Source organism: Dasypus novemcinctus, chromosome 30 (genome assembly GCF_030445035.2).
Source record: "Dasypus novemcinctus isolate mDasNov1 chromosome 30, mDasNov1.1.hap2, whole genome shotgun sequence".
In the NCBI taxonomy this organism is placed as follows: Eukaryota; Metazoa; Chordata; class Mammalia; order Cingulata; family Dasypodidae; genus Dasypus; species Dasypus novemcinctus.
The window spans coordinates 18,448,609-18,520,697 of NC_080702.1; the positions used below are offsets into that span (position 1 = coordinate 18,448,609).

General features: G+C 38.6%; 1 protein-coding gene and 1 pseudogene across 1 annotated transcript; both read right to left on the bottom strand.

Moving 5' to 3' along the window:
• Nucleotides 1–20,582: 20,582 nt before the first annotated feature.
• LOC101440860 (mitochondrial fission factor pseudogene) lies at nucleotides 20,583–22,210 on the bottom strand (annotated as a pseudogene).
• Nucleotides 22,211–32,281: 10,071 nt separating this feature from the next.
• On the bottom strand, nucleotides 32,282–32,854 carry LOC101443364 (olfactory receptor 2AG2-like). Its single transcript, XM_004460176.2, has one exon. It carries the CDS (start codon nucleotides 32,852–32,854, stop codon nucleotides 32,282–32,284), a length of 573 nt encoding a protein of 190 aa, XP_004460233.2.
• Nucleotides 32,855–72,089: the final 39,235 nt, after the last annotated feature.

Genomic DNA, 72,089 nt, shown 5'->3' on the forward strand with positions numbered 1-72,089 from the left:
TTTGCTTAGGTTCTTTCAGTTAGCACGCTTCCTTTTTTTCACCATCGTTGCAATATAATTAGTATACAACTATACAGTATTGCTCATGGTTTGTTTTTGTTGTATATTTATCCAAATTTCACCCTGGTATTAATCTCTTGTAATATTAATATATGTTTGTTCTATTTTGGAGAAGAATATTCTTACATGTCCCGTATTAACTATATTTCTTTTTCACAAGTAGTCTTGGTATACTATACAGCCCCATGTGTTATTTGCTAGCTTTCCTTCTAGTGATATACATGACCTAGACTACCCTTTCAACAACTGTCATACTCATATGTTAAAGTTATTAGTTACGAAAACCTAAGATTAGCTTTCCCAATTTCTTTTCATTTCCACATGTTTACAAACAAAATCCTCAACAATATGCTTGCAAACCAAATCCAAAAGCACATTAAAATAATTATACACCATGATCAAGTAGGTTTTATCCCAGGTATGCAAGGGTGGTTCAAGCAAGAAAACCAATTAGTGTAATAAATAGCATTGGTAAATTGAATAAGAAAAATTGCATGATACACTTGATTGATGCAGGAGAGACATTCTATAAAATACAGCATACTTCCTTGATAAAAAAAAACACTCTAAACAATAATAGAAAGAAACTTTCTCAATATGGTAAAGTGAATTTATGAAAAACCTATAACTAACATTACACTCAATGGTAAAAGACTAAAAGCTTTCCCACTGAAAACAGGATAAAGACAAGGATGCCCACTGCCACCATTATTATTCAGTATTATGCTAGAATTTCCTTTGATATCTTTTGTGTTTTTCTGAATACAATAGTTTTACAAACCTAGTTTAATTAATTCCTAGATATTTCAGTCTTCTTATATCTATTGTACATGTATTTCTTTCTAAATTTCTTCCACAGATTATTCATTACTAGGATATGTTAATGCTACTGACTTTGTGTGTTGATTATTATCCTGTCACTTTCCTTAACCAATTTATTATCTCTAATAGTTTTGTCATAGATATTTCAGCACTTTCTAAATATATATGTCATTGATGTGTAGTGTAAGTTTTATTCCTCTTTCCAATTTGTTAATACTTTTCCAGTATAGTTTATCTAGCTACAACTTCTAGCACAATATTGAATAACAGAGGTGGTAATGGGTATCATTGTCATGTTCTTGATCTTAGTCAGAAATCTTTCAATCATTCCCTATTGAGAAAGATTTCGCCTCTGGATTTTTCATGTATGCCTTTTATCCTATCAAGGAACTTCCTTTCTAATGCGATATTTCTGTGTTTTATTAGGAAAGGATGCTAGATTTTGTGAGATGACTTTGTTCCATCAATTGTGATGACCATGCACTTTCTCCTCAATTTGTTAAGTCGGTGTATTACATTAATGTAAATTCTTATTTAATAGATTTTTAAAAATTTTTAAAGATTCATAGATCATGAAAAATGTTAATTTTGAAAGTATAACAGGATCCCATATACCCCCACTCTTCACAACTCTACTCTCCTACATCACCAAGTTCTTTCATCAGTATGGCACATTCGTTGCATTTGATAAATACATTTTGAGCACTGCTACACTGCTTACACTGTTTACATTGTAGTTTACACTATCTCCCAGTCCATTCAATGGATTATGGTAGGATATATGATGTCCTACATCCGTCCCTGCAATATGATTTGTACAACTTCAAGTCCTGAAAATGTCCCCATATGACACCTCTTCTTCCCTTTCCCTGCCTTCAGCAACTCCTGTGGCCACTGTCTCCACATCAAAGATACAGTTTCTTCTATTGCTATAGTCACAATAATTCTATAGTAGAATACCAGTAAGTCCATTCTAATCCATATTTATTCTTCCATCCTGAAGACCCTCAGATGGTGATGACCACTCTGCCTCTAAGTCAAGAGGGGGGCTTAGATCCTACATGGCTGATGTGTGCAATTCTCCTACTTATAGCTGTAGACTCTCTCAGTTCCCTGATGTGGTTTTTTACTATTCCCAACTCCCTATTAGCTGACATGGGCAGGTCCAATGAACTGGAGAGTAGTGCTGCAACTCTGCTGAGAATCATGGCCCAGCTGGCACACAGTCTGCCCAGAGATCAAGTCTCCTGAAAATACACCAACCCTACCACCAAACAAAGGTTATTAAAAGTGACAGGAGAGGTTCCATCTGAATTCAACTCCATCACACTCAGGAGCACAAATTCCAAAGTAGAGTCCACTGTCAAGGCACTGAACTCCAGAGCCATTTGTCATGACTGCAGGACATAGGTGTCTCCATAGCCCTCAGGAGCACCAGTACTTGGAGCTGTTTCTATTTTGGCTGTCTCAGATCCTGCTGAGATGTGCATAAGCACTAACCCTCTGATTACTTCCTAACTCACTTTGAAGTCTCTTCATCAATAAACTCATTGGTCTTTACCATTTCCCCTTTTTATTCAATGACTTTTTCTAGTTGCATCACCAGCTGGTGCTTGGTAGAAATCCCTCAATCTCTGGGAGTCAGGAGTCATGTCCCATGCTGAGGGAAGGTGATGCATTTACATGCTGAATTTGTCTTAGAGAGTGGCCACAGTTGAGCAACATGGAGGCTCTCAGGAGGAAACTCTTATGCACCCTTCTGTTCTTGGCCTAGTTGAAATTTCCTGCACTCATGTTCCTAAGCATAGTCATCAGGATCAAGGGCCCATCATTGAACCATTGTTCTTCACTGGTCTTTACCCTTCTTGTTCTATTGGAGAATGGGACTGAGCTCTCCAGGATGAGAACTCAGCATTTCCTCACTTGTCATATGAAATTCTACCCATTATGTCAACACCTAATGAACATCTGAACATATCTATATTCTCTATAGGCATGCCCTGGAGAACTCTTTTCCATCCATACATCCCCTGTCAATGACACTCCACACCAGTACTCCTCCTCTGCCATAGCTGGAACCCTGTGTGATCCAAAACTTCTTCAAAAGGAAGTCTAACATATTGCCAAATTCAATTGATAGGAAAATGAAATAGTAATGATTGTTTAAAGGTTAGAAATAGAATACATAGTAATTAAGAAAAAATAAAGGGCATTAAAAAAGAAAAATATCAGAATATATTTTTAATATGTTCACTTTCATCACTGTACTAGGAGTTTCCTTGTATGTACAGTGGCAAAGCAATCATTTCCATTTTCTCCTCCATGTTTACATTTTTTTTTATGTCTTCAAAGAAATTTTAGGTCACAGTAAAGTCACATATAGAATATAGGGAACTCAATTATACCCAATATCAAACACATGTCCCCCTTCTCTAGGAATGATCTTTTTACATGTGGATATATATTTTTTTGGAACTGATGTCCAGATATTGAATCATAGCTACCAACTATGGTTCCATTATGGTTTACATTAAACTTTACATTTTAGACTGTACACTTCTTTAAATTTTTAGTGAAGTTTAACATGACCTGTATCCATCATTCCATGATGGTATAGAACACCTCCATTGCCCCCCCAGTTACCCTTTCTTCCAACTATTGTATTCCTCTTAACCCCTCCCCTCAGGGTCTAGAGTGACAATCACGCTTCACTGCTTGAAGGAAAAGATTATTAGATACTTGCAACAATGCTGAGGGCTTAATACACTAGTCTGTCCTCCCCAGTTGGGAACCACCCATGCTCTCAAGAGACACACTGTCCTCTGTTTGAGAATATCAGTCCTCCCCAGGATGGGGTATAACATCTTCGTGTTCATCGTATGCATCTCCACCCACTGATACAATACAGTGTGGCATGGTGAGCACTCACACACTTCCTAGAAGTCTGTACCATATTCAATCTGTGGCAGATGTCCCCCATCAAACACCTTAAGCACAAGGGTCCAAAAAATTGATTTAGAAAATTTTAGCCTATTGATATAGAACGCTCTGAGACTAGAACCAAATGGAATTCTATTAAATGCCTTCCCTGAGCTCCTGGAAGGTGAGTTCCCAGGGAAAGGGGAAACATGCAAGGATTTTCCTGAACAGCTGGTTGCTAAGTGGCTTACTTGTATTACTCATAAATCCTGACAACAGCTTCAGAGCAATTTCAGTTTGGAAATATATTTATCAAGGTAGGGTCTCTGGACCAGTTTTATGTCTGATGACATGGATCCCATTTAAACTGCTCCAAAAACCAACAAGCTATTTATAAAATTATATGAGAAGTATTGCCAGTTAGGCTGAAAGTGACAGATTAATATGGAAGATAAATTATTTCAAAAGCAAAACAATGAATCAGAGGTCCAGGCAGAAAAGGATTTCTTAGGTCCAAAATAGTGGGTCTTCAAATTTTGAATTCAGAGAAATGAGGGGCCTATGAACCTGATATTCTGAATCATTGTCTTGGTTTATAGAGATGGTAGAGCCTATATCCCATCTATCAGGATAAGAATGTGCACTGTCCATCACTAGGATAACCTAAGCCTATCTCTACTTCAGTCCAGGTGAACAAACCACTTATTTTCAGACTAAATTCCCTCCTCAGAATGTAACAGAATTTGAACAACTCACTTTAAGACCTCTTTGGATCCAAGGAATCCTGTTATCCTTCCACTTACTTACATCTGTAATGGGAATATATATCCTGTACCTGCCCCAACATTGTATTTGGAGTCAAATAACTTCAGTACTAGTTATCACATGTTCACTGATGGAGAGGAAGCTTGACATGGAGAACTCAAACCCAAAAGTGATTTTGAGAAGACTCTGCACTCAGGATTATTACTGCAGTTATGTAAGTTTCTTTCTGTTTGGTGGAGGTGAATGTGCTTTGCATGTGGGAAACTCATACATTTTGGAACATTGAAGACAGAGTGTGTTATAGTGAAACATCAACTCAAATACGTATTTATCAATACCTCAGAAGAAATCTACCAATCATTCAATGATGATCTATTACCAATCTTGCCCAAGTTATTCAAAAATATGGAACAGGAATGAAAGATACAAAACTCATTCTATGAAGCCAACATCACCCTTAATATCATAAGCAGATAAAGATAGTATAAAAAAGAAAATTAAAGAAAAATATTGTGCATATATATATATATATATACACACAAAAATCCTCACCAAAATTGGAAAGGAAGTAATAAAACTTTCACTATTCATTGATGATATTTTTCTTTATCTGGAAAATCCTGAAAAATCCACAACAAAGCAACTGGAATTAATAAAATAGTTCAGCATAGTGGTACACAAAAATCAGTAGGGTTTCTATATTTCTATACAGTATTGATGTGCAATCTGATGAGGAAATTAGAAGAATATTTTAAATTTATAACAGCAAATAAAACATCAATTATGTATGGATAAACTTAAGCAAGGACATAAAGGACCTGAATTCAGAAAACTATAAAACATTGCGAAAAGAAACTGAATAAGACTTTTAAAAAATGGAATGGCATTATGTTTTCATGGATTGGAAGGCTAAATATCATTAAGAGTTAAAATCTATCCAAAGGGATTCAACACGAACTTAGAAAAATCCCAACAGCCTTTTTGCAGAAATTGAAAAGCCAATAATATAATTTATTTGGAAGTGTAAGGGGTCCCAAGTGAAAATTATCTTTAAAAAGAAGAATAAATTTGGAGGAATCTCACTTCCTGTCTTTAAAGCATATATCAAGTGACTTTTTACAAGGCTGTTAAGTCCAACAAGCTGTACCAGAACTGTTTCATCGACTCTTTGTGCTAGGAGAACTGGATAGTGATATCCTAAAGAAAGAAAGAAGACCCATCTTTCTAACCTTATACAAAATTAACTAAAAAATGAATCAAGGACATAATTATAAAAACAACTACAAAACTTCTAGGAGAAAATATAGGAAAACATCCTCAAGATCTTCAGATAGCCAATTTACACCCAAAACACAAGGAACAAAAGAATCCTCCTAAGGAGGTTGCCATGTGCCTTGGTATGTGACATGGTAATACAATTTCTAAGTATATATCCAGTAGAAATGAGATCAGTGACAAGAATAGACTTTTGCCATATGACCATGTTCATAAAGGCATTATTTATGATAGCAAAACATTGGAAACAACCCAGATGTCCATCAATTGAAGAATGAATAAACAAATTGTGTTGTATACATATGATGGAATATCATGCAGTGATGAGAAGAAATGAAGTTGTGAAGCATATGACAACATGGATGAATCTGGAGGACATTATAAAGAGTGAAGTAAGCAAGACACAAAAGGGTGAATACTGCATGATGGACTTTTATGAACTAAATATATTATGCAAATTCATCAAATTAATAAATAGAATATAGATAACCAGCAAATAGAATAAAGGTAGAGAATGGAAAGCTGATGTTAATCTGTGTAGAGTTGGTGAAAATTTGTAAATCTTTTGAAATGAATGAAAATCATCAGAACACATCATAGTGGTTGTGACCAGCAAAGCATTTATGTGGGTATGACAGTGGTTGAATGGGTAGGTCTGAGGTCATGTGTGTTTCTAGAAGGAAATTTTTAAAAATGTAACTTGGAACTTTACAACATTGTGAAACCTCATGTAAATACAAATATGGGTGATATCTCATATGTAGACTGTATTTACACTCATTACATCAACTCCATCTATTACCACATATTTACAATTGTAAACATATTAACCACTCTAAATACATTATGCATCAGATCCCTCATTCAACACAAATTCTATTTCCTAATAACCTACAGTACATAGTCTAATTCCATAAATCTACTTGTTATTTTTAGTTCATATCAGTGAGAACATGCAATATTCATCCTTTTGTGTCTGGCTTAGTGCACTCATGCCACAAGGTTCATCCATGTTGCCATGGGCTTTCCTAATTAATTTCTTCTTAGATTTGAATAGTATTCCATCACATATACGTACAAACTTTGCTTATCCATTCAATTGATGGGAAGATATGTTCTCATCTTATACCAATTGTGAATAATGCCACAATGAACATCAGTGAGAAAATAACTGTTCAGATCCATGCATTCTATTCTTCTAAATATGTTCTAACCAGGGGAAATGGCCGATCATGCAGAAGGTCTATATTTAACTTCCTAAGGAACTGCCAAACCATCTTTCTGATGGGTTGCATCATTTTATACTCTCACCGATAGAGAAGGAATATTCTTATTTCTCCAAATACTCTCCAGCCCTTGTAGTTTCCTGTTTATTTAATAAAATCTTATTGAGAGATATCAATCAAACATGAACAAACATAAACATTAAATGGATAATAAAAGTTGTAAACTTACACAAACAAATATGTTTATTTTCATACATCACCCACCAACAACTTGCATTTTTGTGAAACATATGTCAAATACTATGGAAGAGCATGGTCAGAATATTACTACAAACCATATTCGCTATCATACATTGTTGTATTTTCCTCCAACCCTCCTGGTTACTAACAGCCTGTATTAGTATTATATTTTTTGTTATAGTTCATGAGAGAATATTTGCATATTTGTTCTGTTATTCACAGTCCATCGTCCACCATAGGATTCCCTCTTTTATATAGTCTCATACTTTGTAAAACAATCATTCAAAGTATAATCAGCTGTGCCTCTCATTTTCATCACATAGTAGTGCTGTCGTCACTTTTTGAACATCTTCATTACACCGAAAGGAAAAATCCCGTATCCATTTATACCCCCAATGATGTCCCTTAGAATTGACGTATTTTCTTTGGCATTGATGCAAAACATGGCAATATTACTAGTAACTGTTATCTAGAATATATTAGTTGTAATTTTCCTGTTCATCAACATATCTTAACAGTTTGTGAAAGAATGTTCATATATATGATATTAACCAATACCTTCATCCACCCATGAAACCATTGGATTGTTCTGTGGGGACAGCAAAGCAAGGTCCCTAGAGGCCTGCAAAGCAGGCACCAAGGTTCACAGAAAGAATGTAGATAAAGAAGGAGGCACCCCTGCTCAAAGTTATGTGTTGAACAAACTATGCTGAGTATGGATAAGAAGTCTAAGAAACCTGTGTTATCAGAGGGTTAATAATAACAAAGAATAACTTGTGTGTTTGTAATGACCTAGAAACAAGAGGTTCCCATGAGAACTGCTGAATGCACTGTTTGTACTAAGGGTATAAAATAAACTACTTAATCAAGCCGGGTGCCTGAAGTAGCTGTTGCATTCCTGCATCTCCTCATGGTCCATCTGGTCCCCACTATTTTGTGTCTCTCATTTCCTCACCCTCTCACCATACCTCTCCTTGAACAGACACCCTGTTCAGTTGCAACTGCACTGCACGGGCCATGGCATGTGGCAACCAAACAGCGACCAGAGGCACAGGGAATTTTAAAGAGGCCAAATGCAACAGGTGATGAGGTCCTATCCCAAGGGAGGTTGTTGGTTGCAGCGAGATTGTTAAAGGGAAAGATGCATCATTCATGGCCCATATTCTAGAGGTAAGCATGGGACCATTAATCAGGTGTAAAGCATGCAGAATCACAACTCTTCTCAGTGCAGTTTGTATGTCTAAATGTTGAAAGCACTGTTGTCTGACTGAGGTTCTAAGGTAACCACCCAACAACTGAAACCGTTTTTAGATTTTGTTCAACAGACTTTTCCTTGGTTTTCAGAGGAAGAAAGTGTTAATGAGGAAACTTGGCAAAAGGTGAGACAGAAATTATGATACTGCTATACTATGGAGGGCCCAAGCAATATTCCAGTAACTAGTTACTTTGTAGACTTTAGTTCATGATTCACTAAATCTGGTTCATGAAAGCAAATGAGGCGCTGCCATTCCTCTTTCAACATCTCTGGCTACCACAGTGCATGGTAATGAAACTTTGTTAAAATAGTCTTCCACTCCTCCAGTAAACCAGATAGTAGTAAGAAAGATGAAGAAGATAACTGTGAGTCTTCTGTCATCATTCAACAGCAGCTGTCGCTGTTGTCTTTGAAGGATCAACAAGTGTTGCAAAAATCTGCCCGTCAGTCAACAATGCCTTACCCCTACCATGGGTTATCCTCCCCCAGTGTCTCCTGTAGCCATTGCCCACCTGTTCTATCTTCTTTACAGGTCAGTCTCTGGTCAACCCAGATGCAGGGCTATGCCCAGATGATGTTTCTGAATTTACTCTTTTTCCTGTCATAGAATGCCCTGAGCCCAATAATCCTGGCCAATATGTATGTTTGCTTGAACCCATTCCTTCCATGTTGTTAAAAGAATTGAAATCTGCTTGCAGCACATATGGGCCCACTGCTCCATTCAGTTTCTCCTCAGTAGAATCAGCAAGTCAAGATCTTCTTTGTCCCAAAGACTGGATAGTATTGGCTAAGGCCTGTTTCACAGGTGGACATTATTTATTGTGGAAAAGTAAATGGTTTGAAGAATGTAGTGCTCAGGCAGAACATAATCTGGTCCATACAGTACCTATTCCTTTATATGTGTTTACTAGAACTGGAGCTTATGAACTTTTAGAGTTGCAACTCTTATACAATTCACAGGCAGAAGTGCTAAATAAGGCCCTTGTTAGTGAAATCATGCTTGTAAGAAAACTCTCTGTTAAAATGGTAAGATAAGGAAACTATCCTGGCAGACACTGTGCAAACCCCCTGCTGCCTACATGATAATGTGGCTGTGGGCTTGTGGGGGCTGATAGAATTAGGCTACTGGAAGAGGAGGAAAATATGGCAACACAGATGTTTTCTGTTTTGTTTCCATGTTGATACTGATTGGACCTATTAAATCAAAATATTAAATTAGTACAAAATTTTTGTCAAGGTATTAAAAGGAATTTTTAATTTTAAATCAATAGTTTTCTCTGCACTTCAGGTCTCAGTGTAGTGTTAAAGAGTAGTAATCCCAAAAATGCCTGTTAACTCTGTCTAAACAGCTAAATAAAAGCTTAACTGCATTTATGCTGCTCAAGTTATATTAAATGATTGATGATTACTAATAAATGTGTTTCCAAGAACAAGCTTGCATGTGGCAGGCAACATGGGTTCCAGAAGAAATCTTAAAAGCATTAAATTCTAAGATGTGAAATGATGGGGAGCTTAAAAACAGCTAAAGCAAATAAGTAAGAATCATGGGGAAAATTGTAAACTTTGTTTCTCTTGGTATCTTGTAATTGTTTTTGTGTTTGTTTGTTCAATGTCAGTGGATATTTGACACCTCTGGAGAGTAATATAAATTGATAAATAAAAATTCCTAAAAGAGTTCTATTCAAATGACCCAAAATTAAATAAGTCCTTATATTAATACATAAGTTTGAATGCTAATAAGATCTCTACAGTGATAAAAATTGTAAGTCTTGATTAATGAAATTACTATAAGTCTCTTCATAAAAAGTAGTTCTTGCCTAAATTGAAATGAATATTTTTCTTCACAGGATAAAATAAAGGATGTAAATCTTAAATGAATATTTTAAAAAAGTAAAAAGTTTGTGGGAGTGCTAACAAAAATTTCATGTTTGTTCAAAAAATGTATTTTGTCCTGAAAGAAGATGGTGAGTTTTCATAAAATCAGAATGTACATACACAGGATAGGACTTGAATGCCTGTGGCAAGTTGTAGAAGTTATTGTGGTAACATTAAGTGAGGGAATGTGCTCTGTGAAGGTGAAATTTGTCTTAAAATAAAATAATTGTAGTCAATATGGTTATAAATAATTATAAGAAGTTTGTGGAAGCATTATTTAAATTAAAGTGTTTAAATGGCTAATTCCAAAAGATCATTATTAAGCAAAAAACTGAATTGATTATAATAACTAAAAGTGATTTTATAACAGAAAAACTTATTGGTAGCCAACCTCCCCTGTCAACTTGTTTCTATAAGATGGTTTCTAGTATTGCATGCTACTAGGTATTTGAAATAAAAGATATATTTGCATATAACCAAACTAAATCATTATTTTGACAAGTTTGTTTAATGTTAATGGTAATACGTTGTAAGAGATTTGCTGGAGACAGTTTCCAAAATCATTTTTGTAACTTATGTATACAAGATGTATAGAACATGTTTTTATAATACAGAAATAAAAATTAATTACTCTATCTGTAGTTGGCACTGGAGTTTAGTGTATACCCAGGGTACCTGAATCTCTGGACACCATGTGATAGCCAGGTCCTGAACCTCAACAGACTTGCAACTCCTACACTCTAGTTTATTGGACTTACCCCACTCAGCTAACATGGAGGTGAAAAAGATCAACCACCACACCAGGGAGCCAAGAGTGCCTACAACTGAAAGCAGGAGGATTGCATCCAGCATCCATGTGGAATTTAAGTCTTCTCTTGATATAGATGTGGAGTGGACATAACCATTCTAAGGTCCACAGGATGGAGGAATAGAGTATGGATTAGAGTGGACTTACTGATATTCTCTTCATGAACTATTGTGATTAGTAATCTAAGAAAATATGGCATTGGTGTGGAGAAAGTGGCCATGGTGGCTGCTGGGGGTAGGGAATGGGAGGAAGAGATGTGATGTGAAGGCATTTTTGGGACTTGGAGTTGTCCTGGGTGGTGCTACAAGAACATTGTATGTCCTCCCATGGCCCACTGGGTGGACTGTGGGAGAGTGTGGGCAATGGTGTGGACTATTGACCATGAGGTACAGTGGTGCTCAGAGTTGTATTCACTAAATGCAATGAATGTCTCATGATAATGGAGGAGGTGGTTGTTATGGGAGGAGGAGTGGGGTGAGGGGGTGGGGGATATATGGGGACCTCATATTTTTTTTTAATGTAACAAAAAAAAGACAAAAAATTTGTCATATTCTAAGTTGAATGGAAAGTGTTTAAAAGTGTTATAAAATTAAAAGGATTATTTAACCCTCTGTTAATTAAAGTTGTATGAGAAAAAAGTTCATATGAAAACTTAAGAGTGTATAAATTTACCAATGCTTCAGCATAATATTAGACAAAAGTACAATGTGGTTAATTATGGTTTTAATTATTATAAAAAATATTATGTGTCACAGAAACAACCTCTTATCATAAAGTAAAGTAATACCACTGCAGTATGTAGCAGTCCAAAATATTACTTTGTTGCAAGAAATTAATATCCAACTGTGTTCCTAACACTTTGTTTTAAAACTTGCTAAGACTTTCTTTAGTGTCTTCTTAGACAAGTCAAGCCAGCCTGCATTCGCTGATCTGTGGAAAACCCAACCATGAAATTTTACAATGCTTCCCCAAGGCCATGTTTGTAGCCCCACCATCTTTTGACCTGGTGGTAAAAAATCTGGCTGTGTAGAAGAAATCTGTGGCTGAAACCCTACTGATATTACCTTAATCAGTAATCCTTTTTAAAAGTAAAATAAACATTAGAGACAATAGTATTTGATCTTAAAAGCCTAAAATAGGCAAACAATTGGTACAGGCTGCAAGTACCCTGCTGCTCTATCAAATTCTTAAACGTTATTTGGTTGAGTAAAACAAAACTATACTTTGCTGTAATTGATAAAATAAAATGTTTTCTCATATTAAGAGTTTTGTAATATTTGTTGGAATACTAAAAATCTTTTTTTTTTAAATTTTTTTATTTTTTATTGACTTTGTAATAATATTACATTAAAAATATATATGTGAGGTCCCATTCAACCCCACCCCCCCACCCCCCCTCTCCCCCCCCCCAACAACACTCGTTCCCATCATCATGACACATCCATTGGATTTGGTAAGTACATCTTTGGGCACCTCTGCACCTCATATACATTGGTTCACATCATGGCCCATACTCTCCTCTATTCCATCAAGTGGGCCCTGTGAGGATTTACAATGTCCGGTGATTACCTCTGAAGCACCATCCAGGGCAGCTCCATGTCCCGAAGACGCCTCCACCTCTCATCTCTTCCTGCCTTTCCCCATACCCTTTGTCCATTATGTCCACTTTTCCCAATCCAATGCCACCTCTTCTATGTGGACATTGGATTGGTTGTGTCCATTGCACCTCTATGTCAAGAGGAGGCTCAGATTCCACCTGGATGCTGGATGCAATCCTCCCATTTTCAGTTGTAATCACTCTAGGCTCCATGGTGTGGTGGTTGTCCTTCTTCAACTCCATCTTAGCTGAGTGTGGTAAGTCCAATAAATCAGATTGTAGGTGCTGGAGTCTGTTGAGGCTCAGGACCTGGCTATCACATTGTCAGTCCAGAGATTCAAATCCCCTAAATATATCTTAAACCCCAACATTAACTGCACCTCCAGCACATTAGCATGAAAGTCTTATGAAGGGAGATCCCATCTGAGTCCAGATTCATCACACATAAACACCATTTCCAAAGAGGGGCCATCTGCCCTGGTAGTTAACCCCATCGGCCATGACCATAACTCCCATGGGTCTCTTTAGCCCTCAAAGGAACCAATATCTGGGGGTTGTATCTGCTTTATCTGTCTCTCTGACTCTGCTCAGTTGTGCATGAGGGCAAACCTTCTGCCAGCCTCCAGACTCTTTTTTAGAAACTCGTAGCCATATAAACTCATTTCTCCTTTCCATTTCCCCCTTACTTTAGGTCAAACAGCATTTTAAAGTCATGGTATTTTATGTAGACATGGATATTCTGCTGATCCGCATTGAACCTTCCGTATAAGGTCATTTTCCAGTTGCATCATCAGTTGGTAGTTGATAGTGGTCCCTCGTTGCCAGGGAGGCTCATCCCCGGGTGTCATGTCCCGCGCTGGGGGGAAGGCATTGCATTTACATGCTGAGTTTGGCTTCGAGACTGGCCACATTTGAGTAACATGAAGGCTGACAGAAGGAAATTCCCAGGCACAAAGTTGCTCTAGGCCTTGTTCTTATTTTGGGTTTATCAGCTCACAAGCATAGTCATTAGCATCTGGGGCTCACTGTTGAACCCTCAACTAAAAATCTTTTATCCCTCACTTAGATATTAAAAACATTGTTATGTGTTAATTGAAAAAAGGTCCTTCATGGGAACTAAAGGCCCTCCAGCAGGCTGCTATAAAAATTTTTTAAAAGGGGGAGGAAGAAAGTGGACATTGACTTAGCCTGTGAATTGGATGTGGCCAGCACTAATATTGGCTTTGGGTGGGGTTTGTGGCAAAAGCATCATTCTAAACAAGTACCCTTCAGGTTTTAATCATAATTCTGGGAAAGAGCCAAAAGTACAATATAAAAAATCAATCGTGTGCATCATAAGAAACCCGGCTGAAACCAGCTCATGAACATCACCCATGAGTGTCCTTTATGCTCACTCCAATGACTGTAACATCGGACCCCTCCTGCTCTTGAGAGGGATGAGGTATGTTTTCATTATTACAGACACTGCATCAGGACATATGCATAACATCACTCGAGTCCATATGGCATTATATACCTGGGCACATCACGTTGATCACACACACACACTTCCATTTCATGTCAGGAGGAGGTTTTGTGAGCAATGGCTTCATCAGCCCACAATGAGTACTCCAGTGAGAACTTTGGCAATTGGTAGCTGCCACACATCATATTAACATTACAAATCCTGGAACTACAAACTTGCAGCTTGTGTCTGCTTATGGACTTAGGGCCTGTGTGCCATCCCTGTATACTATTGTAGCAGGAACTGTTAACATTTCAAAGGTAGAAGGGTATTTTTATGTGCATTGTTTGCATTGTGATTTAACGATGTTACTACTGCTAATTGGGTTGATGATCTCTTGATAGTCCAGCAGTCTACTTTTTTTATGCTTCCCCTGGTATAGTGACACTGGAGAGAGAGTACTGCAAATTATCCAATAACAATTAGACCCCCAGTGCCCTCGAGTCTTAGGTTTAATTGTGGCCAGCATTATCACACTTTTAACAGTCATTGTATGCTCCATTACTGCTGGACTTGAGCTTTCTTAGAGTATTCAAAACACACATTTTGTTAATTCCTTAGCACATAATACTTCTGTAGCCTTTCATGACCAGGAACAGATTGATCACAAATTGGAACAAAAACTTAATGCTTTAGAAGAAATTGTAATCTTCTTGGGTAATCAACTTGACACTTTACTATATCAAATGCATTTACAGTGTCATCCTCAATATGTTTTTGTTTGTGTTACCCCTGTATTATTCAATGATATAAGGTGGAATTGGACTACTGTCCACCTCCATTTTCAAGGGATTTGAAATCAAGAAAATATTAGCATAGATTTACAGAGCCTGCATTATGAAATCCTAGCCCTTCACTTGGTTCATCTCACTATCTTAAATCCTGAAGCTATTGCTTATGGTCTGTTAAACAGTTTTCATAATTTTGCCCCTTGTCACAACTTTGGTATTTATTAGCCCTGGCCTGGCCTGTCTTTTGTTACTTCTCTGGTACCTATTGCCTATAATCTGTGCACATTTACTATGGCAAATATATTGCATGCAAACTGAAAGCACCCAGTTAAGTCTAACTCAAAAAGCCTTGTGGCATAATAAGATGTGAATACCCCCCATGAAAAAGAGCTGCCTAGGACAAATTTACTGTACTCACTGGCTGGTAGTCAATGACAGGTAAGAGCCTCAGAGGAAGTCAATCTAAGACAGGCACATTCATAGCTGGCAGTCTTTTTCTTAGTTTATAACAAAAAAGGGGGATATATGGTGAGTTCTGCAAAGCAGGGTCCCCTGGCCTGTAACGCAGGCTCCAACATTCACAGAAAGAATGTAGATAAAGAAGGAGGCACCCCTCAAGAATGTAGATAAAGAAGGAGGCACCCTTGGCCAAGGTTATGTATTAAATAAACTATGCTGAGTATGGATAAGAAGTCTAAGAAAACTTTGTTATCAGAGGGCTAATAATAACAAAGAATAACTTGTGCATTGTAACGACATAGAAACAAGAGCTTCCCGTGAGAACTGCTGAATGCACTGTTTGTACTAAGGGTATAAAATAAACTACTAATCAAGCTGGGTGCCTGAGGTAGCTGTTGCACTGCTGCAGCTCCTTATGGACCACCTGGCCCCTGCTATTTTGTGTTTTGCATTTCCTCACCCTCTCACCTAACCCCTCCTTGTGACTTTGCAGACCTTGTTCAGCTGCAACTGCACCATGCAGGTTGTAGCATTGTGAATTCCCTATATTATTTTCTGGCTTCTCTTCAATTGACATTTAAACCCACAGACTACCTATTTCAGGGACAATCTCATTTATAAATCAGCAGTTTTATTGAAACTCACTATAATGTGTTGCCATCAAATCTATTCATTTCCAAACTGTCTTACAATACTTTATTAAATATTCTGTATACATTAAGCATCAGCTCTCAGTTTCAAACCCCATTCTATTGCACAATAACCTATATCGTAGAGCTTAACTTTTGTGAGCTTGGTCATCCTATTCAGTTCATGCTGGGAGGCCACACAAAATTTTTGCTTTTGTGTCTGGTTTATTTCATCAACAAGGGAAGTCTTCATGATTCAGTCTTGTTGTCATATATATCCCAATTTCATTTTTTCTTGCAGCTGAACAATATTCCATCTTATATATATACTATACTTAATTTATCCATTCATCGGTTGAAGGACACTTGTGCTAGTTTCTTATTTTAGCAATTGTGAAGAATACCGTTGTGAATATGAGTGTTCAAATGCCATTTTACATCCTTGTTTTTAGTTCTTCTGAAAATGCCTAGTATCAGGATTCCTGGATCTTATGACAATTTTATATTGTGCTGGTTGAGCTACCACTAAACTATCTTCCACAGAGGGTTCACCATCCTACATTTCCACCAAAATTGAAGGAGGACCTTCTTTCCCCATATCCTCTCTAGAACTTGAAGTTTTCTGGTTTTTTTAAAATTAATGGCTGTTCTATAAGGTGTCCAAGTATCTCATTGTAGTTTTCATTTGTATTTCCCTAATAACTAGTGATGTTGAACATTTTATCATATGCTTTTTATCCATTTGTATTTCCTCATGGAAAAATGTCTATTTAAGTCTTTGTCTTTTTAAAAATTTGGTTTGCTTCTCTTTGTCATTGAGATGTATGATATCGTTATATAACATGGAAAGCAAACCTGTGTTAGATATGCGATTTCTGAAGGTTTTATTTCCCATTGAATAGACTACTTTTTCACCTTCTTAAAAAAATAATTTAATATTTGACCTTCAGTGCCTGGCTTGCTTCACTCAACATAAGGTCTTCAAGATTCATCTATATTATCCCATGTGTTTAATACTTCTTTCTTACAGTTGAGTAATATTCCATTGTAGGAATATACCACAGTTTGCTTATCCATTCATCTGTTCATGAACATTTGGGTTGTTTCCAGCTTTTGGCAATACTGACTAATGCTTCTATGAACGTTGGTGTGCATGTATCTCTTTGGCAGCCTGCTTTCAACTCTTCTGGCTATATAACCAATGGTGGGATTGCTGGATTATATGGCAGTTCTATACTAAGCTTCCTGAGGAATTGCAACCTTTCCTCCCCAGTGACTACATCATTCTACATTCCAGACAACAGTGGATAAGCGTTTCTTTTCCTCCACATTCTCTTCACTACTTGTAGTTTTTTTAAAATAGCCACTTGTCTAATGATTTTAAATGATATCTCATTGTGGTTTTCATTTAAACTTCCTTAAAAGCTAGTACCAACTAACAAGGCAACTAGAAAAAGTCCTTGACCAAAAGAGGGAAAGGTAAAGACAAATGAGTTTATATGGCTCAGAGACTTCAAAGGGAGCTGGGAGGTCATTCCAGAGGTTATGCTCATGCACATCTTGGCAGGATCACATTGACTGTCAAAGTGAATATTTTCTCTAATAGTGGAAACATCTAGATCCTATTGGCAGGGAAGACAGCTCAGGAGTTTGGTGCCCTGCCAATGGAAACTACTTGGGAATTTATGTGCCCCAGTGTGACAGAGCTACACTCAGTTGTGATTTTCCTCCATGTGGCCCTTCTGCCCCTTCCATTTGAACTTATAGTTAGTGCTAGAGTTGACAGTTTTATGTCCAAAAGACTTCAATCTTTGGAACTTTCATTTGACAGCTGGGCCTTAATCTCAACAGAGTTAGAACATCTACTTTCCAGTTCACTGGAATCACCCAGGACAATTAATAAGTAGATGATGATGGACAATGGCCATTGAAAGGAATAGAGAGTCTGCAACTGCAAGCAAGAGAGTCCTGTTCATCTGCCCATGGTATCTAAAGCTTCATCAAAATTAGAGGTGGAGTAGGCATCACCATCTCAGAATTCTCAGGTTTGGAGAATCAATGATGGACTGTAGTAGACTTTCTCAGATTTGGAGAATCAATGATGGACTGTAGTAGACTTTCTGCTATACTCTTATTGTAATTCTAGCAATGGAATAACTTTTATCATTGATTTGGAGGCAGTGACCACTCAAGGTTCCCATGGGAGGAAGAGGGAAAAACAGGTGTAACATGGGGACATTTTGGGGACTTGGGAATTGTCCTGAATGACATTGCAGTGATAAATAGCCATTATATATATCTTATCACAACTTACAAATTTGTACAGGAGAGTCTCAACACCAATGTAAGCTATAATCCATGCCTAGGGGCAATGGTCCAAAATGTATTTATTAATTATAACAAATGCACCACACTAATAAAATATATTAATTTGGAGAAATGTGGGAAAGGGTTGAGAGAAGGGCATATGGGAATCCCCTATATATTTTATGTAACATTTATGTAATCTAAATATCTTTTTAAAATGTATACTAAAAATCATTTTTTTAAATGTTTATTTATAAGACAGTCCTATTTACCTATTTTTTTTGTTCCCTCCTGTACTTTTGGTGTAAGATCCAAATAATCAACACCATCCACAATATCTTGAATATCCTTCCTTACATATTCTCCTATGAGTTTAATTATTTTAGTTTCTATCATTAGGTTCTTGATCTTTTCTGTGTTCATTTTTAAGGTGTGAGATAAGGGTCCCCTTTCTTTCTTTTGGATATAGATATCCAGTTTTCACAGCACCATTTGTTGAATAGGTTTTTCTGACCCAGCTGGTAAGTGTGACAGCACACTTGACCATAGATGTGAGGATCTATTTCCAAATTCTCTGTTATATTTCATTGCTCAATCTGTATATTTTTATGCCAGTACCATATTGCTATTACCACTATAGCTAAGTAATATGCTTTAAAGCCAAAAAGTGAGTGTCCTCCAACTTTCTTTTTTAAAGATATTTTTACTTATTCAGACCCTTATCCTTTCAGATAAACTTGATAATTCTGCTTTCCAGTTCTATAAATAAGGCTGATAGAATTTTTATCATGATGTCAATAAATCTGTAGAACATCTTGAATAAAATTGACATTTTGAAGATATTTATGCTTCCAACCCATGAACATGGAATGCTTTATATTTCTTGAGGTCAACTTTGGTTTCTTTGAGCAATTCTTTCTTGTTTCTAAATACAGGTCCTTTAAAAACTTGGCTAAGTTTATTCCCAAATAGTTTATTTTTTTAGGCATCATTATAAGTGGAATTATTTATGTATCTAAATTTAGTGCCCCAAAGTCATTGACACACACTGGCAAAACTGAAGTTAGGAATAGACATCTCTTCAATAATATTTAGAGACTTCGACACACCACACTTCACTTTGGAGAAAATATCTGAGCAAAGCATAAATAAGGAAATAGAGGACTTGAATTGTAATATAAATGAACTAGACCCATAAGATATTTATAGAGCTTTGTGACTGGTTGATATTATAGATGAATTTCAAACAAGTTATTGATTACTGATCATTTTTGTAAAGTGTTATATTTCTATGCATGTTACACCATTTGATCTTATTAGATTTAGTTGAGATGTCTGATTAAATTAGGTTAAGATTAGGGTTTGGGTTCAGTCATGTCATTGGAGTATGACTCAGCATTAAAACCAAGCTACCTTGTTCTGATAAAACAGCCTCTCACCTATAACTACACACAGAGAAGAAGAACATGGAGGAAGAGAGAGAGCTCATTCAACAGGATACTGTGTCCCTGGAAAGAGAGATGTGCTTGACAGTTTACAGCTGACCTTGTGAAGAGTCCAGAGCAGGTGAGCACAGAAAGAAATGAGCCCTGGGAAAAGTGATGAGTCTTATGCTCACCTCCAGCTGAGATTGGAAGAAGCTGAGACCACAGAGTCTGAAGAGGAAAGAAGAAGACTTAATCCTCACAGTCATCACCTGCCAACTATATCAACATATAGCAACTGACTTAGGGTGAGAAACTACTTTTTAAGTAACCTTGAGTTGAACTCATTAGGGCCTTATTACTGTAAGCACCTACCCCAAATAAATACCCTTTATAAAAGCTAACAAATTTCTTGTACTTGGCATCAGTACCCTTTTGCCTGACTGATAAAAGCAGTACGCTACAAAACAGAAGGATGTACATTCTTCTCATGTGCTCATGGAGCTTTCTCTATGTTAGGCTATATGTTGGGACCAATGACATAATTCATTAAGTTTAAAAACATTGAAATGATAGAAATCACTTTTGCTGATCATAGTATTTATTTTTTTCTTAGTCACCAGGAGCTGAACCAAGAACGTCCCATGTGAGAGGCTTGCATTCAACTTCTTTTTTTTTTTTTTGCTTGACAGTTTATTAAATATACTACGTTTGTACCTTATTCTGTAGTTTTAAAAATCATTCACACATAGACTTAGTAAAAACATTATTTTATAGAAAACCATCTGCAAAACTAAAATGAAAATAATATGCGCACATATTAGATGACTGCTGAAATGTTAGGAACTATTTTAATTTAATCTGTACAAGTGCTTAATGAAGATAATCATGAACTATTAGGTGGCTTGTTTTCTTACACCTGACCTCAAACTATGACTTCAAAAGTGTTCATGTTGAGCTGCAGATGCAAAAATGTCCATAATCAAAATGTTCACTCTAACAGTGTTTGAGAAACAAGACAAAATAAAGAGTGTTTTTCTTTTACAGATATTCTCTAAATCTATTCTCTATTCATTCTCTCCTCCACTCAGAAAATTAGTTGTGTAAAACTAATGATGAGGCAAAGAACGAATTCCTTTCAAAAACAACTGGCACCTATTTACAAAACAGGCAAAGGGAGAATTTTAAGTCAGTTTTTCTGTAGAACTGGTTGGAAGTGCATACAGCTGAGTGGCAGAACATAACTTCACTTCTACAAATCTAAGTCCTTTCCCCTCCCCTTCCTTTCTGGAAGAAACACATTTTTAGGATCTGGACTATAAAACAGCATACAATGCAAAGACAGAAACAAAGAAGTTTGCAAATTCTTTATATTTCCAGCTGTTGAGACAAATATTCTTGAAAGCTGAGGTTACCTCTAGCAGCGGAACCAGAGCCAGCTATTAAGCAGCCAGAATGCTACAGTAATTGAATACATGACCATTTCTCTTTTAGCACGTTCTTTGTTCTCCTCTTCTAGAAGTTGTAGACGTCTGTTTAGCTTGATTATCTGTCGTCTTAATGAAGTTGCATCTACAACAGCCATGTCATCTGAAGTTCCTTCAATTGAAGTATCCATATTTGAAATGCCATACCTGACGTTGTCATGATGAGGATTACAAGTGGCGGCAGCAGACCCACCACGCAACACAGGTATGGTATCATTTCTGACCAGTTGTCCATTTTGGCGAACAGCATTTTCACTCATAGAGCGCTCTCTTTTCAGCCTGCCAACTGTACGGATTTCTTCATTTTGAGGGGTTGGAGGAGGTCTTTCTAAATCCAGAAAATCTAGCGGTCTTTCACTTAGTGTAAGTACACGAGGTGGTGTTTTTAGCGCCAGAGGTTTAAAGGGAGTTGACTGAATAAGGTCAAGATCTGCTGGTCTTGAAAATGGAACATCTTCATTATTTCCTGCTACAACAATCCTCTCTGGAACCTGCATAATTACACTAGCATTTGCAACTCCTTCTTGGAATCCTTGTTCCATGTCAGCATTTGGTGGTGCTACCTTTAATTTTTCTGGGACCCTCATTCGCTGACTAATACCTTCGGTGTATTCCATTTCATATTGAATTCGACTAATTTCCGCCATCTCAGCAGCAGTGGGAGAAGGAAATGCTGCCCCACTCACCAAATGTGTACCAACTACTGCTTGCTATTTGGCATTATCTGCTCCTGGGCTTCATATTAAATCCTTTAACTTGTGTCAACGTGTATGTGATGGATTTAGAGCCACTTTTGTTCCCCTGGGCCCGCTTGAGGGTCCCCGGCGAGGGCCGCCGCCCGCCGGCTCCCGGGGCGCTCTCAAAGGCCGTTGCGCACGAAGCGCAACGTCCCGAGCGCACGAAGGCGCCCGGGCAAAGCACCGGCCGGAGCGGCCCGCAGCGGGCCGGGAAAGACGCAAGAACCGCCGGCGCTGGCCCCTTCCCTGCATTCAACTTCTTGAGGCACATCTGATCCCTGCTCATTTGGTTCTGCTCATTGTCTGCACATTGTTTTCTCTTGTCTGCTTTTGGTTTTTGCTCAACATTGGCTCAATATCTGCTCATTGTTTGTCTTCTTTAGGAGGCACTGGGTACTGAACCTTACCTCCCATGTGAGAGTCCTCAACCGCTTTAACTACATCTGCTCTCCAATCAGTACACTTTTAAATAATCATTGGGTCAAAGAAGAAATCACAAGAAAAAATTTTAAAAATTTCTAGAAAAATGAAAATGAGAACACAACACATCAAAATTTATAGTATACAGAAAAGCCCATACTGCAAGGGAAATTTACAATGCTGAATGTTAAAGAGCTAAAGTCAAAGACCTTACTGCTTACCTGAGATCTAGAAAAAGTACAGCAAGCCATTGCCAAATCAAGTGGGAGAGAACTAATAAAGATAACAGGAGATATAAATAAAATGGAGGAAAAAACAAGGGAACCAACAGAACAAAAATCCAGTTCTCTGAGAAGATAAAAATTTGACTGGATTGAAAAAAAAAGAAGTTATAAATAAATAAAATTTAAAAATGAGGGAGATATTGTCACTGACTTTGGAGAAATAAGGGAGATCACAAGTAAATACTAGGAACAACTGTATGTTAACAAACTAAACAGCATTGATGTTCTGGGCAAATTCCTAGAAACACAGGAACAACTTAAAATGATCCCAGAAATAGTAGAAGACCTCAACAAATCATAACAAGTACTCAAATTGAAATAGACATCAAAAACTTTCCTAAAATGGGAAGTCCATAATCAGATAATTTCACAGATGAATTCTCCTAATAATGTAAAGTAGATCTAATAATAATCTTGATCAAACACTTCCAAAAACTGAACAGGGAGGAAGGCTATCAAACACATTCTATGAAGCCAAAATCACCCTAATACCAAAGTCAAAGAAAGATATTACAAGAAAAGAAAATTGCAAGTCAGTCTCCCTAATGAATATTGATGTAAAGTCATCAGCAAAATACTTTTTATCTGAATCTAAAAATGCATTTAAAAATTACACATCAAGCAAGTAGATGTGGCTTAAGTGACTGGGCTTCCACCTACCATATGGGAATACCCACGTTCAAGTCCTGAGACATTCTGGTACAGCATGTCTACGTGGTGAGCCAGTGCCTGCATGGTAAGTGCCCACATGGTGAGAAAGTGCCTGTGTGGTGAGCTGGTACCCATGTGGGAAGCCATGCAGCAAAATGATGATGCAACAGAAGAGAGACAAAAGGAATAATCAAAGCAAGATGCACCTGAGTTGGTGCAGGTGAAAGTGAAACTCTCTCCATATCAGAGGTCCCCAGGATCGAATCCTGGTGAATCTTACAAGAGAAAACAAGAAGAGAAGACAACAAGAGAAATAAACATGAAAAATCCCATAGCAAATGGACACAGCCAAATCACAGGGCAGGGGGTGGAAGAGAAGGAAAAAAATTACACATCATAACCAATTGGGTTTTATACCAGGTATGAAATGGTGGTTCAACATAAATCAATCAGTGTAATCCACAATATTAAAAAATTGAATAGAAAATTGCATCTGAATAGATGTAGAAAAGGGATTCACCAAAAGACAACATTGATTCTTTTTTTTTTTTTAATTTATTTTTTTTATTGACTTTGTAATAATATTACATTAAAAATATATATGTGAGGTCCCATTCAACCCCACCCCCCCCACCCCACCTCTCCCCCCCCCCCCCCCAGCAACACTCGTTCCCATCATCATGACACATCCATTGGATTTGGTAAGTACATCTTTGGGCACCTCTGCACCTCATAGTCAATGGTCCACATCATGGCCCATACTCTCCTCCATTCCATCCAGTGGGCCCTGTGAGGATTTACAATGTCCGGTGATTGCCTCTGAAGCACCATCCAGGGCAGCTCCATGTCCCAAAGCCTCCACCTCTCATCTCTTCCTGCCTTTCCCCATACCCATCAGCCACCATGTCCACTTTTCCCAATCCAATGCCACCTCTTCTATGTGGACATTGGATTGGTTGTGTCCATTGCACCTCTATGTCAAGAGGAGGCTCAGATTCCACATGGATGCTGGATGCAATCCTCCCACTTTCAGTTGTAATCACTCTAGGCTCCATGGTGTGGTGGTTGTCCTTCTTCAACTCCATCTTAGCTGAGTGTGGTAAGTCCAATAAATCAGATTGTAGGTGCTGGAGTCTGTTGAGGCTCAGGACCTGGCTATCACATTGTCAGTCCAGAGATTCAAATCCCCTAAATATATCTTAAACCCCAACGTTAACTGCACCTCCAGCACATTAGCATGAAAGTCTTATGAAGGAAGATCCCATCTGAGTCCAGATTCATCACACATAAACACCAGTTCCAAAAAGGGGCCATCTGACCTGGTAGTTAACCCCATCGGCCATGACCATAACTCCCATGGGTCTCTTTAGCCCTCGAAGGAACCGATATCTGGGGGTTGTATCTGCTTTATCTGTCTCTCTGACTCTGCTCAGTTGTGCATGAGGGCAATCCTTCTGCCAGCCTCCAGACTCTTTTTTAGAAACTCGTAGCCATATAAACTCATTTCTCTTTTCCATTTCCCCCTTACTTTAGTTCAAACAGCATTTTAAAGTCATGTTATTTTATGTAGACAGGGATATTCTGCTGATCCACATTGAACCTTCCGTATAAGGTCATTTTCCAGTTGCATCATCAGTTGGTAGTTGATAGTGGTCCCTCGGTGCCAGGGAGGCTCATCCCCGGGTGTCATGTCCCACGCTGGGGGGAAGGCATTGCATTTACATGCTGAGTTTGGCTTCGAGACTGGCCACAGTCTCGAAGCCAAACTCAGCATGTAAAGACAACATTGATTCTTGATAAAAACAATCCAAGAGTTAGGAATAGTTGGAAATATTCTCAATATGATAAAGTGCATATATGAAAAACACACAGCTAATGTTGTACTTCAAGGGTAAACATGAAAGCTTTTCTTCTGACATCAGCAATAAAACAATAAGTTCCATTGTCTCCACTCACATTCAATAATATGCTAGGAGTTCCAGCTAGAGCAATTAGGCAAGAAAAAGGAATATAAGTCACCCAGGTATGAAAGGAAGAAGCAAAACTTTCCTTACTCAATGGTGTTATGATCTTTACTTAGAAAATTCACCACAAAACTACTAGAAATAATACACTATATAAGCAAAGTGGCAGATTTACTCTACAAAATTCGAGTGTTTCTGTATACTATAATGAGTAATCTGAAGCAGAAGTCAGATAAAAAAATTCCACATTGATTCCTTTTCTTTTCCTCCCTCTATCTCATTAGACTGTGTTTTGTGTGTTTCTGAATGTCTTTTTAATATACCCTATGAATTTATCAAGGTTCTCTAGGGAAACAGAATCAATAAGAGATATCTGTCAGTAGTAAAAGACTTATCAGAGTCTCTCATGCAGCCCTGGGGATGCACAATTTCAAGTTCCACAGGCACACTGAAACCAGGATTTCTGATGAAAGTTCAATGAAGATTCTTGACCAGTTCTGGGAGACTTTGGCTGTCCAGAGATAAGCTGGGAAATTCTCTCTCAATTCTGGAATCACCTCCCCTTTTAAGGGATTCAACTGACTGAGTTAAGCATCACTCACTGCTGATGGCAATCTCCCTGACTGATGGAATTATAACCAGCTATCTATGATTTACCACTGCAGTAAAGTCAATGGCGACTGAAGTCCATAAATACCCCTATATTACAGTTAACCCAGTGCTTGCTTGACAAACATCTGGGGACAATTACCTGGCCAAATTGACCCAATAGTCTAACCATCACACCCTACATACATGCCCTGGATAACTCCCTCCCAAGCATGTGACCCTATCAATAACACCCCACACCAGAGTTCCTACCCTGCCATAGTTGAAACAATCTGTGGTCTAAAACTTCTTCAAAAATGAAGCCTATTGTATTGCCAAATTCAAATAATAGGAAAATAAAATAGTAATGATAGGTTTAAAGTTCAGAAATAGAATTTGATTTTGGAGATTTGACATTGCCAATTGCATGCTTTTGTCCTGAAATTCAGTCATACATACTGCATACTGAATGGGGGCAACAATAGTTTTTACAAGCTTCTTCCAATCCCATGGGCACATCTGATACTCTATAGCTACATTGCCCAAGATATCCATGGTGAAATTACTATATGGTCCATTCTCATGGATGCTATGATGGATCTCCTGCTATACTTCATAAGGCAGGGTTTCAAACCTTTGTTGTCTGGCAACTACTACTGCTGGAAAAGCACTGATATCTCCCTTTTTTACTGCTTCTTTAGGATATTCTTCCATGATGGATGGAGTGGTTGTGGAAATTCAGTTGGAATATTTGAAGGGATAGCATCTAATGAGGGTGGGACTGGAGGAGGTAAGTCATCCAGAATGTTTTATCCCCTGGATCCTCTGGGGCAGGTGCTGGAGGTGGTAGTGGCAGTTGTATTGATAATTTTATGAGACTCCAGATTCTGTCATGGAGAAGCAGAAGGAACCCCGGGGGCCTAGCACCTCTGCCTCCTGGAAGGGGTATGGAGAGGATACAGGGCTGTACAAACCAAACTCCAAGACACCAGGGTGGCAGACATTGGCACTTTGTCCCCCTGCTCATATTTCTTCTTCAACTGACATCCTATCTGCTCCAATAGCTTTTAATCTAGGGTTCCCTATTCTGGGATATAAAGAAAGAACACAGAAATGGTTTGTAATAATTGTAACCAATTGACTTTCCTTAATTTGATGGTTTTAAAAAGTTGTTGCAAAGTATGCAGATATACCCATTGCTTTTTGGGAAGAGAATTTCACTTTTTTGGTGAAGAATATTGCCCATATTGCTCTGTTGATTCTAAAGATGTGGACAGTTATTCCACTGTTTGCTGTCCCTTACATTGGGATGAGAATGTAGTAATGGAAGAAATTGTAGCATTGATGGGAGAAAGTGGACACGGTAGTTGTTGAGGAAAGGGAGAGGAAAGAAGAGGTGTGATGTGGGGGCATTTTTGGGACTTGGAGTTGTCATAAATGATGTTGCAGGGACAGATGCTGGACATTATATATCCTGCCATTACCCACTGATTATACTGGTGGAGAGTGTAAACTACAATGTAAACTATTATCCATGTGGTGTAGCAATGCTCCAAAATGTATTCACCAAATGCAATGAATGTGCCACAATGATAAAAGAGGTTGTTGATATGGGAGGAGTGGCTTGGGGTGTGTGTGGGGTATATGGGAACCTCTTATATTTTTTAATGTAACATTTTTTGTGATCTACGTATCTTCCAAAAAGTACAATTTAAAAAAGCAAAAGAAAAAAGCAAAAAAATAATAAAAAAGAATGTAGTCCAAACTGAAACTGCTTCACATGTTGATTTCATAGTCTGGTTATTCAGATTTTCCTCACATAGGGCACCACTTGTGGTAGTGGTTGGACGACTAATTTGTCCAGCAAGTTAGTGATGGCACAAGAAATCTACACTTAAACACAGTTAAGTGGCTGGGTTTTGTAATTAATTAATTCCTCCCTATATACAGAGAGGCACTAATATAAATATATATATTTGGGGGGGTGGCTTTTGCCCAAGAATTTTTGGGTTAGACTTCAGAAATTTGTATTTCATATTGTAATGTCTGAGGCAATGTTCAGAGGCAGGGTGGCAGGACTGGACAAGCTGTTTCCACTGAATGTTGATGCCTGAACAAAGATATACAAATCTTCACTACTCTGTTAGTGAAGGGTTTATGATTAGGGGAAGGGTTAAAGTGGATGGAGCTGTTTTAAACTAAAGGACTTTTGCACAAGTGATAACAAACAAAAGCATTTGTGGCTGTTTCCAGCTCCCTGCTGTTAGTAGCAATCATTCTTTTTTTTTTTTTTTTTTTTTTTACTGGTAACTATAGGCTACAAATTATCTTAGCTGTATTGTTCCTATTTATCAACAAATTCTTAGCATCTTGTAGTTGGAGAACTTTCTTGTACTTATAGTATTAACCACAATCCTCATCTACCACCAAAATCGTTATTTTATACAACCCCTAGATTACCCTAATACTGCCATTCAATTAACATTAACCTCCCTAGACTACATCTTTCAACTACAAACTCAAGTTATAAATAAGCAGCGTGTGTAATAGTCATTATAATGTACTAATATCAATCTATCCTTTACAGTATATTTACAATTGACCTTATTAAATATTCTACATACATTCAGTATCATCTCCCCTTCTTAACCAGCATTCTGTCTCCCATTAACCTATACTCTATAAGGCAATTCCTTAAGTTTACTAATTGTATTTAGTCTATATCACTTAGAACATACAATATTCATCCTTTTCTCTTATTTCACTCAACATAATATCATCAAGGTTCATCCTTGTTGTCACATGAATCCTGATTTCATTTCTTCTTACACCCAAATAGTATTCCATAGTATGTATATATCACATTTTTTATCCATTCATCAGTTGATTGGCATTTAATGTTTCCCACTTTTAGCAATTGTCATTATTATCACTATGAACACGGGTGTGCAAATATCTGTTAACATCCTTGCTTTCAGTCCTTCTGTATATATTCCTAGAAGTAGGATGGCTGAGGCAGAAGGCAGTTCTATATTTAGCTTCCTGAGACACCATCAAATCATCCTCCTCAGAGGCAGCACCATTAACATTCCCAGCAACAGTGAAGGAGTGTTCATATTTCTCCACATCCTCTCCAGCACACATAGCTTTCTATGTTTTTAAGTTATCATTATATAAGGCAAGAAACATTATCTCGTTGTACTTTTGATCAGCATTTCCTAATTGCTAGTATTGTGGACATCTTTTCATGAGCTATATTGGTCATTTGTATTTCTTCTTAGAAAAAATGTCTATTCAAGTCTTTTGCCCATTTTTAATTAGGTTTTTTTTATTTCTGTCATTAAGTTATGTGATCATTTGATATAACATGGAAATAAAACTCTTGTTGTTGGATATGTGGTTACTGAAAATTTTCTCCCATTGAATAGTCTCCATTTTCACCTTCTTAAAAATTTGTTTGAAACACAAAAGTGTTTCATTTTGAGGAAGTCTTAAGTCCTATTTATCTATTTTTTCTTTCATTGCTTGTGTTTTGGGTGTAAGGGCCAAGAAACCACCACCTACCTTGAGAACTTAAATTAACTCAAAATAGGTCAAAAACCTAAATGTAAAAATCTAGAACTATAAAACTCCTAGAAGAAAATATACAATCATAAATTCTTTATCCAAGCAACTGCACCCTGCCATAGTTGAACCCCTCTGTGAATTTTTGCAGGAATACTTTTGTTTACACATATTTCAATTTATTTTAGCTCATATTTACTAATAACTTCACCTATCAGAATAATGTATTGGAGGATCATTTCTCCAGAAATTTCCCATAAGGCCAATTATCAACAATTAACAAGTAATAAAGCATGCCTGTTAAAACACAGATGAAGACATAAGTAGTATTAAATATAGAAAATACTTTAAAAGTTAAAAACATAAGAATTACTTAATTTTGCTGAGCAGAATTTCTATACTTTTTATTGTTCATGTGAGCTAGTTCTAACCACTTAATATTTTGAAATTCAGAGGTGCTTTATTGATTATTAAATATGTGCTACAAAATGAAATAGATGGATATTTTGACACCCATCTGTATTCTGTACAGCTGGCTGAAAGTGGAATTATAAGGGAGTATAAACTACAATGTAAACTATAATCCATGTTGTGTAGCAGTGCTCCAAAACATATTCATCAAATGCAATGAATGTGCCCCACTGATGAAAGAGGTTGTTGATGTGGGAGGAGTGGTGGGTGTGGGGAGTGGGGGCATATTAGAACCTCTTAACTTTTTAATGTAACACTTTATGTGATCTACGTATCTTAAAAAAAGATAATAAAAGATGAAAAGGAATCATTGTGAAGTAAAAATAGATTTATAAAACAAATAATGTGGAGCGATGAGACATACTTATATTACAAAATTGAAAATAAAAACTACATATGTTCATATATATAACCGATATCTTAAATTTATAAGAATAATGGACTAATGACTTTTAATTAATAAAGAGTGAATATATATCAGTCAATGTATGAAAATATGAAGTCCAGAAATCATGCAAGGATAAAGCTATATTGTTTTCCTGAAGAACATTATAAGGCACATATGCATTTTAGTGGTATCATACATAAATAAATAATTGAATATTTATTATAATTCTAATGAGATCCACTTTTCATTTAGAAATGTATTTTTGAAATATTACACTGTAAAATAAAGTAACTCAACTTTTCCGGCAATCTGTGTTGCATACAAAGAGCCTTATATAAACAAACATAATATATGCATAAATTTAAAGGGTTGTCTTAAATATACATAACTCATAAAATTTATTTTTAAATATATATGAAGAAAAAATATGCTTTGACTATTTTTACTTTTGAATATATATCAGGAAGAAAATTCCATAGGAATTGGGAATGTTATTAATAAAAACATATATGTGTGTGCATATATTCATATATACACATATATCTGTACATATCTAACCATCTATATGTATATATATATTTCTATACAGATGCCCTTTAGTTTCTTAGGGTGCCCTAACAAATACCTTGAAATACTTTGGCATAAATAGTGAAAATTTATTTGCTCATGGTTTTATGTCAGGAATATGTCCAAATAACGGAACCATGAAAGTGATACTATCTCACCCAGCTCTGTGGTGTTCTAGGGCCGGTTTCTGGCAATCTTTGGTTTTATTTTATCACAAAGCAAGGAACATGGTGACATCCCCTGTTGTATTCCTTCTCCCCAAGTTCCAAGAATTTCATCTTCTGGATATTTAGACTGTGGCTTTCTGTCTCTCTTTCTTAAATTCATTTTCTTACACAAGTCTCCAGTAAATGGAAAAATACGCATCATGATTGATTTGGCTTACACATTAACAGAAGTAACCTCATTAAATAGTCCTAGTTACAATGGTTTGACACCCACAAAATGGATCAATGTAAAGAACATATGTTTTGGAGGTACATATAGTTCCAAAGCACCAGGTGCATAACAGATATGCATATATATATATAAGAAAAATATACTTATATATGCATATATGTGAGGGTAGATGCATATATATATATGAAAGGACATAATAATGAAAAGTATTTTATTTGATTACTATATGTAATACACAAAACTACTGTAATTGATTGGGTAATATTTATTAAATAGAATAATAAAATGTGAGTCCCTAGCAGTTAAAAAGCATATCATTTCAAAAGTAAAATGAGAACAGAAGGAAAATGTGTATTTCTGTTCCTACTAGAATTATATATTCCTAATTAAATGTTACCTTAAGGGTTGCAAAATTTAAGTTAATAGCAATTTTTTTACAAATGTTTATTTTAAAATTATGTCGCAATATTAGAATACCACTATTTAGGAAAATAACTGTAAAACTCAGCCTAAGGTCCTTCTTCCTGAAGTTTTGTATCTTTCTTATTTTCTAATATCAAAATATATTTTTCTCTATTGTTTGATGATACTTCAAATTTTGACATGTCTTTTCATGTAATGAATTCTACTTATTAATTCCATACTTATTAATTCCATGAAGCCCAAATAAGTCTCAGCAGGAAGAAGTACCTAATCCCTTATGATTTTACCAACAATAAGATGAAGTAATTTTCCAAGAGTAGTCTCCAGAACAATGTTGGTTTGGGTACTGTATGTTGTCTCTTTTCTTTTTACTCATCCCTTTCATATATTAGATCCATCCTTTCTTGTCTTACTCTCAATTAATAAACAGAATTTTGCAGTTTTACTTTCCCAGAATTTTCCTGAGGGCTGCAGCCACATCTTTGTTCCGAAGACTGTAGATGAGAGGGTTGAGCATCGGAGTGATGATAGTGTAGAAGAAAGACACAACTTCATCCTGCTCAGCAGAGTGATAGGCTTTAGGGAGAAAGTATTTAAATATTGCAGTTCCATAAAAGAGTGACAGAACAAAAATATGGGAGGAACAGGTTGCCAAAGCCTTTCTCAACCTTAAGTTTGATTTCAGTCTCAAAACAGTAGAAAATATCTGACCATACGAAGCCATAATGGCAGACATAGGAATGAGGAGGAACACATAACCACTAATATAAAGTCCATTTTCATAAAGAGAAGTATCACCACAAACAAGTTTTAGGAGAGCCGGAAACTCACAAAAGAAATGATGGATTTCCCGGGAGGCACAGTAAGGGAGACTCAGTGTATATATGCCATGGACCACAGAATTGAACAGAGAACCCAACCAGGTTCCTGCAACCATGAATGCGCAGATTTTAGGACGCATGACAATGGAGTAACGGAGCGGGTGACATATAGCCACATAGCGATCAAAAGCCATGACTGCCAGGAGAAGGCACTCAGCTCCAATAAGTGTCGAGAAAAGAGTGAGTTGAATTCCACAGTATATAAAGGAAATAGTGTTCTTCCCAGACAGAAAATCAATGGCTATCTTAGGGACAAAATTTGAGCTATACAAGAGGTCCATGATGGAGAGTTGGCTGAGAAGGAAATACATAGGTGTATGGAGTCGAGAGTCTAACCAAATGAGAATAATCATCATGCAATTGCCAACAATAGTCACAAGAAATACCAAAAATATGAAAGAGAAGAGGAGTTCGGGGGCTTGAATGTGGTGAAATAGTCCTAGAAGAACAAAGTCAGTTCCAGTAGTCAGATTAGACCATCTCCCCATTCTCTGCTTCCTTTTTCATTATCCTGGATAGATTAGACAAAAATCTTAGTCCCGCCATAAATTGGTCCAACCCTCATTTTACAATGTGCCAATTTTATTCTCTTCCCTACTTGTATGATTATATATATAATGTGTTTCTATTATTTTCAATACTATCTCTTTACCACACATATTTCTCTTTACTATTACAATGTCACTGTATGCTGATTAAAATAGTTTAACCAAAATTATCCAATTTGTTATAATCTCAGTATTTTAAGGAAATACATTTAGGCTCCTTAATATTCGATAAATTTTGTAATTATTTTCTAAGCAAAAGTAAGGAATTCAGACATTTCTATATAATCTTTCACCCTGTGTCTAATATCTATCTCTTTATATCTGTGCTCTGCATCTCTTTACCTCTCAATCTCAATCTATCTGCCTCTTATATTTTTGTCTTATTTGTAACTACATTTCTTTTTCTAGATATAGCAAACACAGTTTCTTAACGACACACTAAGATTTAGCTTAATTCTGATTTCCTAAAAATAGGATGTGCATAAATGAGATAGCAGACATAAGTACTTATCTACATACCTATGTGAAAAGTGTTGTTTTCCACGTGCCAATTTTGCTTTATAACAGCTCTCCAAGGGTTACTTTCTTGTTTACAAAAGGCAAGTGAATTTTCAGAGAAATCAAATAATTTTGCAAGTTTAGAAACAGTTAAGGTATCAGGGCCATAAATACATCTAAATGTTTTCAGGTTCAATTTTTCTTTGCATTTGACCCAACATGGCCTCAAAAAGAATAATATTGTTTAGGTACTCTTTTTCTTTTTTTTTGAAGACCTGATAGTTAAATTTGCCTTTACCTTTTCCTAATTTGATAAATTAAAACATGAGACCATCTGAAGAAGATGAAAAGACACTGCCGTCAAAAAAAATGCTTGCTAGTGAATTCAGTAATTTAACTCCACATACTCAAAAGACTGTTGAGGATATGGAAAAGTACAAAAACAATAGCAACAAATGAACAAGCAAAAACTGCTATTAGTGGTAATTTTTTCAGAGTTCTTGATGATGTACTTCATCTGGGCTTATGTCAATAGAGCTCTATATGAAAGTAAAGTTACTTATATAAATGGTCAACAATCAAGTCTGAATGTGTTTAAATTGAGAGAATGTTTATAAATTTGTTTTCTATTTGTGGAAATAAGATTGAAGTGCAATGATTACTTATTTTCACAAATTTCACAAATAATTTCACAAATATTCAAAACATTCCTCAAAATTTTGTTAAAGAACACAATCTTTATGACAACATAAAAAAATAATGTTGATGCAACACAGAAGGCTATTCTAATTTTGGAAATGTATAGTAATGCTGGTTACCACACTATATAGTGATTTGCTTCCTATATTTGTACACATGCCCCTCTATTATGATATTCTATCTAGTAAACACCATATAATTCCATATAACTTATGTATGCCCTTTTGATTATATGAGTAGTACATTATATTAATTTGTTTATTTCATGGTGTATAGCCTGTATATCAGCACTTATTTCTAAAAAATGTATTGAGAGACGTGAAAAATAACCGATTATAAGAAAGCAGTTCAAAACACTGTGATGTAATTACTACTGGCTTAATATATGGGAAGTTCTTCCAGGTTAGAAAACATAAACATATGACTTTTGTGTTGTATCACAATGATAATTTTGTACAAATTGAGTGTTATAAATTCATTTTGATGGACTCAAAATTAATACAACTAAAAAATTAAAATATATAATATTTTAAAAATATAAAATATGCATGAGTTTCATTTAAGAGTATTTTTCCAGAACATTTTTTTTGAAATCTGAGTAATCATTAATCTTTTGAAGCTTTTATTTTCAAACATGTCGATTATGTTAAAGAAGAAAAAGACTCTGTATTCAATTGTAATTTGTTTTTATATGGTGTCTTTAATAATCATGTTTAGGAAAGAGCATATCTCTCACTGTAAAATAAAGTAGGGAAAAAGGAAAAATTATTCAAGTAAGAAGATCCAAACAAGAGTCAAACAAAAGAGTTGGATTTCTGTGAGTGAATTATTCTTTTGTCTCTAAATATATTTGCACTACTGATTATAAATATTCATATGTATATATACACATATGTGCTTTTATATACATATATAAATATTGTGAATGGAGTTGATCATTCTAAAACAGTGCTACTTTTGTCAACTAGATAAATGATGATGTATACTAGGTAGAATATATTTAAGGCAGCATTGTTAATTATTAAAAGTCTCTCATAAGCTTAATCATCTCTTCGTTTGATGTTCTTCCTCTTTCAAAATGGTTTTATATAGCCTTTAGGAAGCTTTTGACAGTCAATAAGAATTTTGAATTTTAGATTAATTCTGATTGTCTATTCTTCCTGTTTATCAGCAAATTACTTGATTTATGATTCTCTCTACATAATTCTCTAAAAAAGATTTTAAGATATGCACATTATCAATTCCAAAGGGTAAATACATGTGTAAGAAATTAGACAAATCATACACAGAGGTTTCACTTTTAACACAAAAAACTTCCTTATATTGTTTGAGGAATTTTCAAAAATGATGTTTCATATACTGTTTCATAATTTTCTTCATCAAAATTTTGATGTTTAATTAACACTTTATTTGAAGGCATGTTTTAGTATTGAGTCAATTTATCCAATTGAAGTAACTAATAGAATCTTAGAATATGAATGGCTTAGTGTACCATCCATCTTTATCTCAGCTAGTTAACTTGTATTTTTCCCATGTGAAAATATCAATTTGTTATGAAATTTTAAATTTTAATGTCAAATTTCTTTCATTATATCTTTTATAGATTATTTCCAATTTGAAAATTCAAAGGCAAATAAATATTAATTAACAAATATTAATCTGTCCATTTTAAAAGGTGTTCAATAACTATATATTAATATATTTTTTCTAATTCAAATATTGTTTGAATAGATATTTCTCCTCTTGTTATTGAAGTATCACTGAATGGCACATGGCATCAGATATGTAGTAAATAAATAAAAAATTTTAAGAGCTGCTCAATTTAAAGTATATTTGTACTTATATAGAGATTAGAAGTGATTATTGTTTAACATAACTTTTGCTGCCCTGAAAAAAATAAGACTGATATTGCATGAATTAATCATTTACATAAAAATAATATTATCATCATGCCCATTGTTAGATTGAAATTCCTTTTCTTTAAGTAAATTCAGTTTTCTTTTTAGAGATACTGAATAAAGGCTAACTTACCTTTTATATTTTTCCTTATCACCAGACATCTATTTAATGTTATATGCAGCGCTGGACAGAAATGTACCTAGAGAGAGTCACCTTCCTTTGCTGCCAAAGTCAAACATTACCTATGAACAAAGGAGGTTAAATACAACAAGCCATTCTCTACCACAGAGGTTTGGGCCAATTTACAATTCAACCGGTAATGTCCTCTGAGAAAATGAACATTTTCTACTCTCTATTCCTTAGGTAGGCAAAGTACATTTGTCCTTCAAGCACTCAATTAGGCAAATCTGTTCTCTTGGAAACAAGTAAAAACATCATTCAATCACATCATCATTCATTCGCAATCCCCAGCTAACACTGTCTGAGACTGGAAAAATGCAGTGAGGAAATCCCAGGGCATAATTCAACAGTTGCTGCTATGATCCAGAGTGAGCAAGAATCTTGCCTGACTTGATCATTCTTGGACATCAGATAGGTTACTTAATTTTTTTCTCCAGTGGTCCACCATGTAAGCAATGGAGATGATAAAAACATGCATTGTATAGAGTTGTTTGAGTTCAAAGTGAATTGGTTAGTGCAAAGTGTCTAGGACATTTCCAGGTATATGGGAGACACTAAATTTTTCACAATATAGGATGCTTTAGAATTTTATTTATTGCAATGATAGGTGTAATTAATTGATATATAATGTTTAGTTTTATTTTTCTGTTGGCATAATCAAATTTACATATTAGAAACCTGTTTAAAGTGAAACATATTTTTGTTATTGAACTACATGTGACACCATCAATTAGTTGGTTATGAGACCTCTAATTCAGAAATAAATCCTCAAGAAATATACATGTCTATACTTTATAAAAGAAAAGATATTTCTTTAGTCTTTTTCATTTTGAAATAGGTATCAGGATTGCTTTTTTTGTGAATATTTATATATAATTAAACAATTTCATTAAAGATGTCTGATCATTCCAATCAGAAAATAATACATTAATGTTTTTTTTTCTATATAGACATAGTGAATGAGATGAAAATTAATCCTAGGAATTGGCTTGGGTATAGAATAAATCTTTGGTTGTATGGGATACTGGGGAGTTTATTTGGGTGTTGAACTGGTTTTGAGGTCCTTGTACATATATGCTATTAAACTAAATCTAACCTTAATTGAGTGTCTCTCACCTGCTGGTCAGAGCAATATGTGCTTTATTTATATTTATATATTCAACCTTCAGAACTCCCAATTTCCATCTAACCTAGTAACTATGAATAATACCTTCATTTCTCAAATGTTGACATTGTCCACAACCACACAAAGAGCAATAATGGAGTCCTGTGTATCCCAATAAAGTGCTTGTGTTCTTGTTCGCCGTGTTTTAGAGACAAACAACATATAATCACCACAGAAGTTTTGAGGTTAGCCTTTTTATAATCTACTAAGATAATTTTAAAATGCAATGTTTAAAAACAAAAGTAACAAGAATTAGCAATCAAAAAGTGCTTCCATACACCCCAGGTTCATGACATCAAATATTAGAAATAATCCCACCTGTTCTTTTCCCCATGAGCATTTTGTGCAGGAACAACCAGCTATATAATAAAAGCAAAACAAAAATATCAGCAATATAGTTACTAAATAAAGTAGAAGTTTGAAAACCATTTTTGAACTAATTTAGTCTTTTTCAGTTAAATGTGTCATAATTTATTAAGTATTTGGGAACAATAAGTTTATCAATAGAATTAGTACAAAAACACTTTATAACTTTCAGATGAAAACCCAAGAATTTATTCTGTTCTTTTTTGTGTTCCAAGCATATATATATAGGAGATTGAAGAATTTTCCATTGAAGATTGATCACATTAAATGAACATAAATTCTTTTACAAATAGCACCATTTCTAGCATAAGGATCTTTCTTCATTTGCCAGAATTTCTGTTGTCAGGTGTTAGTATTTCCACTCAGGTCTCATTTGTAGTTTGACAGCAGATGGAAAATGGAAACTATATTTCAAAGATTCTGATTCTCAACATAGGTCAAGTTTCTCACTTATTAAATAGGGTAATTCATTTACTGTTTGGAAGATTGGAAGAAATGAAAATGAGTTGTTCCCTGCAGCAGTAGATGTGTGGACAGTTTCTAAACTATTTTTGATACTGAAGCACTTGTTTTATTTATAATGAATATAAGCAAATAATTTCACAAATTCTATTAGTCAGTCAAAGAGGTGCTAATGCAAACTACCAGAGATATGTTGGTTTTTATGAAAGGTATTTATTTGGAGTAGATTCTTACAGTTAAAAGGCCCTTAAAGAGGCCAACTCATGGTATCACAAGAAGTACTTTCTCAAAAAAGAAGATTGCCAGTGTCTGTGAAGATTTAACATTCCCTCTTCTTTTCTGGGCTCCATGTTCTCAGCTACTTCCTATCTGAGTTGTAGGGGGAAATAGGGTTTGTATTAGTCAGAGTTCTCTAGGGAAACAGAATCAACAAGAGGTATCTGGCGGTGGACTTGGTCCAGTAGTTAGGGTGTCCATCTACCACATGGGAAGTCCGCAGTTCAAACCCCAGGCCTCCTTGACCCATGTGCAGCTGGCCCATGCACAGTGCTGAGGCACACAAGGAGTGCCCTGCCATGCAGGGGTGTCCCCGCATAGGGGAGCCACACACACAAGGAGTGTGCCCCATAAGGAGAACTGCCCAGTGCAAAAGAAAGTCCAGCCTGCCCAGGAATGGTGCCACACACATGGAGAGCTGACACAATAAGATGAAGCAACAAAAAGAAACACAGATTCCCATGCTGCTGACAACAACTGAAGCAGACAAAAAACATGCAGTGAATGCACACAGAGAACAGACAACCGGGGTGGGGGAAATGGGAGAGAAATAAATAAATAAATAAATCTTAAAAAAAAAAACACAAGAGATATCTGTTAATAGTTTGTGATTCTATAAGATTGTCTCATGCAACCGTGGGGATGCACAAGTCCAAGTTCTGCAGGTATAATGCAAACTAGGGCTGCAATGAAAGTCCACTGAAGGAACTTGATGAGTTCTGAGACATGTTGACTGTCAAAAGAGGAGCTGGGAAATTTTCTTGCAATGTTTGAATCACTTCCCTTTTTAAGACATTCAACTGATTGGGTTAATCATCACTCTTGCTGATGGCAATCTACCTGATGTAATTATAACCAACTACCTAAGATTTAAAACTTCAGTGAAGTCAACGGTGACTGAAGTCCATAAATGTCCTTGGATTAAAGTTAACCCAGTGCTTGCTTGACCAAACAGCTGGACACAATTATCTGGCTGAGGTGACAGAATAGCCTAACCAACACAGTCCACCCCTTGTCAACTCAGCACCATACACGTTAAGTAAAACCATACTTAGTCTCTAAGTAAAAAAGAAATAACAGAAATGCATATATATATATGTCCAACTAACAATGTTCAACTCTCCTATGTACAACCAGAAATGCATTGATTCCATATGAATACAGTGCAAGATCTTGGGTAATATTCACTCTTGAACTTGACATCCACAAATATTATGGCATGAAATGAATACAACTTGTTATATGATAAGGGAAAATTTTGGGAAAAAGACAAAGAAATTCATTTTGTGTTCATATACAATCATCATCATAAGGAATCAAGGAAGAAAGATTCATGACCATTATTGTCTCGTTTCTGAAATTCATCACGTGGTCAAAGTTCATATTTATCACTACCTTCTTCCACTACCCATTCCATGATTCTATTATCCTCAGTAAGCACTGCAGTTGGCTGTGGTTCTTTCCCTGATGGGGTGACCCAAACTTTTATAGGTGAAGATTCTGGGCCATTGTTAGTCCTGCTTGGATTGGGTTGTTGCAATTTTTCATTGACTTTAATCATAGGATATGACAGGTCTAGGGGATGCCCTAGAGGATCTCCTGTATTCCAGTCAAACTCTTCTTTACCCCCATTATGTAGATGGAGTATTATTTCCCCCTCAGAGTCAGGATAAATCACCCCAGCCAGTAGAGTAATTATCTTCTTTGACAATTGACTCAGACATAAGAGAAGCCCAAAGTGGCCAGGTGACAGTTTTAACATCCACTTCATTAGAATTATTGTTGCATTCCCTGGTGATAGCACTCCTCCATTTGGGACTAAAACCTTTAGACCAGGAGAGTTTGAGGTTGCAGGGACAGGAAGCAAAAATTTTCCTAGTGAGTCACTAGGGGAAATAGTGAGAGGGGCCTCACCCATTTCCACCTCTTGATTCCTAGATCCATCTATCATGGAAGAAACAGCACCACAGCATGGATGTTAATTCAGAGCATACACAGCCTCCTGAAGAACATTGCCCGAGCTCTGCAAGTTATTGCCACCTTGTTGGCACCATAATTGAGCTTTCAAAAGGCTACTCCACTATCCTATCAATCCAGCTGCTTCAAGAAGATGGGGAACATGGTAAGACCAGTGAATTCCATGGGCATGTGCCCATTCCCACACATCATTTGCTGTGACATGGGTTCCTTGATTGCAAGCAATGCTGTGGGGAATGCTATGGTGGTAGATAAGATATTCGGTAAGTCCACAGATGGTAGTTTTGGAAGAAAGTATTGCTTGCAGGAAATGCAAACCATATCCAGAACATGTGTCTATTCCAGTTAAAATAAATTACTGCCCTTCTATGGTGGAGGTGGTTGAATTTAGTCAACCTGCCACCAGGTAGCAGGCTGGTCACCTTGAGGGATGTTTCCATATCAGCAGCTGTCTGTTGGTCTCTGATGCTGGCTGACTGGGCACTCAGCAGTGGCTGTAGCCAAGTTAGCCTTAGTAAGGGGTAGTCTGTTTTGCTGAACCAATGCATAACCTCCATACCTACATTCATGGCCATTTTGTTCATGAGCCCACTGGACAATGACAGGAGTGGCTGGGGAAGAGGCTGAGCCTTAGCCACAGATTGGGTCATCTTATCCACTTGATTATTCAAATATACCTCTGCTTTAATTACCCTGTGGTAAAAATTCATATGTGACACAAAAATTTTCACATTTTTGGCCACTCAAACAAGGTCAATCCACATACCTCTTCCCCAGACCTCTATGTGTCTGTTTTTGTTTTTTTGTTTTGTTTTGTTTTGCTTTCAAATTCTTTCTTTATTTTTTTAATGTTACATTCAAAAAATATTAGGTCCCCATAACCCGCTACTACCCTCGCCCCACTCCTCCCCTCATAACAACAACCTTCTCCATCATCATGAGACATTCATTGCACTTGGTGAATACATCTCTGAGCACTGCTGCACCTCATGGTTAGTGGTCCACACCATAGCCCACACTCTCCCACAGTCCAACCAATGGGCCATGGGAGGACAGACAATGTCTGGTAACTGTCCCCACAGCACCCCCCAGGACAACTCCAAGTCCCAAAAATGCCCCCACATCTATTCTCTTCCTCCCACTCCCTACCCCCAGCAGCCACCATGGCCATTTTCTCCATAACAATGCCACATTTTCTTCAATTACTAATCACAATAGTTCATGAATAGAATATCAGTAAGTCCACTCTAATCCATACTCTATTCCTCCATCCTGTGGACCTTATGGTGGTTGTGACCAATCCACATCTATATCAAGAGGGGGCTTAGATTCCACATGGATGCTGGATGCAATTCTCCTGCTTTCAGTTGTAGGCACGCTTGACTCCCTGATGTAGTGGTTGACCTTCTTCACATCCATGTTAGCTGAGTGGGGTAAGTCCAATAAAACAGAGTGTAGGAATTGCAAGTCAGTTGAGGCTCAGGGCCTGACTATCACATGGTCAGTCCTGAGATTCAGGTCCCCTGGGTATACACTAAACCCCAGCACCAACTACAGATCTGGTAAAAGTAATAGGAGAGGCTTGTGAACAAAGATCACATCTGAGTCCAGCTCCATCACACAGAAACACAAACTCCAAGGAAGGGCCAACTGACATGGTACTGAACTCCATCTGCCATGACCATAGAACCTGTGGGTCTCTGTAACCTTCAGAAGAACCAATACCTGGGCTTATATCTACTTTATCTGTCTCTGGGACTCTGCTGAGGTATGCATAAGTGCGACCCCTCTGATAACCTCCTGGCTCTTTTTGGAGACTCATAGCCATATAAACTCATTTGTCCTTTCCATTTTCCCTTTTATTCAGGTCAAAAAGCATTTTAAACTCCTGGTATTATATGTAGACGGAGATATTCTGCTGGTCTGAGTTTACACTTTTATTCAAGGTCATTTTCTACTTACATCATCAGCTGGTACTTGATAGTAATCCCTCAGCACCAGGGAGGCTCATCCTCAAGAGTCATCTCCCATGTTGGGGCGGAGGCAATGCATTTATATGATGAGTTTAGCTTCAAGACTGGCCACATTTGAGCAACTTGGAGGCTCTCAGGAGGTAACTCTTAGGCACCCTGCAGCTCTAGGCCTTGTTCTTATTTCAGGTGCACAGGCTCACAAGCATAGTCATTACTATCAAGGGCTCATTGTTGGACCTTCCTTCTTTTTTGGTCTTTGCCATTGCACTTGGGGGATTGTTGCTGTTCCTTTAGGGACTGTGATAGAGCTCCCCTGGCTAGGAACTCAGCACTTGCTCAGTTGTTGTTTTTAATTGTAACCACTATGAAAATATCCAAGCACTTTTATGTACCCTGGATATATGCCCTGGAGGACTCCCTGCCAACCATGTGTCCCATGTCAATAACATCCAACAACAGTGTTCCTCCCCTGCCATTGTTGATCTTTTCTGTGATCCAAACCTTCTTCAAAAATGAAGCTAAATATATAGCCAGGTTCCATTAACAGTAAAATGGAATATAGCGATGAGTTTAAAGGTTAGATACAGAATACATAATATTTTTTTCAAAATAAAGGTATAAATAAATTGGGGTGTCAAAAAATTTAAAAATGCAAAAGCTTTGTTTTTGATGTTTTGCCTTCCATCACTGCAATAATGTTGCCCTGTATGCAAATTGGCAAGGCAAATTCTTCCATTTTTCCTCAGGGTCTACGTCCTTTCTTTTTCTTTTTTTTTTCCCTAATTATTAAGATTGTCTTCACAAAAGTTTTAGATCACAGTAATTCATATATACAATATATAGTACTCCCACATATTCAACATAAAACCCCTTTCCTATCCACAGCAATAATCTTTTTATGTATTCATACTATATTTACTGAAAATGATGTACAGATATTGAGACAATAGCTTTCAAATAAGGTAACATTTGGGTATACATTGTGGTTTATATTTTAAACTGTACAATTTTCTAAAGTTTTTGTTATCTTGTGTTTTACATTGTGATTTACATTTTAGCCTATCGGCCCCTATACATTTTTGGTCTAATTTAATATGTTTTATATCCATCCTTGCATAATCTTGTGGAACACTTCTATTGCCCACACCGTTACATTGATTCCATCTATTCAATACCTCTTTCCCCCTCCCCTCAGGGCCCACAGTGACAGTCAATCTTCATTGCTTGAAGGACCATGTTCAGCGATACTTGCAACACTCTTGAAGGGCTTGACATGGTTAACTGCCATAACGCATTGGGAACCACCATTTCTCTCAAGAGATACAATTCCCTCTATTTGAGAACATCATTCCTCCCCAGGATGTGAGTATAACTTCACTCTCATTATATAGGTCTCTCTCCAATGATATAACCCATAAAATGAGCACTCACACATTCCCTAGAAGCCTGTCCTGCATCAGATTATGCCCATTAAGCATCTGAAACAGGTTACCTTCTTTATTATATTTTTGAAAAAGTTTTCTCAGCATTATACTCTCAACCAAATATCTGACAATCTCCTATGTTCATATGTCCTCCCAATTTCTTGGGCAGTATTACCCATCCTCTCATCCCTAGCCCCACTCAAGCCCATGAAGCCCCACCCAAAGGTAACTCTATGCCCCCATTTTATCCCTTCCTTGTACTAATACTTACTCCAGCCTATCATAGATTTCACCCATGTAGGTGTCAGTTTATATCCTTCCTCTACCCCCAATTTCCTTTAAGCCTATCATCCAGTCTCTAGTTCTATGAGGCAGCTTGGTTTACTTATTTCATATTATTGAGGTCATGTAGTATTTGTTCTTCAATGCCTGGATTGCTTCACTCCACATAAGGTTCTCAAGATTCCTCCATGTTATCGCATGTGTTTGTAACGTATTCACTCTTAAAAGTGAGTAGTATTCCATTGCACGTATATACCACATTTTATTTATCCATTCATCTGTTGATGGGCATTTAGGTTAATTCCAACTTTTGGCAATATATCAGTTTCCATCCTTGCTGTCAGTTCTACTGAGTATATACCCAGCAGTGGAATAGTTGAGTCATATGGCAAATCTCAAGCTAGTTTTTTAAGAAACCACCAAACTGTCCTCCAGAATGGCTGGATCCTTCTGCATTCCCACCAGCAATGGATGAGTGTTCCCATTCGTCCACATCCTCTCCAGTATTTGTAGTCTTCCATTTCTTTCATAGCTGCCAATCTTATGGGAGTAAGATGGTATCTCATTGTAGTTTTGATTTGCATTTCCTTAATAGTTAGAGATTTGGAGCATTTTTTCATGTGCTTTTTAGCCACTTGTATTTCTTCTTTGGAGAAGTGTCTGTTGAAATCTTTTTACCATTTTTTAAATGGGTTGTCTTTTTATTTTTGAGGTATAGGAGTTCTTTTTATATGCAGGTCATAAGTCTCCTATCAGATATACAGTTACCAAATATTTTCTCCCATTGTGTAGGCTCTCTTTTGACTTTCTTGACAAACTCCTTTGAGGTGCAGAAGGCTTTAATTTTGAGGAGGTCCCATTTATCTATTTGTTCTTTTGCTGCTCATGCTTTGGGTGTGAAGTTCATGAAGCAGTTTCCTATTCCAAGGTCCTGTAGATGGTTCCCTACACTGCTTTCCAAAGTTTTTATGGTCTTGGCTCTTATATTTAGGTCTTTGATTCATCTTGAGTTGATTTTTTGTATAAGGTGTGAGTTGGTAATCTTCTTTCATTTTTTACATATGGATATTCAGTTCTCCAGGCACCATTTGTTGAATAGGCCATTCTCTCCCAGTTGAGAGGGTTGGGTGGCTTTATCAAATATTAAATAACTATATATATGAGGATCTATATCAGAATTCTTAATTCAGTTCCATTGGTCAGTCTGTCTCTCCCTGTGCAAATATCATGCTGTTTTCATTACTGTAGTTTTGTAGTATGTTTTGAAGTCAGGTAGTGTGATTCCTCTAATTTCGTTTTTCTATTTCAATATATCTTTGGCTATTTGGGGCCTCTTTCCTTTCCAAATAAATTTCATAGCTAGTTTATCTAGTTCCTTAAAGAATGCTGTGTTGATTTTTATTGGGATTGCATTGAATGTGTTGATCAGTTTTGGTAGGATAGACATCTTAATAAAATTTAGTCTTCCTATCCATGAACAGGGAAAATTCTTCCATTTATTTAGGTCTTCTTTGATTTCCTTGAACAGTGTTGTGTAGTTCTCTGTGTTTAAGTTTTTTACATCTTTAGTTAAATTTATTCCTAGGTATTTGATTTTTTATTTACTATTGTAAATGGTATTTGTTTCTTGATTTCCTCCTGACTTGCTCATTACTGATGTACAGAAATGCTACTGATTTTTTGCATTGATACAATGACCTGTGACTTTACTAAAACACATTTATGAGTTCTAGAAGCTTTCTCATAGACTTGTCAGGGTTTTCTATGTATGGGATCATGTCATCTACAAATAAAGTAATTTTGACTTCTTCCTTTCCAATTTGAATGCTTTTTATATCTGGTTCTTGCCTCAGTGCTCAAGCAAGTACTTCTAAGACAATGTTAAGTAGAAGAAATAATAGGGGGCATCCTTGTCTTCTTCCTCTAAGGAGGGAAAGATTTAAGGATTTCACCATTGTAAATGATGTTGGCTGTGGGTTTTTCATATAAACTCTTTATCATTTTCAGAAAATTTCCATGTATTCTGATATTTTGCAGTGTTTTTATCAAGAAAGGGTGCTATATTTTGTCAAATGCTTTTTCTGCATCTATAGATATAATCATGTGATTTTTTTCCCTTCGATCTGTTTATATGCTGTATTACATTGATTGATTTTCTTATTTTGAACCATCCTTGGATACCCAGAATGAATCCCACTTGGTCATGGTGTATAATTTGTTTAATGTGTTGTTGCATATGGTTACCAAGTATTTTATTGAGGAATTTGCATCTAGGTTCATTAGGGAAATGGGTCAGTAATTTTTCTTTCTAGTGGTGGCTTTGTTTGGCTTTGGTACTAGGGTATGTTGGCATCATAGAATGAGTTAGGCAGTGTTCCATCCATTTCAATTTTTTGGAAGAGTTTTAGCAACTGGCATTAATTCTTTCTGGAATGTTTTGTAGAATTCACCTGTGAAGCCGTCTGACCCAGGGCTCTTCTTAGTTTGGAGGTTTTTAATGACTGATTCTATCTCTTTACTTGTGATTGGAAGATTGAGATCATCAGTTTCTTCTTTCATCAATATAGGCTGCTTATGTGTTTCCAGGAATTTGTCCATTTCCTCTAAATTGTCATTTTTGTTGGAGTATAGTTTTCAAAGTATCCTCTTAGGATAGTCTTTATTTCTGTGGAGTCCGTGGTGATATCTCCTTTCTCATTTCTTATTTTGTGTATTTGCATCTTCTCTCTTTTTTTCTTTGTTAGTCTCTCTAAGGGTTTGTCAATTTTATTGATCTTCTCAGGGAATCAGCTCTTGGTTTTGTTTATCTTTCAAGTGTTTTCTCATTTTCAATTCATTTAGTTCTGCTCTTATCTTTGTTATTTCTTTCTTTCTATCTCCTGTGGGGTTACTTTGTTACTTCTTCACTAATTCCTCCAAATGCGCAGTTAGTTCTTCAATTTTTGCTCTTTCTTCTTTTTTGATGTATGAATTTATGGCTATAAATTTCCCTGTCAGTACTGCTTTTGCTGCATCCCCTAAGTTTTGTTATGTTGTGTTATCATTTTCATTAGTTTCAAGATAGTAATTTCTTTTGAGATTTCCTTTTTGACCCACTGTTTTTCTAACAATGTGCTTTTTAATTTCCATATCTTGGTGTGAAATCTGGGCCTCTGTCCTTTTCAGATTTCTAGCCTTCTCTCCACTTTGGTCAGGGAAATTATTTTGTATGATTTTGATCTTTCTGAATTCATTGAGACTTTCCTTGTGGCCTCTCATATGATCTCTCCTGGAGAATGATCCATGTGCACTTGGGAAAATTTATATCCTGCTGTATTCGGATGTCATGCTCTGTATATGTTTATTAGGTCCAGCTCCTCTAATATATTGTTAAGAGTTTTTGTTTCTGTATTGATTCTCTTTTGAGATGTCCTGTCCAAAGTCAATAGTGGTGTATTAAAATCCCCCACTATAATTGTAGAAGTATCTATCCTTTCACTTAGTTATTCCTGTGTTTGCCTCGTGTATTTGGAGGCACCCTTGTTAGGAGCATAAATATTTGTGATTGTTCCTTCTTCTTGAAAGATTATCCCTTTCACTAATATGTAGTATCCATCTTTGTCTCTCACAATTGTTTTGCATTTAAAGTTTATTTTGTCTGGTATTAATATAGCTACTCCTGCCCTTTTTTTTTTTTTTTTTTTTTTTTGGTTATTGTTTGCTTGTAAGATTGTTTCCAGCCATTCACTTTCAAACTCCTTGAATCCCTGTGCCTAAGATGTGTTTCTTGTAGACAGCATATAGATGGGTCATATTTCCTTATCCAATCTTCCAGTCTGAATCTTTTGATGGGTGATTTTAATCCATTGATATTCAGTGTTATTTCTTTCAAGGAATTATTTATGTTAGCCATATTTTCTTTAGACCTGTATTGGTCAAATTTTGTTTGTTTTTTTCCTTATCTTTTTGTCTTTTTTGTTGCTCTTACACTCTCTTCCAACTCTACCACTCCTGTTTTTTCTTTCTTCCTGCAGAACTCCCTTTAGTATTTCTTGAAGGACAGGGTTCTTGTTGGTATACTCTTTTAATTTTTGTTTATCTATGAATATTTAAACCCTCCATCATTTTTGAATGCTAGTTTAGCTGGGTAGAGTATTATTGGTTGTAATTTTTTTTCTTTTAGTACCTTTACTATATCATACCACTGCCTTCTTGCCTCCATAGTTTCAGATAACAAATTAGCACTTAATCTTATGGAGCCTCCCTTGTATGTGATGGTTCTCTTTTCTCTTGCTGCTTTTAGAATTTTCTCTTTGTCTTGAGAATTGGATAATTTGACAAATATATGTTTTGGGGTAGGGCTGTTGGGATTTATGCTGTTTAGGATGCATTGTGCTTCCTGGACATGTACATACATCTCTCTGTAGATTTGGGAAGTTTTCAGCCATTATTACTTCCAACACCCATTCTGTCCTCTTTCCCTTCTCTTCTCTTTCTGGAATGCCTATAATATGTATGTTTGTGCATTTTGCATTGCCATTCATGTCCCTAAGTCCCACTGGATTTTTTCTATCTTTTTATTGATCGGTTCTACTATCTGTGTGATTTCAGATATACTGTCTTCCACATCACTAATTCTCTCCTCTGTCTCTTCTAATCTGCTGCTATTTGTTGAGAGTGTATTTTTGTTTTCTTGAACTGTCGTGTTTATCACCATCATATCTGTTATCTTTTTGTGTATGACTGCAATTTCTTCTGTATTCTCTCCAAGTGTTTCTTTCATATTGTTAATCTTTTATTTCAATAAATTGGTCTCTAATATCAGTTTTGAGAGCTTTAATTACTTCTCCAATGTTCCCATCTTCCTAGTTTTTAGTTTGTTCCTTGGATTCGGCCATGTTTTCCTGATTATTGGTTTGGTTTGTAGTTTTTTGTTGCTGTCTGGTCATCATTTTATCTTGATGTATTTAATCGGTTCCTTAGCTTCTTTTTCTAGTCTTTGGGATTAATTAGTTGTTGTTTGTGTGTAAGTGTTATGCCTTCTCTTTGTCACTTTGTTCTTCTTACTCTGTTTTCTTGTTGCTGGCTAAGTTCACTTTGAAGGAAAATGTTAGGGCCAGGGAAAGCAAAATCAGTAAGAAAAGAAAATGTATAAAGTAGTATTGGTAATAAATGTTAACAGAGCAACAATGTGAGATCTAGGAGAATGGATATTAGGCTCATGTAACTTGTGTAGAGTTATAGCAGTAAGTAGGGTACCTATAATGAGACTGTCAACTGAATATAGGGAGGAATATAGTTTGAATTAAAAAGCCAGTGTTTTCATGAGAGAGGGAAAGAGAAAAGAAAGACAATACTATCAAGAGTGGATAAAAGACAGGAAACAGAACAAAGGTATTAGAAATAGAATGTCAGACAATTTGGGGCCAAAGAAAGGGAGGTGGAATATAAGAGAAACAGTAGATGATGAAGGAAAGAACAATGTAGGGGAAATGAAATAGTGTAGATGGCCAAAATCAATACACACAGAAAAGAAGAAATGGAGGATGAGGAAACAGCAAATGTGATGCACTCCCTGCAGCACCTATTATATAAAGAAAAGAAAATAAAAAAGAAGAAAAAGAGAATAAAGAGAAAAAAGGGGGAGGCAAAGAAAAAGGGGGGGACAAGGAAGAAAAAGAGAAAAAAACTAAATAAATAAAAAAGGACCTTGGGGGATAAAATGAGAGAAAAGACCAGGAGCCAATGCAAGAGTAGAAACCAGGACCAAAAAAAAAAAAACCCAAAATTTCAAGCTAGGACTCCTCTTTGCAGTTAAATAAAATGCTTAGGGATCTGACATTCCCCCTTTCTCCCTTCCTCACTTCTCTCTTTCCCAGGGCAGCGGGAAAGCTGCATGATGGGTCCAGTAGGAGATTCAAGTGGGTCCTTGTTTAATCAACTCAATACAGAAGACTATGACTCTTTATTTCCATCATGAGAGCACCTACACCTCACCAGAAACCCTAAATATGCTATTGGAAGCTTGGATACCACGTCCTACAGTCCCTCCCCCTTAGGTTTGCTAGGGGAGATCTAATTGATTTTCTGACTCCACCTTCTCCCAGACCAAGTTTCCTATCCCAGGACGTTTAGGTAAATTGAGATTTCTCAGCAGATTCATCTCTCCTTTCTTCCCAGACTCTCCCCAAGTCAGCTAGTATACGCCTCCAAGCTCAAGGAGAAAACAAAAACAAAAACATAAAACACGGAGGGCTAGGGTAATCAAGGACCTCAGACAGACCTCAGGGCATGGTGGATTCAGAAATGGGAAGTTCATGATATTGCAGACTCAAGGTATGTGTGTCTATGGAGTGTGGGCTACCAGGGTTTAGGGATACAGACCTGGGAAACATGCATCTGGTAAACACAGGGTTTGGGAACACCACAGCACAGCAAAGTTTTCAGGGATTGCTGCAGCCAGGCCACCATCCTTAGGGGTCAGGGTCCTGCCCACAACTTCTGACCTTTGTGTAAGAGACCCACAGTTCTACCTCTTGCAAGAATCTCTTCTGTCACTGTCTCACAAAATCATTGTCTAGACACCTCCTGCCCTGCAAGCCCCCAAAACAGCCCAGTCCAGCAGGACTCTGACCCTACTCAGCTACTTCTTTGAAGGAGAGATTATGAGGTACACTCACTCAGATGCCATCTTGCCCCACCTCCCCAGACCTGTTTGTAATCAATTTTCCAATCATGTTCCTTCCAAGTCCCTGACCAACCACTCAGCCAAACCATTGGCAACAGCCCATTAATCTGTGTACAAATGCACCTCTGGCCATTACTTCTTCCAAGCAATATGAACAACCAGGGCACTGCTCAAAATTCTACCCACTGGGAGGATTTTTCCTCACCACTGTCCTTCAGGGAAGTCCTTGAATGTGGTTGTAGTGCTGCAGCCATCTACTTTTGGGGTATACCTGGATATCTTGCAGAACCATCTACAAACCAGGCTAAATTTTTCTCTTCCTCAGTTAACTGATTGTAAGTGTCCCTCCAAGAGGCCAAAGTTGTGAGCTGTGAAAGAGAAGGTATCATGGCAGGGGTGGTGACCATTAGCATTTGGGCTACTTCCTCATGTAACTTACTCATGCCTTCAAGACACACTCAAGCCCTATCTCTTACATACCACTTCCACTTTATTATGGAATGGTGTATCACACAATACCCATCTCATGTAGGCAAATCAGGTCTCATGATAACTTGACGTCCTATGGTTAAGCCTTTAGTTTCTACTAAGGCTGAGTAGCAGGCCAAATGCTGTTTCTCAAAAAGGGAGTAGTTATCTGCAGAGGATGGCAGAGCCTTGCTCTAAAATCCTAAGGGTCTGGATTGTGATTCTCCTATAGAGGCCTACCAAAGGCTCCAGACAGCATCTCTATTTGCCACTGAAACTTCCAACACCTTGGACCTGCTGGATCATATGGCCCAAGTGGTAGTGCAGCTTGCACAGCAGCCTGGACCTGGCACAGAGCCTCTTCTTGTTCCAATCCCTAATCAACACTAGCAGCTTTTCTTGTCACCAGGTAAATGGGTTGGAGTAGAACACCCAAATGAGGAATGTGTTGTCACCAAAATCCAAAAGTGCTGTGCCTCTTTTTTGATCATAGGAGGAGCAAGAAACAACAGCTTATCCTTCACTTTAGAAGGGATACCTAGACATGCCCCACACCATTGGACACTTCGAAATTTCACTGAGGTAGAAGGAACTTTTATTTTAGTTGGGTTTATCTCCCATCCTCTCTCACACAAATGCTTTACAAATAAGTCTAGAATCTATGTTACTTCTTGGTCAATAGGTCCTCTCAACATATCATCAATGTAATGGACCAGTGTGATGTCTTGGGGGAGGGAGAGACAATCAAGATCCCTGCAGAAAATATGACATAGGGCTGAAGAGTTGGTATACGGCTGAGGCAGAGCAGAGAAGGTATACTGCTGGCCTTACCAGCTCAAAGCAAACTGTTTCTGGTGGCCCTTACTAATAAGAATTGAGAAAAGTCATTTGCCAAATCAACAGCTGCATACCAGGTACCAGGTGATGTGTTGATTTGCTCAAACAATGATACCACATCTGGGACAGCAGCTGCAATTGGAGTCCCACCTTGTTAAGTTTATGATAATCTACTATCATTCTGCAAGATCCATCTGTTTTCTATACAGGCCAAATAGGAGAGTTGAATAGGGATGTGGTAGGAATCACCACCCCTGCAAATTTCAAATCCTTGATGGTGGCACTAACTTCTGCAATTTGTCCAGGTATCTGGCATTGCTTTTGGTTTACTCTTTTTCTAGGTAGGGACAGTTATTCTGGCTTCCACTTGGTCTTTCTAACCATAATAGCCCTCACTCCACAAGTCAGGGATCCAATGTGGAGATACTGCCAGTTACTGAGTATGTTTATTCTTATTATGCATTCTGGGACTGGGGAAATAACCACAGAATGGGTCTGGGAACCCCCTGGACCAATTGTGAGATGTACCTGAGCTAAAACTCCATTAATTTCCTGATCTCCATAAGCCCCTACTCTGACTAGTGGACCACTATGATGTTCTGGGTCTCCTGGAATTAATGTCATTTCTGAGTCAGTGTCTAAAAATAACCAAAATGTCTGATCATTTCCTTCTCCCCAATGCAGTTACTCTGGTAAAAGGCCATAGATCTCTTTGGGGAAAGGTGGGAGGAAGATTAACAATATACATTGTGGGAAGTTAAAGAGGATCCTTCCCAAGGGGACCTTGCCTCCTCCTCATTCTGGGTCTGTAAATTGTCTCAAGTCTGTGAATTGATTAAGGGGCCATAATTCTCTGCATCTGTAATTTGTGTTAGAGTTCCATTCACTCCACCTGCAACTCTTATGTCTATACAGATACCAAAGAAATTTAGTAGACTGCCCATATATTTCACTGCTATGTACCCCATTATGTATTAATCGATGCCATAACTCTACAAGGCTCAGACTATTTTGAGTGCTTTCTTGACTCTGCCTTTCATTGTGGTAACCACGCCCATTTTGACTTTGACAAATAACTGCCAATACTTGACTTTTACCAGAACAACATTCAATCATCCCCATAATGTTTAATAATTCTAATTCCATCACAGCCCTCCCTACAGTAATATCTGGACTACAGAGAATAGCAACCACAGTACTTTCAGGGAAGATGGAGTTAGTCTTACAAATTAATTCCTCACATTCCTGGTCAAACGTGTGTCCTCTGGACATTCCTGGGGTGGGTGGGCAGTTCTCAAATGGTAAATCTATTCTAGCATTCCAAACTCCCTAAGTGTTTAAATTCCCTTTCCTACTGCATGCCAGGGCAAATTGGGCAACTCATCCTCAGACTTGCTAGACAATCTTTTGGCCCATGTTTAAATCAGTCAACCAAACAAACTGATAGAGCACTTTCTAACCCCTCGAGCTACAGCACTGAATCCAGAATTTCTGCTTAGCAGGCCCATACTAATAAATTCAGCCTGATTTCAACTTTATATTTCTTCCACCATTATCCCATACCCTTAGTATCCATTCCCACACATATTCCCCTGATTTCTGTCTATATAAGTTGGAAAACTCATACAGTTCTGAGTATACCTTACTTCCTCATGGGTCACATTTTGTATTTCACCTTTGGGGGCTTATTGTGATTTTAGTCTAGTAATATGTTTCACATACAAAAGAGGTGGTGGAGGTGGGTAAGGAGAAGAGTTATAAATATCTTGCAAGCTACTGACCTCAGGTCATTCCCATATGGATTTTCTTCTGATGAGATATGATTAATCTCTTCAGGGAGGGGTAGGAATGAAGTTTTCTCAGGGCATAATGTATTCTCTGCAGTTCCTGCTGGAGCTTGGCAGCTACTTGCCTCAGGCCTGGGAGGAGTTCCAGTCCCTGGAGCTGGCTAGAGGCTAGGCAGAGCAGGCTTCAGGTTGGCTGGTACCCACCTCATGGCTTGAAGTTGTTTCAGACTCCCTCGGGTAGGCCTTAGCCTGGATGATACAAGGTTGACAAAGTGTTATGTAGACAGGACAGGCAATGGCAGGCTTATCTGGTAAAGTCTCTGCAAAATTCAGGGTTCCAATTCTCCATCAATATCATCATTATTCCATATGTCTCCATCCCAATTCTCTGGATTCCACTCTTTTCCAATCAATTCCTTCACTTTACCTGAAGAATTCTGTGGGGAGGAGATTTTAATTTCCTTTGTAACTCTGCTACTTGTACAATTAAAGTCTGAGTTTTGTTCCCAGTTATTTCAAGCCTGTGGCTAGAGAAGACAACTTTTTTTTTCAGAGAACACATAGAAACTTTTGCATCATCCATTTCAGTTTTAAGTTCCCAGTTTGAAGGCTTTAACTCATCTCTTTCTTTTGTAACAGTATCCAGAGTATCTAGGAGGAGCCAGCCAACATCATTATACTGTTTGACTCCACAAATCTCTGTTGAAGTGTTGAAAACACTCTAACCCAGATCCTTGCTCCTTATAAGCAAGGAAGTAGGGGAATCCAGTGATGCTATTTTGCATATCTCGATTTCCAATTCGTGCCACGGACTGTTAGCCGCCTCTTCATTATTAGAAAGGGAGTCGTCAGTATCCTTGAGTCCAATTTAGGTAGAGAGACAATTGCAAAACTCCCCCAACCACCTCAGACACCCCATGTTTAAGACTCTGTCCCTCAAGAACCACTCCCAGTACCAAGCTGTCTTAGAGTTCTGTAGGGAAACAGAATCAACAAGAGATATCTGTCAATAGTATACGATTCTCTCTGGACTGACAATGTGATGGCCAGGCCCTGAGCCCCAACAGACTTCAGCTCCTACAATCTGATTTATTGGACTCACCTCACGCAGCAAAGATAGAGTTGAAGAAGGACAACCACCACACCATGGAGTCTAGAGGGCCTACAACTGAAAGCAAGAGGATTGCATCCAGTATCCATGTGGAATCTGAGCCTCCTCTTGACATAGAGGTGCAACGGACACAGCCAATCCAAGGTCCACAGAGAAAAGATGGCATTGGAGTGGGAAAAGTGGACATGGTGGCTGATGGGTGTGGGGAATGGCAGGAAGAGATGAGAGGTGGAGGCACCTTTGGGACTTGGAGTTGCCCTGGATGGTGCTTCAGGGGCAATCACCGGACATTGTAAATCCTCCCAGGGCCCACTGGATGGAATGTGGGAGAGTGTGGGCCGTGATGTGGACCATTGACCATGGGGTGCGGAGATGCCCAGAGATGTACTTACTGGGTGCAATGGATGAGTCATGATGATGGGAGTGAGGGTTGCTGGGAGGGGAGTGGTGGGGTGGGGGTGGTAGGGTTGAATGGGACCTCATTTTTTTTAATGTAATATTTTTACAAAATCAATAAGAATAAATAAATAAATAAATAGTATGCGATTCTATTAGAATCTGTCATGCAGCAGTGGTGGGGATGCACAAGTCCAGGTTCCACAGGCAGGCTGCAACTAGGGGCTGCAATGGAAATCCAGTGAAGATTCTTGATGAGTTCTGGGAGATTCTGGCTGTCCAAAGAGGACCTGGGAAATTATCTCCCAATGCTGGAATTACTTCCCTTTTTAAGTCATTCAACTGAATGGGTTAAGTATCACTCTTACTGATGGCAATCTACCTGATGGACGTACAGCTATCTGATTTGCCACTGCAGTAAAGTCAATGGGGGCCAAAGTCCATAAATGCCCTTGTATTACAGTTAACCCAGTGCTTGCTTAATCAAACAACAGGGCATAATAGCCTGGCTGAGTTGACACAATAGCCTAACCATTCCAGGTTTCATCTCTCTTCCTGGGGCTTTTTCAGCACTTCAAATTATGAGGGAAATGGCTTATCAATTTCAGGGTCTCTGCCATGTCTATATAGCTATATCTCTTGTTCTGTGTTCTTCTGTCCCCCTGAGAGTCTGCTTATATAGGCTACAAAAGGGATGGGGACCCAAACATAAATTACCCAAATGGTATGGCCAAATCAAAGCCCTAATCTTGATTTGATCAAGTAAATGTAAACCCTTTGGAATTTATATAAAGGGTATCATACCCAGGGGAAGAGGGCAGTTCACAAACATAATCAATATCTCTTGTTTTAATTCATAAATACATCACAATGTTACACAGCTGTAGGTACCAGAATCCAATAAACCAAAGATAGTTGCATCTTAAATCTTTTTATACATTTCATAATACATGAAGCCTTCTTTTTCTTAAAGATAGTTTTATGAAATAGAAAACATCCCTAAATTACAGACTAAAAAGAATGTAAAAATAAATATCATTTAACAGAAGAAAAATTGGAAATTGCTTGTAGTAATGACTGCCATTTGTTCTTTCCTGTCTTAGTTTTTGGTACAATAGGCCTCCTGCTCCAACTTCTTTATTGTATATTTGTGGATCTCATGTTTCTTTTCCATTTGATAATTATAACTTTTTAATTTCTGCTCTAGTAAACATTGGCAAATTTCTGCTCAAAAATATGTTAAAAAAAAAACCATCATGTTTACTTTTTATGCTGGAAAGGATATTTTGAACATATGCTTTTAGCTAATCATTCCATTCCCAAATATGAAATAAATTGATTAACCAATAAAATGAGAATATGATGAGAATCTTTAATATGATTTCAAACACATTTCATAATTTTTAATTAAACTACATGTATAAACATTGGAAAATTATTGAGACTCCATAATGTTTTTCTAAATATTTTCAAAATCTCTTAAACACAGTGTATTAGTAAAGGTTTTCTATGGAAAGAGAATCAATAAGAGATATCTGTAAATAGTATGAGATTTTATAAGAGTCTCTAATAGGACTGTAGGGATGCACAAGCCCAGATTCTGAAGGCAAGCTGCAAACCAGGGACTCTGATGAATAACCAATAAAGGTCCTTGATGAGATCCCAGGTAATGTTGGCTGTCCAAATATGATCTGGGAAATTCTCTCTGAATGCTGAAATCACTTCCTCTTTTAAGGCATTCAACTGATTGAAATAAATCATCACTCATTTTTTGATGGCAATCTCCCTGGTTGATGTACATGTAATGAAACATCCATGCAATAAACTCACTGATGGCAATCATCCATAAATATTCTTGTATTACAATTAGTCTAGTGCTTGCCTGGCCAAACAACTGGGCACAATTATCTGGCCTAGTTGAGACATTAACCTAACCATTACAAAAGGTATTCCAACTTAGGATTAAATTTGATCCTATGACACCAAGGATATCTGAAAAAACTCAGGGGACAGTATCAAAATTTTGGAAGTTTATTACATTCACAAGTGATATTTCCTGAAATTAATGAGAACAAATGAAGATTTGAATAATATATATGATATTGAATGAATAATGATCTCTCAAATTACAAAAATAATTTGTAGTGTTTTTGCAGCAAAGCCAGGAGTTCTGAGTGGCAGAATAACCCAAAGGACATTCAGAGAGGTGCAAGCCTAGAGGAGAGTTAATCTCCAAATTCTGAGCCCCATTTTTCAATTTTCATAGATTTATGTTGGATTTCATGCAGGAATCACATGACTTTTGCTCATTGGCTAACACATTGCTAGGTGAAACTTTGCAAGCAGAAGGCAGGTGTAAGGTCATGCTTACATAGGCTGATTTACAGAAGTGGGGCAGGAGTAGTTCATTTGATAGTCTTCTGCAAGGCTATGTTTTTATAGGCTGATTTACAGAAGCAGGGGCATGAGTGGCTTGTTAGATATTTTTCTGCAAGGTTATGCTTTTAATTTCTCAACAATTCCCCCCTTTGATGCCCTTATAATTTTAATAGGGCATTACTCAAGCTAAGTGGGAAACAATTTAAGGTAGTAAAGCATTTTACAAGACACAGTACATTATTATGATTAGTATATATTTTTAACTACATTCCAGTCTCTGGGAGCAGTAGTTGTTAGTTCAGTTCTAAACAGTAAACCGAACAGTTTGAAAAGGAGCAGGAATCACTGGGAATAGGAATCCATCTAGTCAGATGATGGTGATTTTTGGTGGCACTGGGCAATTCAGATTTTCAAAGGACAGTCAGGTACAGGGTGAGTTATCCAGTTGTCTTGTTTTTCATTGGAGTGTGCCCTTTTAACTCTAGTATGATGAATACAAGGGGCAATACCTGAACTTTTGAGAACAGTAGGGGTTACAAGGATATGGGTATGTGGGTGCATTCAGGTGGGCTGAAGAGGCTCCTCTTTTTCAGTTTTTTACCCAAAGTATATCTCTGGATAAGGGGGTGTACTTGGTGGCCTAATGGGATGGGATTCTGAGAAGGACAGTTCCACGTATTTGGCTAGGGTTTTTCTAACTGCTGAAGGGTGGAACTTTGGCCAATTCTTCCTAGAAGCCTGAGATTTCCCTTAAAGATTTGAATAATTGGGGATTGGGGGTGGTTGTTTAGAAAGAATTTTGAAGTGAATAACCTGAGGGTTGAGGGGTTCACTTGACTTTAAAGAGGGCTAATGGGAGCATATTTACTCGCAGGAGACCAGTTATTTGATAGAACTTGTTTAGTGTCATTTTGAGGGTTTGATTTATGCATTCCACTTTCCCTGAACTCTGGTGTCTATATGCTGTGTGGAGCTTTGACTTAATTCCTAACATTATTGCTAGCTCTTGGATGATGGCTGCTATGAAAGCCAGGCCATTGTCATTGCCTATGGATAAGGGTATCCCATGCTGAGAAACTGTTTTTAGAAGCACAGCTTTAGTTATCTTTTTTTTTTTTTTAACTTTTTCAATGCAGGTGGGAAAGGTTTTGACTCAGGCCAAGAAGGTGCACATTATTACTAAGTACTTATATCATTGACTTGGTTTTATTTTTATAAAGTCCATTGTTAAGTTTTCAAAAGGGGCAGTTTCTATGTGTTGGATGCCAGTCAGGGCCTGGGGATCATGGGAGGGTTTTTTTTGTTTTAGCACAATTTTGGCATCAGCTGTTACCAGTGGTGCAGAGTGAGGTCATCTAGGCAATGTAGTAATATTTTCCAAGCTGGGTTCCTAAAGCAGGCTTTCCCAAGTGGGTAAGCTGCTGGTATTGTGGAACAAGGGTGTTAGTAGCTCCTTTCAGGATGAAGAGTTAGCCATCCAGGAGTGGTCAGTTCCCTCTGGGGTCTGGTGCCCTTTGGAAATGATGAACTTTAGATACTTAACTTGTTGCTGGCAAATATGAGCTTTTTTCCAGAATACTTTATAACTAGTTTGTGTGAGAATTTGTAGAAGGGCCCAAGTTTTCTCCCAGAAACTTTCGTTTTGTTTTGTTAGACAGCAAGAGGTTATTTATGTACTGAAGGAGAGTACAATTTAAGTTTTCCATGGGTAGGAAGCCAGGTTTTCTGCCACAGCTCTTCTGAAAAGGGTGGGGGAGTATTTGAAATCCTACAGGAGTTGAGTTTAAGTTAATTGAGTCTTTTGTTGAGTCCTGGGATTCACCTATTTAAATATGAATAGAAACTGGTTTTGGGGAGCCACCCACAGGCAGAAAAAAAGTATCCTTTAAATCCAGACAAGTAAAACAGGTGGCCCCAGGTGGTAACTGCCCCATTAAGGTGTTTGGGTTAGGGACCATGGGGGGGTTGTTAAACTTTTTACTGGCAGCAGCAGAGTGTTCCACTATGAAGTATTCCCCCCTTTTTGGGGTGGGCTTTCTCAACTTGTCGGGTCTGGATTCCCTAAGGCTGCTGCTGAGAGAGAGACCTGCTGTTTCATTTGTTTTTTCACTTCTCTTTCAGCATTTTTGTCCTGATTGATGAATACTTTCTCACTTTGAGGAGCTGGGAGATGTTTATCTCTATGAACCTGTTTAGCTTCTGAAGTTTTCTTCTGATGTCTGGCACTGCCTGGGTGATGAAAGCTGCATTGACCATCCTCTGGCTTTCTGTGGCTTCTGGGTTGAGGGGGATGGAGATCCTGGAGGAATCACAGAGTTGTTGATAAAATCTCCTGGGGATTTTTCAGGTTTCTGGATGATGGAGGCCATTTTGGATATATATGTGGGCTGCCTTGCTTCTTCCTGTACACCCCTGAGGAGGGCTTCTCAATATCACTGAAGGACTGCCAGTCTCTGATCTGTTTAAAAGTCTCAGGTTGGTTGAGCTACTGGTGCCATGTCTCAGGCCACCTCGCAGGCCCATTCCTTTGACTCCAAGACACCTGCAGGGGCCTGTTTTCACAAGCAATTTCTTATTTCTGTGAGGCTCTACTGTCTCCCTTATGTATTGAACAGTGTTAGAAGGAGTTGGTGGAAATCATCCCTAGCGGGGTGGTGGGTTTGGAAAATGACTTCCATGAAGTCAGTAAGAGTCTGAGGCTTTTCTGAATATGAAGGGGTATGGTGCTTCCAGTTTAAGAGACCTGCATTTGTGAAAAGTTGATAAAACAGGGTTGGCCTCGCAGATTGGACCAATCCATCAGCATTGATCTGGGCTGAACCCTATGTTTTACAGAGGGGCATCTGAAGCATAGGCTGCACTAACCAAAGTCTCCTTACCAAAGGAGTTTCAGTATCCTTCTTGGGGGGCCCAGGGAAGCTGAAAGTGGAAGAGCCTCTGAGAGATCTGCTTGTGGAGGCTCCAGGGCAGGGAGATGTCCTGGAATGGCTGGAACATATGCTGTGGCTAATGATTCTTCTTCCAGAGATTTTTGTAGAATAATAGGTTTTTGAGGTCTGGCCATTTGAGTTACTAGGACCTTACTTTGGCCCTTCCTTTCAACACAGAATTGAACCCAAGGGACAGGATTGGGTGATTTATAACTAGGAATTGACGTAGGGAAACTGATCCAGGTGGCCAGGGATTCCAGTGACTGCCCACCAAACTGCATGAACTTTGGCCACCTCTAGGGTTTCCTCTGAGGGTTAGTCAACACCAAACTTAGGCCACTCCAATTCATACAGAATCAGAAGAGTTCTGGGGGACACACAGACACTATAGCCCCTGGAAAAGCCCATCTTGAAGTTTTTTAACATACAGTCTAATGACCCAGCCTGCAGGTCAAACGAACTGGCACCTGAAAGAGGGAGTGGGAATTGGGGGACAAGAGGTGAGAGAAATGGAGACAAGACAGGATTCTGATCAAGTCTCCATTTATTGAGGGTAGAGCATCAGAATATATACTAAGGGGAGGGTATTAGCAGGGGGTAATAGGCTGATGAAGCGGCTCTTCCATATAAGGCAATAAAATGCTGTTACACCACTTGCTATAGGTTGCAAGTCTTCAATGCTGGTCATGGCTTCAACATCTTGTTGCGCAGGTGCGACAATTTTTGCCCGGGAAACTGGGGAAAGGGGAAGAAGAAGGCGGAAGCACAGGGGTGGAGTAGGCATACTTATGAAAACCAACGTGTTGCTGGAGACCGCAAATGCACGTAGCTCTGGGCCTCTCCCCACAGGTCCCCCTTCTTTGTTATATTTTATGAAGCATCCTGAGTTCGGGGGGAACTGTGCCTGTCTTAAGTCAGGGCGTGCAAACGGTTAGGCGGATTGCCTTACCCATCGTGGAGAATGCAACAGTGGCGAAAGGCTGTCTCTATCTTAGGTGGCTCTGCCATGGAACCGATCACGCCCAGTTGCCCATCATTGGCTATGCAGTTCATCACCTCAGAACCTGACAGGGTTCATATGTATTTGAGAACCACTGCCAGCAGTCAGGGTGTTCCCATTTTGGTTATAATGTGTGGAGGCCAGAGGGAGGTGCGGTACGCACTGTGTTCTCTTACTGCAGTTTCATAATGGAGGTTTGGGGAGCTGAAAGCAAGAGGGGGAGGGAGAAACATGAGGGAGTTGTAGCAAGGATGGGCTCTTCAGTCACAAGCAGCTGACACTGGCAGATGTGGTGTGCGGCATTGGCCGATACAATCTTAAGTTGTACTAAAGACTCAGAGTGCCGGCGTCACAGAAGGATTCCAGGGGGGCTGTACAGCCGCATGGGTTTTAGCATTGGTTGCTCTCCTGCAAGAAAGCAGAGTTCATCTCAGGGAGAGTTCTCTACCCTGGATAGGTTGTTATTATCTATTTGTTTTATCAATCATTCTGGAAGCCACCTGGCTCCATCTAATTCTTTGGAATAGACACAAACTGATCCTCTTCCCCATATTAGGATGGGATCAGGTCCATGCCAGGTATTATCCATTGGGTCTTTCCATAGGACAGTGGCATGGTTTGTGCTGGTATTAGGGTGCCAGAAGCAGTCAGCCGCAGAATGTACTTTTTTATCTAAGCTTAAAAAATTTAGAGGAGAGAGTGGGATAATAGATTTTTGGGGGATCCTTTGACGGGGTACCACTCCCCCTTTTTTATTTTTTCTATGATGTTTTTTAGAGACCGATGTGCTCTTTTGACTATACCTTGGCCTTGGGGGTTATATGGCATGCCTATGATGTGTTTTATGCCCAGATGTTGGCAGAAGGTGGCAAACATGTGACTGGTATAACTGGGGCCATTATCTGTTTTTATTTGTTGTGGGATTCCTAATACTGACATGGCAGTTAACACATGTGCAATAACGTTTTTTCCTGCTTCCCCTGTTTGTGGGGTGGCAAAAATAAAGCCGCTAAAGGTATCAACAGTAACATGCACATATTTTAGATTACCAAATTCAGGAATATGAGTTACGTCCATTTGCCAGAGGGCATTGGGTATGAGACCTCGAGGATTCACTCCTAAATGAGGTGTAGGTAAAAAAGTTACACAGGAAGGGCATTCTTTAACAATCTGACCAGCCTGTTCTCTGGTAATTTTGAACATAAGCCTTAAGGTATGTGCATTAATATGATGTAATTGGTGAGCTTTAACAGCCTTGTTAAGGTTATCCGAGTTGTTATGCATGCCCTGGTTAACATAGCACAGTAGCCGAGTGACTTGATCGGCTAAATGGTTTCCTAGGGTAAGGGGACCGGGAAGATTGGAATGAGCTCTAAGGTGACCAATAAAAAAGGGGTGATTTCTTTTTTGAATAAGAAATTGTAATTGAGTAAATAAGGTTGTCGCTTCTGAGACATTCTTTATTTGAGCGGCAGTTTCAAGCAAAGGGACTGAGCTATATAAGCGCTATCTGTGAAGAGATTGAAAGAGGCATCTCGGAATGCAGAAAATACAGCTATGACAGCTTGTAGCTCTATAAGTTGTGCAGATTTGGAGTGGGTTTGAAACTGGACAGTTTTGTTATTAAAGACATAAGTAGCCATTCCCGAGGAGGACCCGTCGGTGAATACTGATAGGGCTCCAGTGATGGGTTGGAGAGAAGTGGTGAAGGGGAAAATGAAGTCATGCATACTCAAAAATTGTAGTAGCTTATCATTGGGGTAATGGTTATCTATTTGTCTGGCATAAGATGCACAAGCAATAGGCCAGCTGTCAGTTGTCTGCAACAGCCAGCTGATTTGTTCCTTAGTATAGGGCTGAATAATGGTATCGGGTTCCTTACCAAAATAACGTTTGCCTTGTTCTCTCCCTAGGCGGACAATATCTGCGACAGCTTGGTAGTAAGGATAAATTACTTTAGCAGGTGACGCGGGTAAGTGCACCCACATTATGGGGGCTGTTTGCCAGAATACTGCCATGGGAGTGAGAGAAGTTTTACATATGACAAAAAACAAGGGTTGGCTATAGTCCATGGTAGTGACAAAATATGATTGTATAGCTTGCTCGACTATTTTAAGGGCTTGGCGTCCTTCTGGAGTAAGACTTCTAGGGGAGTTGGGGTTAGAGTCTCCTTGTAATATGTTAAATAGGGGTTTTAAGTCTCCTGTGGTTAATTTTAAGTAGAGACGGAGCCAATTTATGTTGCCTAAGAGCTTTTGGAAGTCGTTTAGGGTTTTTAGTCTATCTAGTCTGAGGTTGGCCTTCTGGGTGGTTATTTTATTTCCTGCCATATGAAACCCCAGGTAGGTATAAGGGTCTTGTAATTGTACTTTATCAGGGGCAATTTGAAGCCCATGTGCCTTTAAGGCTGTTTTCATATCATGGTAACATATTAGGACATCTTGTTCCTTTTTACCAGCCATTAAAATGTCAACCATGTAGTGAATAACATAAAGGTCTTTCCACATTGCCCTTACTTCTCTTATGGCGGCAGCCACAAATTTTGACATAAGGTAGGGCTGTTTGTCATGCCTTGGGGTAAAACCTTCCAGTGATATCTCCTCATGGGTTCTTTGCAATTCACAGAGGGGAGGCTAAATGCAAAGCGTTTTTGATAGTAAAGAAACAATCTTTTAGATCTATGATAATTTTATAATATCCAAAGGGGATGGCTACAGGGGTTGGAAGACCAGGCTGCAAGGCTCCCATAGGTATCATTGTTTTGTTTACTGCTCTTAAGTCTTGCAATAATCACCATTTTCCAGATTTCTTTTTAATGACAAAAATAGGAGTATTCCAGGGAGAGTCACTTTCTGTAATATGTCCTGCCGCTAGCTGTTCCTGCACTAACCGCTGGGTGGCCTGTAGCTTGTCTGAGGATAAAGGCCATTGATCGACCCATACAGGTTCATCTGAAAGCCAGGTGATTTGGTCTGCATGGGGTACAGGAAGATCAATGACCCCTAGGCTAAATTTCCCAGGCCTTTTTTGTGGGTGTGTCCTGTGGCCGGTATGGGTTGAGTAATGCCTGTCTCAAGCTTTCCTAAGCCTTTTCCTGGCTTAAATCCCTGGGAAAGCATTTGAGCTGTGACTATATCATTGGGGCTACCCATACAGAGTCCCATTTGGGCAAGTAAGTCTCATCCCCACAGATTGACAGGGAGCCCTTGGAGGACATAGGGCTGTATAGTTCCTTGATTTCCCTCCCTATCCTTCCAAGTCAAGAGCTTGGAACTTCTTTTGGGGTTTCGGGTTTGCCCAATGCCCTGTAAGTTGGTTAAGGAGGGAGAAAGGGGCCAGATGGATGGCCAATCAGCCTTTTTTAAGATGGTAACATCTGCCCCTGTATCTATTAGGCCTTCAAATTGTTTACCGTCAAGCCAAAGAGACATAGTAGGTTTGTGGGTGGTGATGGGGTGTACCCAGTATGCATCAGAGGAACCGAATGCTCTATCCCTGCGGTCACTATCAATGGCAGTGTTGTTGGTGGGTATTAGGGGGAGTATTAGTAGTTGAGCAACCCGCTGTCTGGCAGGGAAGGAAATTATGCTTTTTGGAGCAGAAGCCATAATTTTTATTTCTCCGGTGAAATCACTATCCACAACTCCAGGGGAAATGTGGAGGCCACTAATAAGGGAGCTGCCTCACCCAATGATGAGGCCAAAAGTGCCTTTTGGTAGTGGGCCAAACACGCCTGTAGGCAGGGCTTGAATTCCCATAGGCGGTGTTAGTACTGTGTGGGAGGAGGTACAGTGGTCCAATCCTGCGCTCCCTGAGGTGGCTCTACAGAGGTCAGAAATAGATTGCACTGGCGGGAACAAAGCTGATTGCCCCATAAGTCTGATTGTTTGTTGGGGCCTGGGGCTGGCCCCTCCTCCTGTTTCCCTGATAAGGAGGGAATGGGCGACCTGAAGAATCAGTTCTTGATTTGCATTCATTAGCCCAGTGTCTGCCCCTGTGGCAATGGGGGCAGGAGTTGGGAAGGGGGGGTGGCTTTTGGCTAGCTGGGGGGTGAAGACGACAATCTCTGGCTAGATGGCCAGGGTTGCCGCAAGAGAAACAGGCCCTAGGTGCACGGGGTACCAGGGATGGAAGCACTTCTCTCAAGGCCGCGGCGAAGGCTTGGGCCTGTTCAGAGGTGGCCTCCCTTATGGTGGCAGCTATAGCCAGGCCCTGCTGCTTTGTGGGGCCTATGTCTGAGCAAAGTTTAATGTAGCCAGAGATTTTCCCTTTTTCTATAGGGCCAGATAGCCGCTTGGCAGGCTGCATTAGCATTTTCAAAGGCAAGTTGTTTTACATAGTCAGCATCAGTATTTGCATCACCAAACATTCTCTCAGCAGTGGTGCAAAGTCTACCTACAAAATCAGAGAATAGTTCCTCAGGGCCCTGACAGATAGAAGTTAAGGAGGTAAGGGATTGTCCCTCAGTAGGCAGTCTTTTCCAGGCCTTAAGGGCTGCAGCATGGACTTGTTCAAAAAGTCTGGCATCATAATGCAACTGATTTGAGTTCTGCTTAAAATCTCCTGCGCTGAGAAGCATGTCCTCAGTCCACCCATTCTCAGTTCTGAGATTCCGCTGTGCGGTTTCCTTGCAAAACTCACAATATTCTGACTTCCAGAAGAGATAATCTCCTGCACTGAGAGTGGAGGCAAGGGTGTGCCAGTCATGGGGGGTGAGCCACCCATCAGCAATGTGTTCTAACAGAGAGAGGGTGTATGGAGCAGTAGGGCCATAGGTGGTGACCACAGACTTAAGCTCCTTCAAGGTTTTGAAAGGGAAGGGTTATAGATGTGCTCAGGCTCAGATTCAACAGCAACCTCACTCCCCTCGCCAGCCTCATTAGGGCTCCCAGGCCTCTCAATAACAGGGAATGAAAAAAGGGGTGGTTTGTGGAAGTTGGCAGTTAGGGGATTTTTTAGAGGAGGGGTTAAGTTGAGCTGCCACTGCAGAGTTGCGCATTGAGATTGTAGATCCTTTCTCTTTTTAAAAGAGAGAGCCATAACTTTAGATCTGCATTGGGGTCTAGGCTAGCGGGGGCAGAAGCAGGGGGTGCATATGGGGGTGGGCAGAAACCAACAGAGCATTCTTCAGCCTCAGGGTTGGAGTTATCGGAATCCGTACACAGGGCGTTAGGGTTTGGATTACTAATAACTCGCCTCTGATTAGGGCCAAATCTTCCCTTAGAGCAAGGGGAAGGGGCACTCTCATCATCGCTATCTATTTTAATAGACACCGAGTCTGAATCGGAGGGGTGGTATTTAGCAGGACTTTTTGCCGGGAGGGATTTAGACCTGTCCTGTGCTAGGAGTTCCTCGAATTTAGCAACTACTTGTGCAGCTAATACCTTGGTGTGGCAGGTCATGAAGAGGTCGTTGATAACATTCCAGTAGAAGAAAGTGGTTACAGGAACTCTCTCAGGGCCAAAGGTTTTATAAATTCTTGTAGAGCATCCCCAACTCTATTCCACCACCTTTCACTTATGGTCCCTTCCTGAGGAAGCCACGAACAGACTTCTCTCAAAAATCTAAAGAATTCTATTAGCTCCTTAAATTTAACCTTTATTCCTCTCGCCTTTAACGCCTCTCCGAGGCTCTTAATAAAAAGTTCGTGCTCACTCATTGCTTGTCCCATATTCGCCGATCACTTACTGAGGCTTCACAACTGGGAGGCAGGTTCCCTTGAGGCATCCTTTTATTACTCTCTGATTCTCCTTTTTGATTTCTGGACATTACACTTGGTCCAGCCGGACTGTCTGTTGGCGTTCCTCACTGGATCCCTTGTTTTCAGGTCCCTGTGTTCGGGCGCCAATTGACCTGGCCCACAGGTCAAATGAACTGGCACCTGAAAGAGGGAGTGGGAATTGGGGGACAAGAGGCGAGAGAAATGGAGACAAGACAGGATTCTGATCAAGTCTCCATTTATTGAGGGTAGAGCATCAGAATATATACTAAGGGGAGGGTATTAGCAGGGGGTGATAGGCTGATGAAGCGGCTCTTCTATATAAGGTAATAAAATGCTGTTACACCACTTGCTATAGGTTGCGAGTCTTCAATGCTGGTCATGGCTTCAACATCTTGTTGCGCAGGCATGACACTTTTTGCCCGGGAAACTGGGGAAAGGGGAAGAAGAAGGCAGAAGTACAGGGGTGGAGTAGGCATACTTATGAAAACTGCCATGTTGCTGGAGACTGCAAATGCACATAGCTCCGGGCGGCTCCCCACAGTCTAAGACTGTGAATTTGGATTGTGATGATCCCATCCCTGAACTGGTGTTGCAGGACAAACAAAGGAGGGGAGCCTCTCATGAGGCCACTATGATGTCCACCTGTCCACATCTTTCACAAGATCTTAAGTTTGTCTTAGCTAAGGCATCCACGTAGAGTCCAGATTAGCCATTATGCCATATGGTGTAGCCAAGGAGTACAGGTTAGGGCCCAATTCAGACACTGTAGCATAGGTTGTAAAGTCACAAACTAGATCAACAGAGGCAAGCCTCTGCAGTCCCCATTCATTCACTGAATCACTCAGAGGATAAAGTCCCACCCAAGGGACTACCATCTCCTGGAATCTTGAATCCCAAGATTTTGGGAGGTGATCAGTCTCCCCTTCATTCTGGAGATGGATCTGTCTGGGACTCAGAACCCTGGGGTCTTACCTTTCCAGTTGAATGCACCTCTCCACTGAGTCAGTCCATGTCAGAGGATGCAGCCCACAAGGATCCTTTCCCCAAAGGAGACCCTCTCAAGTGGACAGTTGGTGCCATCTCATTCATGTGTGAAGATCTCTGCTGGCTGAACCCATCAATTCCAAAACAGAGGCTCAAAGGGCCACTCAGTTGGGTTTCCTGGGCAAGAAACCAAATATTACAGTGAAGCCAGGAGTTCTAATCGACAGAAAAACCCAAACAGCACTCAGAGAGGCAGAGAACAGATTTATCATGCAAGGGCCCAGAGGAAAGTTAATCTCCAAATTCTGAGCCCAGTTTTTCACTTTTCATAGGTTTATATATGATTTTATGTGAGACTAGCATGGTTTTTACTCATTGGCTAATGTGTTGCTAGGCAAAAGTTTGCAAGTGGGTTTACAGAAGCAGAAGGCAGGCACAATGTCATGCTTTCATGGGCTGATTTACAGAAGCAGGGGACAGGAATGGTTTGTTAGATTACAGAAGTGGGGGGCAGGAGAGGTTCATTTGATAGTCTCCTACAAGGCCATGTTTTTATGGGCTGATTTATAGGAGTGGGGGGCAGGAGTGCCTCATTATATATTTTTCTGCAAGGTTATGCTTTTTATTTCTCAATAGTGTATTAAACCATATTCAACCATTCTATTAAAATTCCAGTAGAGATTTTACCATTTTGACCTTTGCATCACAACTACTTTGTGTATTTAGTAATTTGCATCCATTTTATGAAAATCTCTGAGGATTCATATGCCACAATGATCTCTAAATAGTTTTTCTATATATAATCCAAAGAATTAAGTTTCATTAAAAAATGATTATCTGGATGTGTATGAAATACTCTAAAGTTAGTAAAGTGCAGTGTTTTTTTTTAAGGTCCCTGTAGAGTATATGATATTTAGGTAATTTAACACTCATTGAAATTTTATCTTGTGTTATGCAGATTTATAAGTGATTGATGTATTTATTAAATCCTCAGACCTATCACTGTTTCAATTAGGAAAGCCCTATGGATAAAAACTGCACTTTGAAAATATAAAGGATGCTTAATTTCAGCCAGAAAGCAAGTAGTGGTGCTAAAATTTGAACATTGGTATCACATTACTTACTATGCCTGTATTCTTCTCAACCATTGTTAGAGACTCACAACATTTCATACATGAACAATGGTCTGAGTTTTAAAAGTTTTGTGTTCTACTAAGAACATTTTAAAATATAATGTAAAAATACAAATACAATAGGAATTAGCAATGGAAGGTGTTTGCATGTCTCTCAGGTTCATTACAACAGTCATGTAATTAAATCTGGCCAATCTGTTCTTTCCCACTTGAATTTATTGTGCAAAAAACCCAGAGGGAATGGTGTCAGGAGCAACTTATGATCCAGAAAATCTGTGATATTTCTCAGAGACAAAAATTCCTGAAATACTTGAAATAGATTCATGAAGACTGAAATATTTAAAATATGGGTTTTTAGCCTCCGAATCCAAAAACAAGTTTAATGTGCTTCAGTGAATGTGGGACTGAGAAATTGTGTGTGCCCTCCTCAGGATACCTGGAAGCATCACTTGATTTGTTTTTCTTCTTTTTACTTGTTTATCTTTTTTTGCCTATAAAACTCAAGCTCACATTCTCACTTTAAACTGATACTAGGATGCCTGAACCAGTTGCTTACATGTCCACTAATATTAATCACCTTCTCACTGAGAGGTGTGTTTCTCCTTTGTGGCACAAGGCCAGATGAGCCCTTCTATTGGATATAACCATGATTATAGTAACAAAATTTGATGAGCCAGAAGCTGTGCTGCTCTGTGATGCAATCCCCAGAGCAAAATTAGTCCATGTCTTGTGAGCCAGGAGTCTTCCCTTGGTCCCTCAGTTCCATACCTAGCAGATGTCTAGGGATTTCCCTGAAGAAAAAAAAACCTGGAGGTTCCAGGTGATGTTTCTGCCATAGGAAAACACTAGGTACATTGTGGGAAGATGATTTTGAAATTAGGTCTTTCCTTCTGCTAGGTTAGTGTGTGAAATTCTTTCTTCTGTCTACCAGTGATAAGCTTTCCTGTCCCTGGAACCAAGGAATTAATAACACAGGTTGATCAGCAATGATTTTGGAGAAGGATTTTTATGAAGGGGGGAATATTAAAAAGAGTACAACATAATTTAATTTCTAGGGCTATGAAATTTCAAATAGTGAAGAGGTCATTCTGAATGATACTCTTATGCAGGTCTCAGCATTCTATACAAGCAGCCAAACTGTGCAGCATCACAAATATCATTGCTGAAAATCATAGGAACTTCCAGACACATAAAAAGCCATATGGCAACATGAATCAATACCCCTTGTTCTAAGAATCTGTTAAGTCTTTTTTTCCACCAATATGACATGGCTATATTCACTTATAATTATCCTAATCATAAAACTTCTACTCTTTATATTTAGATCTAAATCATAAATCTCATTATCAAATATATTTTTCAAGTACACAAGACTACCAAATTATTCTTGTGTCAAGGTATGACATAAATGGCAACCAGGAATGGTGAATACCAACCTTTTGAAAAAGACCATCCCATTGAGCCTTGGATCATGTAGAAATGCGGTCACCCCTCGGGCTGAAGTGTGGTTTGCTGGCCTGGTGGGGGAGCAGCCGCGGCAGGCCAAGCCACTGCCCCCATAATAGGGTGGCTGGTCGGACTCACCGCCACCCCTGAAAGAAGCTCGACATGGGCGCAGAGTGCCCTCGGGTCTCCCCTTCTCGGCAGCCATGCTTCCGCTGCCGCCCCTCCTCCCGGATGGCGCCACACGATGCCTGTGGGGCGGCACCCTTCTTCTTCTTTCTCCCTGCACAGGCGCAGGGTGGAAAATTCTAGTCTGCCCTTTTCCACTCCCCTGACAGCAGCAACAGCCAGGCGTGGGCGGAAAAATCCAGTCTGCCCTTTTCCCTCCCCCCGACAGCAGCAACAGCCAGGCGTGGGCGGGAAAATCAAGTCTGCCCTCCACCCCAGCAACAGCAGCCACCAATCCCTAAACCCTGCCCCTTCCCCCAGCAACAGCGACAGCCAATCCCTAACCACCACCCCTCCCCGTCCAGTACCGCCCACTGACCTTTCGCCAGCAACCAATCAGAACAGGACATGGCTTCGACCAATCATCCTTCCCCAGCCCCTATAAAACTGTTGCCTCTCCCTCAATAAAGTTGGACTTGCGTGTTTACCTTGTCTCCCCGGTAGTTCTTCTGCCATGCGCCCTCCAGTCCTGAGAGCCCCCGACAAGGGCCTGGCATCCCTTGTCCCCAGTTCGTCGCCGGCTTCGCCGGGCAAC

Bases quoted from the DNA above. Each gene is read 5' to 3' on its own strand.
- LOC101443364 (XM_004460176.2), bottom strand. From the start codon at position 32,854: ATGGCTTTTGATCGCTATGTGGCTATATGTCACCCGCTCCGTTACTCC.